The sequence below is a fragment of the Argopecten irradians genome, unplaced genomic scaffold, assembly GCF_041381155.1.
Source record: "Argopecten irradians isolate NY unplaced genomic scaffold, Ai_NY scaffold_0297, whole genome shotgun sequence".
Lineage (NCBI taxonomy): Eukaryota > Metazoa > Mollusca > Bivalvia > Pectinida > Pectinidae > Argopecten > Argopecten irradians.
Window position 1 is genome coordinate 1 of NW_027187764.1, and position 63913 is coordinate 63913.

Genomic DNA, 63913 nt, shown 5'->3' on the forward strand with positions numbered 1-63913 from the left:
GTAAAACTTTTAGAACACATAGTGGGAATTCGAAGTATAGCCGATTTTGAAACCGTCCGACAATCTCTTGTAGTTGAAAGGTATATTTAAGAGTACGTCTTTGTTGACATAATCATACGTGATCAGACTTTCAACAATAATCAGAAATGGTGAGGTCAAAACATAATGAATTGTTATGTTTTTATCCATATACCTTCCTCATATCTGTCTCTATGGACAGTTTTTGAAGCAAAGTTCGGAGGGGTGATATGAATCCTCACTATGGATAGTCTCACATAAAGGATTTCAATATCTGATAAACCGTTTAAATAAGTAACATGTTAAACTATACAAACATGATGAACCATATGTTGTATTACTGTTGAATCCGTGTATTGAATATGATTAAACATTGATGTTTAAATGTCAACCTCTGTTATTGCATATCGTGATGCTCATTCCACAATTGCAAAAGTGATATGCTTCTACAGCTATAGCACGATTATTCGGTTACATAACAAGAAACATGAAAATTAGAAATACAATAAAAGTTAAAATCTAAAACTTAAAGCTAAAAAAGTATGTGTCCATGTGGAGTCAAAAATATAATAAATTAAACTCAATGAAATTTATTAAACTTAAATTTATAAAATTTGATATACCACGAGCCTTTAAGGATATTTTGACATTATATTTCCAAAATAACAACAGTTTTTTTTTTTGTTTTTTTAAAATATCATACAGTATCTAGGTAAAAGGAGACCTAGTTATAATACTCACTATACAGTAGTGGATGGCAAACTTGTAAGAGCCTCACCAGTTTTAAGTATTTTAGAAACCAGATAAATTTTGAATTTGAGAAATATTTTCCAAATTTTTCTACATCAAAAATAAAATTCAAAAATAAGATTAGTAAATTGAAAGCCATTTCGGTTAAGCACAATGTATAGACTTTAAAATATGATTTGCATGCTCTTGACATTTTTTCCATCTGCAATGAATAACACTTGGGTAACTATTTTGAATACTAGTACCTATACATATATAGGTAGTCTTCCTCAATATAAAAATTAAATATGCTGTGTTATCTATTCATGTAAATGATTAATAAAACAAAAGAGAAGCATGAAAGGTACACCAGATAATTCATTTCTGCGTATGTATAAAAGCTACAAATAGATCCTTAATGTGATGATTTATTTAACTGATTTTCTTATTAGTTAGCAGTATCAAGGATTTAAATAATTTAAATACCTGGTACTGTTTGAATGCCCTCCTCTTGGAAGGAGGAATAATGAAGTATAGCCGATTATGAAACTATCCGGATTTATCTTGTAGTTGAGAGGTATATCTATGGGTACAATTATTATATATCATTCCATATATATTTCAAAAGCTTGAAAAGTGTATATGGTTATGGAGAATCTCTTTACAATCTCCTGTGGGGGAAACTTATGGCTATGTGATAAAATATTTCTTTTGATTAAAATTTGATTTTGAACCTAAAACAACCTTTCTAGACATGGAGACTACATTAAGACTCGGTTGGTAAATACATTTTTGAATACATCCGTTGTATAACTTGTTTCTCAATCGATGCAAAATAAACAAAGTTTATATTTTATACACCGTGATTGATCGTATATGTTGTTTACTGTTGAATCCGAGTATTGAATATGTGTTATTCATCTATGTTTAAATGGTTTAAATAAAAAATAAACCATGTGTAATGATTTGGCAACACTTTGTGACGAATGATCTTAAACCTTCTACAGCACAAAAGGGGAATTCGAAATAAAGCCGATTATGAAACACTACGGAATGCTCCTATAGTTGAGAGGTATATCTATGTGTATAATGATTATATGTCAATTTATCTTTTTTTTAATCTAATGTAAAAGAAATTAAAAAGTATGTTCAATGTATGGTTATGCTGAGTGAATCTTCTGTGTGAAGACTCTTAATGCAAGGTAATAAACTATTATCTTTGAATAAAAAATGTTTTTGAACCTAAATCAACCTTTCCTGACACTTTTTTATATGGCGAATATATTAAGACTAGGTTGGTATATACAATATTTGTGTTATCAAGTTCTCCATATACTTACCGAAGATTCTCCATCCAGATCTGGCGGAGGTGGCATCTGCAACATAAATCGTCTTTGTAAAAATATTATCCATCATCACACTTTCAACAAGTAAACCAATTTGTGATGAATGATCTTAAAACTTTTAGAACACAAAGTGGAAATTCGAAATATAGCCGATTTTGAAACCGTCCGGTAATCTCTTGTAGTTGAAAGGCATATTTAATTGTACGCCTTTGTTGACATATCATACGTGATCAGACTTTCAACAATAATCAAAAATGGGGAGTCTAACATAATGAATTGTTATGTTTTTACCCATATACCTTCCTCATATCTGTCTCTATGGACAGTTTTTGAAGCAAAGTTCGGAGGGGTGATATGAATCCTCACTATGGATAGTCTCACATAAAGGATTTCAATATCTGATAAACCGTTTAAATAAGTAACATGTTAAACTATACAACGTAATGAACCATATGTTGTATACTGTTGAATCCGTGTATTGAATATGATTAAACATTGATGTTTAAATATCAACCTCTGTTATTGCATATCGTTATGTTCATTCCACAATTGCAAAAGTGATATGCTTCTATGGCTATTGTGCGATTATTCGGTTACATAACAACAAACAAGAAAATTAGAAATACAATGACAGTTTAAATCCTAAACTTAAAGCCAAAAAAGTACGTGTTTATGTTGAGTCAAAAACATAATAAATTTAACTCAACGACCGTCTTCTAGTGCTTTTACCATGTTTTGATGGTTAATCAAGAGTATTTATGATTTAATAATAATTTATATTTGTGAAGAGTCATCAAGACTTGACAAACGTATTAGAGGAAGGTTGATGAGTTTAAATTTTTATTAAATAATGTTTTTCCAGAACCCATATTTGTAAATTTAATTTAACTCGAAATAATATGTACCAGTAATTGACTGACAGGTATACCATTTGTATATGAGTTCGAACAGCATTTCCTTTTAACTTTTCTTCGGCCAATACAAAAGTTACATGTGCCGTATATTTCATACTCGCGAATCAAGAAGAACTTTCAATATGTTATTCATCATCAAAAGTGTTCAACTTGTTAAAAAATTAAAACATATTGAGAGCTACAATACTTTCAAGTACTTTCAAACTAAGAGTTGAAAAATGATTTTTGGCAGTGCTGTTATTAAAGTCACAAAAACAGCGCATTGAAATGGATACATACAGACCATGAAGCCAAATTGTGGTCTACAATTTCATTTCATGTTTTACAGTGTAATTAGGAATTGTAAAGTGGTATGTTTCCATCTAAATAGACATCAAGCATAACAAATCAAGAATTTCTCAGCACATAATTTCTGTGTTGAAGCTAACGTTTATAAGGCATCATAAATGATTGTTTGTCCATTTGCTTGATTTTCACAGTTTAGATCATTAAACCTGGTGGTTTTCAAAAGATAACTGAGGAAAAAATAGCATGCCATTTTGTCGTACGATAACGGCACATATAACTATAAATACGGTTTTAATATTTTTAGGTCACATGTCATTAAAGTCTGACTGTATTTGACACAGCAGATTTTAGAATTCGATAGTGTCCATAAACCAATTTAAAGATGCTCCACCGCCGACAGAGCATAAACGATACTCATTATTTGAACAATAATTGGTGTTAATCATGTATATATATGTCTAATTAACACAAACGTAATATAAAATAATTTATTTTGCCTTAGGTACATGCGCAATCGGTACTTCATCCCATACAGGATATAGTGCCAAGGAATTTTTTCGGGATGCAATTAATTATTTTTCATATTTTTAAATTGAAGAAAATATTAGAAGCTCAAACTTTTCCATGGTGGTAATGGTGTAAAGTAAGTAACTTTTGTAACTGAAGAAAAATACAAAATCGCCTGCTCTTGTTTTTGATAGTGAAAAAAGACCATTTGTCAGCGGTGGAGCAGCTTTGTATATATGCATAATGTATAAATACAGTAAAATTTTACTGCTCTCCTATACGAATTTTAATTTTATTTTTTATTTTTTTTTAATTTTAAAGCTGGAATTGTTTACTGCCGTTGAACCCTATCTGAGAAATAATAAAGTACTATACTACTGTAGCGAGTGTACATTGCATTGAATGAAGTGACGCGAGAAGATATTGGCGTCCCACTCACCCTAAGGTGGCGATCATTGGCTGAACTTGAATTAGGCGGAGTTAAAATGATTGAAATCTGATTTGTTGAAGATCAAACGTCAGCTGAACGTTGTGGCTAAATCCTTTATAACCCGTCTACCTTAAAGCGGCTATTTAAAACACATTTCTATCAAATCTTCATAAAGACGGCTACTACCGCTAGAAAGAGCGATAATTTTCCTTTCAAAATCATCCTACACACCTATATATACATTCCCGTCACTAAGAACTATCAGCCCCATTTGCAAAAACATTTCTTTAGATTTTTGACATTCGCCTGATTAAAATTCATGTGGCCTGCTCGTGGAATATGCATGAGCGAGGCCAAAACTATGATTAAACGTATTGGTCAAAAACCTTAGTGATAAAATATTTCATGTGTTATTCAACTTAGATGCTTGTTGAATGGAGAGATTGAAATCAACTTGATTTCATTTACCTAAAACATAAATCTTTTATCAATTTTGTAGCTCTAGACTTTCGTTGACAAAAAAGTTCGATTTCCTCTTAATAGTAATTAATCATATTTTTCATGATCATACAGATTCGTATGGTGGCCCGTTAGTGCCATTTAATAATATCGCAATATCGCCCAGTCAATTTAAGGTCGACAACGCGAGATCGCGACAACTCGACGGCGACAACGCGACAACTCGACGGCGACGCTCGACAACTCGACGGTGACGCTCGACAACTCGACGGCGACAGAGCGATATTATCGCCGATATTATCGAGCGTCGCCGTCGAGTTGTCGCGTTGTCGAGCGTCGTGTAAATTCTGGACATGCGTATTGACACACAAACGTTCAACTGATATACTTTCAAACTTCAAATTGAATGAGTTTCTTTATGAAATACATAGTGTAGAGAAATATATTTACAACATTCAACAAATAGATGTCATTGAAATTATTGTGATGGTCGCTTTTGATGCATTTTGTGGTAATTAATGCTTCTTGTGTCAATGTAAGTGTGTGTTTTGTTGTTTTTACGGAAAATCGTTATCTTACTCCGCAATACATTGACTTTTTGTACATATTTCACGCAATTTAGTCATAATATTCTAATTGAACGAATTGGAATATAACGTTAACTACTTTTGACATGCATATAGAACTTTTCTTGTCTATGTTTTATTAATGTTTCACTGTCTCTCTTGAATTGCTAAATTTCCTTGGATTCAGTATCCAGATTTATAATATGACTTTTTCAAGAAGTTAATAGGAAAGCTTAAAACCTGTACCACATTATAATTTATTTACCCTAAAACCTCAAATATAAGCTTTTCCAATTCATGGCCTAAATTGTAAGAGCCTTGGCTTCTGTATTAATCCGGGAACCAGGGATCTAAGAACCTTGGACTGTGTATTAATAGGGATCTAAGAACCTTGGACTGCATATAAATAGGGATCAACGAACCTTGGACTGTGTATAAATAGGGATCTAGGAACCTTGGACTGTGTATTAAAAGTGATCTAAGAACCTTAGACTGTGTAAAAATAGGGATCTAAGAACCTTGGACTGCGTATTAATAGGGATCTAAGATCCTAGGACTCTGTATTATTATTGATCTACGATCCTAGGACTCTGTTTTAATATGGATCTAAGAACCTAGGACTCTGTTTTAGTATGGATCTAAGAACCTTGGATTCTGTATTAATAGGGATCTAAGAATCTTGGACTGAGTATTGATAGGGATCTTAGAACCTTGGACTCTGTATTAAAAAGGATCTAAGAACCTTGGACTATGTATCAATGCAGAATTTAAGCACTTTCACCTTTGTAGTGCTTCAGGGTGTAGGTACCTTCTAAGAACCTGGTATTATATAACTAAGAACCTGGGCACCTTCATTAATTCGGTATATAAGAACATTGACCACTGTAATCTGATAAACTTCAGGATATAGGAATCTTGACCAATTCAAAAGAACCAGATTCAGATACGTATCCTGTATCTCAGAATAGCGTTGACATTGTATATGGAATATCTAATAACCACGCTGACATTATATATCCTGTATGTTGTATATGTAATAATTAAAAACCACCTTTATATTTTACATGCAGCATCTAAGAACCACACCGACACTGTATATGCAGTATATAAGAACAACACTGACACTGTACATAGTATCTAAGAACCTCACTGATGCTGTACATAGTATCTAAGAACCTTACTGACACTGTGCATAGAATTTAAGAACCACACTGACACTGTACATAGAATCTAAGAACCACACGAATACTGTATATAGTATTTAAGAACCAAATTGACAATATATATAGTATCTAAGAACCACACTAATACTGTATATAGTATATATGAACCACATCAACACTATTTATAGTATCTAAGAACCACAGTGACACTGTATATAGCATCTAAGAACCACAGTGACACTGTATATAGTATATAAGAACCACATTCACACTATATATAGTATCTAAGAACCACACTAATACTGTATATACTATCTAGAACCACATTGAGACTGTATATATAGTATCTAAGAACCACACCAACATGGTTTAATTAGAATATGATTATGACTAAATTGCATGAATTATGTACGAAATGTCGATGTATTGTGGAGTAAGATAACGATTGTCCATAAAAACCACAAAACACACTTACATTGACTAAGTAGCATTAATGACCATAAATGCATCAAAAGCGACCATCACAATAATTTCAATGACATCCATTTGTTGAATGTTGTAAATGTATTTCTCTACATTATGTATTTTGTAAAGCACTCATTCAATTTGAAGTTTGAAACTAGATCAGCTGAACGTTTGTGTGTCAATACGCATGTCCAGAATTTACGCGACGCTCGACAACGCGACAACTCGACGGCGACGCTCGATAATATCGGCGATAATATCGCTCTGTCGCCGTCGAGTTGTCGAGCGTCGCCGTCGAGTTGTCGCGATCTCGCGTTGTCGACCTAAGTTAACAGGGCGATATTGCGATATAAGTAAATGGCATTAACGGGCCACTATAGATTCGTTTTATTCACAAAATGATATGTCACAAAACAACATTCTCGGAAATATCTAAAACTTATTAATAATTTCAAATTTACATGACGAGTATAGCCCGAGATATAGATTCTTGCGGATTTTACCTAACTGTGTTTGAATCATTATATTTTTTTATTTATATTTGGAGACGGTATCATGCTAGCTTTTTTCAAAAGTTTCCATTTTTTTCAAGCAATTGTTCGCTGCTTATCAGACTTATGAATATAAAATTCATCTAGATTTAAAAATTGCGTTTTAATTTATATTTATCGTTGAAATTATTTTCTTTACTATAAAATGTGTTTTTTATTACTTCAACTATACATTCGCTGTCACTGCAATTCTTTTAGCAAATATTGTATTGGTTTATAAGACAAATCATTGCGGTTTTTCGTATACGTATCTGCCTTTCTTTTTTAAAACTCCTAGTTTATTAGATTATGACGGGTTTCAAAGTACCTAATTATAAGCTTACATATATCGGTATTACATTTAACACATAAATTGTAATTTGTACAAATTACTTACAGAAATCCTGACGGTTTTTAATTTTTTAATCGTGAATTTCTATCCAGTTCAAATTTGAGAGGTATACCATTTAAACAGACCTTGTGTCACAAACATTCGTGTACAATTAAAGATTAGATGTTACAGGCCTATGCAAGTGACAAAATCATAACCTTTCAGTATAATAGGCAAATATATACCAACAGTACCAGAGATGTAAGATGAAGATTTCTTACCTTACATGGGTGTGTATCTCCAAACTTGAACTGGATGCAAGGTAAAATTTCTGTATAGATCATGAGTTTCCTGACCTTCCCGAATTTATATTGCCGGGTTGTAATTAATAGAGAAAATAACCCCAACGATAATTTGATCAATCTTAGAATATTATTATTGTTTACGCTGACATATCTCGCTGATACATGTATACATATGACGGCCTCGTCCAAAATCCAAACCCACGCGCCCTTCAAGTCATATTTGGCCCCACCCATTTTGTAAACGAATCATCCAATGAGAAAATGTTTGATTCTCGACGCCGCGGAGTACTTGTCTTTGATCATGTGCTATATACTTGTCGTAATTGTAGTACACTTTCGGCGTTCACAAATAGGTTCAACGGCAGTAAGCTTTTAAAAACAGGAGTGTTAATTTGGGCCTTCTGGTGGCCATGACCAATAAGCATTAGTTTTTGTTTACAGATGATATGACCAATTATTAAGATCAGGTCGGAGTCCCTTGTCAGTTATGTTGGGTATAACAGGGAGGTCAATTTTCTGTTTTGATGGAAACAAATAATATTTTGAATGATTTTTCATGAATGATAACGCATTGATAAGTTTAAAATTGACACTCATCCTTTGTTCATAATTTGGCTTATGATTTGAGAATGTATTTAGGTCAGATATTAGGAAACATGCTTGCGTTTTTTTCATTCGATGACAATTCCATATGGAAAGAAAAATTTCAAAAAATTAAATCATGCTTGCAGGTTTGGATAAGTAGAAATTTAACACTATATGGTAAGAGTTTGGTTATTAAGTCTTTAGTTATATCACTTATAGGTTATGAAATTGAAGCACGTGGTATCTCAGAACGTTATATAAAAGAAATCGATTCATTGATATGGGAATTTGTATGGAATGGTAAAAGGGATTTAGTCAACAGGAATATGTCATCAAAAAGGTTCAAAGACGGGGGAATGGAAATTGTTAATATCAGAGAATTCATTTTCAGAAGGCAAATAAAAACAATGTATAAAATTATGCAAAGTGATATTGAGACATGGAACGCAATAGGTAAATACTGGTTAAGCTATATAGATGAAAAATTTAGAGTAACCTATTTTCTATGTAAATTATCAGACATACGCACTATTGACACATCAAAAATTCCACTTTTCTACAGAAATCTTCTTGAAGCAGGGGCAAATTTCCAAAAATCTAGCTACTCAACTCTCAACAAAAACAAAATACTAGAACAGCCAATTTTTGGAATTATTTCATCCAATATAACAAAACAGCCATATATTTTCCTTCTTTTCTCAAAAGCAATATTTTTACAATACAAGATCTATGGGATGAACGCAGAAATAATTTTAAAGAGGATTACGAAATATATAACATGTTAACTGACAAAAGAAATTGTATCGCTGAACTAGCAAAGTTTAAGATCGCTTTTCCGACACAACGGTTGAATGTTCTAAAAGGAATTGATGCTGGGGCGACAGATTTTGTTTATCCTAATATAGACGCCAATCTTAATATTGTAGGGAAAGATAGGATACAAAAGTCTGAAACCAAAAATGATAACGTGTAAAATAAATCCTGATGCAGATCCTATCTGCAAATTAAAATGGGAAATCGAATTTCAAAAACAGTTCAATTGGGAATTAATATGGAAAAATGTACAAAATACCGTTACAACAAATCAAGTAAAAGAATTTCAATGGAAGTGTATACACAACATTATATATACAGAATCAAAAATAAGTAAATTTGGTAATTCGAATGGCAAGTGTAATTTTTGCAAAACGCAAACTGAAGATATTGTACATATATTTTTTGAATGTGGTAGAGTCAGAAATATTCTAAACATTTGTTCTGTACATATATTTAAAACCTAATGAAGATATGCTGACATCAGATGTTGTGATTTTGGGATTTCGATTAAAGATAATATGTCAGTTCTTCTCAATACCGCATTATTGTCCTTCAAATGGTCCATTTGGAAATGTAGAAATGAAATTAAGTATAACAAAATAGAAATTGTTGTGGATCATATATTTAGGAAAGTCTGGAGATTTGCTTGAAGATATGGGTGAAATTCTAAAAGAAGACTTTTTTAATAATTTGTATCAATCAAATAATAGGGAGACACACGGCATTGAGAACTCAGAATTTTTAATCATGCAGTGAAACTAAGTGAAGAAGAAAAAGAAAGTTGTGAGGGTTTTTTGAATCTAAGGGAATTATCTCTATCTTTGAAAAATATGAAAAATGGGAAAAGTCCTGGGTCGGATGGTTTTGGGGCAGAATTTTATAAAAAAATTTGGAAGGACTTAGGAACACTGCTTTGTAAATCTGTTAATAATGCATATGAAAATGGAAAACTCCCAGACTTTCAATGTCAAGGTATTATTACATGTTTGCCAAAAGAGGGAAAGGATAGAAGGTTTATTAAAAATTGGAGACCCATATCATTATTAAACATAGACTACAAAATAGCAGCAGCAGCCATTGCAAATAGAATGAAGCCAATATTACCTCATATAATTAGCAATACACAAACAGGATTTATTAAGGGTAGGTTTATAGGGGAAAACACTAGACAGCTTTATGATATCATGCACCTATTAGAAGAAAAAAACAAACCAGGTTTATTATACATGATCGATTTTGAGAAAGCGTTTGACTCTTTACAGTGGGATTTCATAGATAAAGCCATGGAAAGCTATAATTTCGGGGATTCAATTAGAAGATGGTTTAAAGTTTTATATAATAATTCAAAGAGTTATAAATAATGGATTTATGTCAGAATTTTTCAGTCTTCATCGTGGTTGTCGTCAAGGCGATCCACTCTCTCCTTATATTTTTATTATAGGTGTTGAAATTCTTTCTTTATCTCTTAAAGCAAACCCAGATGTAAAACCACTGAGAATTTTGAATAAAACGTTCCTTTTAGGCCAGTACGCGGATGACGCTTATATGTTATTAGATGGTTCCAGCCAATCTTTATATGCCACAGTTGAAATACTAAAGTTATTCTCAATATTATCAGGGTTAAAAATAAATACGATGAAGTCTAATATCTATTGGCTAGGTAGTAAAAAATATTCAGCAGACAGAATTTGCCAAGATTTGAATTTGTCTTGGTCCACACAAAACTTTAAACTATTAGGAATCACATTCTCATTAAATTTGGATGACATGGAAAGACTTAATTACACAGGCAAATTAAGAGACACTGAACGGAATCTTAAATTTTGGTCTAAAAGAGATCTCTCATTAATTGGTAGAATAACAGTGATAAAATCTATTATTATTCCAAAATATGTTCATTTATTTAGTTCTCTTCCAAATCCATCTGCTAACACTATTAATAACCTTAATAGTATATTTTACAAATTCATCTGGAATTATAAAGTTGAAAAAGTAAAAAGAGACACCTTGGTTGGTTTAAAAGAGGATGGAGGGCTTAAAATGATTCATACAAATTCTTTTATAAAATATTTGAAATTAAAATGGTTGAACAGATTACTGGACAATACGGATGCACCCTGGAAATCATTAGTGCCAAATATTTTTCCATTAGATCCAAATATTGCTGTCCAGTTAAATGCAGACACATTGAAAATGGTAGGAAAACATATAAAAAATAAGTTCTGGCAAGATGTTGTTTTTGCATTATCGTAGGTCCAGGATAGTTCAGAAACTTTAGAAGAATATCTTAATGAGGATGTTTTAAATTTTCTTCCTTATAATGAAATCCGCCAGGGTTTGGATGGAAGCATTTCGGTCTTAATAAGGTTGTAGATCTTTTTGAAAATGGTATTTTAAAAAACTGGCAGGATGTACACAATATTCCAGGATTAGGTTTTTTACAGTTTTATGCACTTATCAATAAAATTAATCCAGTATGGAAGGATGAATATGTAAGAAGAGTTACACAAGGAGAAAATGTAGAAGCTCATAGAACTAGTAAAAGCACTATACATAAAATAAAGTTCAATGTCAATTTGAAATTTATTTATGAAAAACTTGTAAAACTTATATTTATAAAACCAATGAAGAGTCAAGAAAAGTGGAGAATTAAATTAAATTTAAGGGATACTTTCAACATGGATACATATATATCTGTATTTCAATACACACAAGAAACAAAGTTACAAGCTTTCCAGTATAAGATTCACCATAGAATACTACCAACAAAATCATTTCTTTTTAAAATAAAGTTGGAAGACGATAATCTATGTTCATTCTGTAGTAGAGAAGAAGAATCATTGGAACACATCCTCTTCAACTGCTATTTCTCTAATGAACTTATACAGGAATTTAATGCATGGTACTGTGAAAATAATGAAGTTGAACATTTTTTTTAATTCTAAGTGAATCTGATGTCATATTTGGAAATGCTAATTTTAAAACCAGACTAAACCACTTTTTGTTACTGATAAAATACCATATTTATACACGCAAATGTAAAAACCTACTTCCTCTCTTTCAGTTATGTAAATTGTCATTCACAGAAGTCATCAAATTAGAAAAGTACATTTCCAAAAAGCAACAGACTGAGCAAGTTTTTCTGGAAAAATGGGGGCCATTTGCTTTAATTTAAGTACCTATATATATATAGTTAGTTTATGAATTATCCATGTCAGAGTGCTTTCCCCTTATGTTTGTAAATTAAAATTAATACCTGAATAACACTGTGCGCCTGTTATGTATGATAAAATGACTATGTTTTGATGATTTCTGAATAATTTTTAACCTTCTTCAGTATTAGTGGCATTATATGAATCTGTATTTATGTCTAAGAACTGATATACATCTGTAATAAACAGTCATTTATATTATGTTATACTTGTGATATATACAAGATACAGTGCACATAATCGGCGCAAACACAATATTTTTTCTTCTGTTATAATATATATATGCATGTTATCTGTACCAGAGAGGGTCTGAACCATCTACAATCAATCCAATTATAATTAATTTATATATAATTATATCAACCATGGCAATTATTGTTATCATTATTTATTTTTTTATTTTTTTATTTATTATTATTATTATAACTACTTATTTATTTATTTGTTTTTCATTTATGAATTTACTTATTTTATTTATTTATTAACCTATTTATTTTTATGAATTTATCATTCAGTTATTTTCATACTTATTCCTATTTACTCATTTATGTTTTTTGGTTTGTGTAAACATACATGTATGAAAGAATGATAGCGTGAAACAGATGGAGTGAGAGCCAGGATAAATGTTTTGTTGATGTTGAATATGTAAGTTATGTACTTGAGAATGAAAGGGTTGAGAGTTGTTTATGTGTTTTAGGTGGGAAAGTATGTATCTGAATGAATGTGTGTGTGATGATTGAGAGCCCTCGTGTGTGGGGACATTTGTTTGTAAGGAGGCTGACCCCAGGGCCCCAACCCTGGCAGTTTCTATGATAGAATAGTCTGGCCAATAAAATTTTTTTCCACCTAAAAAAAAAAGGAAAGTCCAATACCTATCTCTAAGTAATTTAGAAATGTTTATAAAATCAAAGAAAAAGAAAATTGTATCAATAAATTATGTTCAGAATATTTTAGATAAATTTAGGAATTAGCTATAGAATACGACGATGAATTAAGAATGAAAGAAAACTTATAAATGAGTATGAAAGATTCACAGAATGAATGTATCAATGAATAATATAAAGAAAGAGAAAGAGTAAGTGAATGATTGGAAGGTTAGAGAGAATATAGGGAAATGAATGTTGAATGAAAGCCCTATTGCAAGAGGACAATTTATGTACGAATGCTGAATCCAGGGTCCCAACCCTGGCAGACATCTACGTTTATCATGTCTGGGGAATAAAGTAATTGGTTTAAAAAAAAATAAAAATAAAGCCTGAAAAAAAAAGAGTTTTACGGGATTACATTGAATTATACAGATCAACTTTAATGCAAAAATTCATGTTATGGAGCTTCGTCACGAAAATCAATTTGTAATTTCATCAAAACCATATTTAAAGTACAATTCTATCTTTGTGTTATATCTCCATATCAAAAACATGTATTCAAGTCATTCAACAAAATCCTCCTCCTTAGTTGTATATCGTAACCCTGAGTGGCATCAAACTACTACCTTAATTCCGCGAACAACCATTGTACTTAGACCCATTCTAAATGGCCAGTTGTAGGTCGTAATACACGTACTTATCACGGACATCCTCAATAACAATGTAAAAACACTGAAATCCAGTTCACAAATAAAAACAAATAAAGCGGTCACTGTAGTTTCACATCGATTAAGTGTGCCTAGATCTAGCAATTATATGCAAATGACTTGCACGTTTCCAGTTCAGCAACAGTCATCTTTCGATGACAATGTAAATTAAAATACACACCATGTATAATGATTGGTAACAAATTGTAGCCAATTATCTAGAATTGATATTGAATATGATTTGTCAATGATCTTGAACCTTCTACAGCAAAACGGAGGGATTTGAAGTACAGCTTATTTTGAAACCGTCCGGAATTCTCTTGAAGTTGAGAGGTATTTTAAGAAATTAAAAAGTTTGAAAAATAAATAAAATTCTGCTGAATACATATCCTGTATGAGCAAACTTAATGCTATGCAATAAAATATTACTATTACCCTTCTAGACACTTTTATATATTGACTACGTTAAGACTGGGTTGGTACATACCTTATTTGTTTATTATCAAATTTTCCATATACTTACCAGATCTTCTGATGCCCAACTTGTCAACTGTAAAGTAAACCGTCTTTGTTAACATATTATACGTCATCAGATACATATGCATATTAGTTTTATAGATGCATATATATAAAGAGAGAGGTCACATATTAGGAAACGTACTTGCGGTTTTTTTTTCAATTCTTATTTTAAGACTTTGATTTGATCATTAATTATAATAGTTCAAATATAACATATGTGTTTTTAATAAAAAGACTTAATATAATTAATTTAGATCTATCTTCAATAAGTATAACATTTCACTTGAGTCAAACAATTAAATAGTGCAATATTATGTAACCACATGTTTCAAGGACTAATAAACATGGCTAAACAGCCACATTACTTAAAAATGGTCTATGGTCACGTTAATACTCTCAGGCAGGACAACATGGAGTCACCCAAGAGTGTTTATGTAAATAACAACCCAGAATACTTGTCTTTAATTTGCAAAAAAAGTTAGGTAATCGAAACATTATCAATCAAATTATCGAAATTGCAATTTTGAAAAATAATAATAATAGTGTAGAAGCTTTTATAATATCCAATTTAAATGAAATATTTATATAAAGCAGTCACTCATCATTATTTTGCTTTCATTAACGTAGTTAAAGTAAAGTAATCACTAAACTTAAAGTAAATTGTACCACCGACCGAATTATATAGTTATACTTCAGGGCATCTAGAGTTCCATTCTCGCGGTTACTTTTAATGCTTAGGGTTACCTCCCTTGACCTTAATATATATATCTATATGTTGTAGCAGATTTTACTTTAAAAAGTGATATGGTCGCCTACTACATTGCCCGTTAGTGGAATTTCCCTTTAGCTTATTTGGGAGAGCGACGGAGCATTAAGTCCGGAGTCGCAGGTTCGTGGGTTCGAGTCCGGCAGGCAGCATACTTCTCTTGCTATTTGCAGGAGATTGAGGTGTCCCTTTTTTTGCTTTGTAATGACCTTTTTGATACACAAAATGTTTTTTTAACAAACTTGTTTTGCCAATGCATTGTAAAATGTTCTTGCTCTATAGTCAGTAATACTTATTTTCTTGCATAGATATTTCATAAATCCTATTAGTTTTTACAGATTTATTTTTCAAATTTCATGTTATCAATTAAAAACAATCAGTACTTTCAAAATAGCATGATACAGTGTAACTTTTATTGCTTATGTGTTCAGAGACCGTAAAGCAATTGTTTATATCATTCTTTATTTTTTTAATTTAAATTTCGTTTTGGTGGTACACAATTCCTTAAAAGGCATGCTTGTATGATGACCCTGCACTATCAGTAGAAACTGTCTTTAAAGGTGGGAAATGGATTTTCAAACGGACATATTATTTTTTAACGATATTGCTCGAAATTTGTTTATTCATTCTTGACACACTTGAATCACTTGTGGTGAACAAAAAAATAAAATTTGACATATATACAGGACACACACGATCCTAATATACGTCTGGGTCGTTGTAGACGAATAAAGTGCATTTTGAATTTTTAGGGATGTTTAAAATCCTTTTTTCTGGTTTAGTCTTATTCATATTGTAGAAAATGACGTCATTGTTTGTAACATCGTTTCCGACTGACTGAAACTACTTTGGAATTAATTCATAGGAAAACAACCATTCACACAATTTAATTAAGAATTTCACGGAATTACATTGAACTTTAATACAAAATTTATGTTATGGAGCTTTGTCACAAAAATCAATTTGTAATTTCATCATAAACCTATTTAAAGTACATTTTGATCTTTGTGTTATATATCCATGTCATAAACATGTATTCAAGTCATTCAATAATATCCTCCTCCGTAGTTGTATATCTAAATCCTCAGTGGCACCAAAAAATTAACTTTATTCTGCCAAAGACCAATGTAATAAGATCCATTCTAAATTGGACAGTTGAAGATCGTAATACACGTACTTATCACCGACATCCCCAATAACAATGTAAATCAATGAATTCAAATTTACAAATAAAAACAAATAAAGCAGTCACTGTAGTTCCACATCGATAAAGTGTGCCTAGACCTAACAATTATCTGCAAATAACTAACACGTTTCCAATTCAGCAACGGTCATCTGCCGATGAGGATATAAATTAAAGTATAAACAGAAAGCATTCAATTTTTTTTTTCTTGCAGTTCAAACACTCAGATATAAGCGTTGATTTTTAGGTAGATTGTAAAAGAAAAAGCCAGGTATGGTTCTGAAAATTCAGGATATTCACCAACTGCCTGTTGTTTCAAATGAGACATTGTGTTTAAGTTTCAAAGAATTTCTCAGTAATTCTATTTTTAGACTAGCCATGAACACAGTTACCGACTGCAGTTTGACCAATATTGATACAATGCCTTTCAGTATATCTGATATTACCAACTGATGAATCACTTAAACACCAAATATTAAAGCAAATGATATAGATACTGTAAATATTTTAACAAAACGACTTTAAATCGAATTTACCCAATGAAATTACACACGCTAGATAAAACGTCTAAAATGATTATAGACTGGATGAAATATAGCTTTATATATGAATATGGAGAATTATTGGCAGAGTGATATGTAATTCAACTACGTACGGTAGTTTTAGATTCGTGCATAATTGTTTTGCTCATCATCAAACATTTTGGGAAGAAAATTAAAACTTATAAACAGACAGGTGTAAAATATAATCTAGTTAATAGTTTTCTCATAGAAATTAAAATATGCAGGAGGTTGTAATGGAGTGGAAAAGACAGCCGGCCTATATCTTCACCTTTAGAGTAGACAGGGGAAAAGCAGCTAGCCAATTCAATAGACCCCCTTAAAATACAAATAATCAAAGGTTCGTATGTGGGGTGTTTTGGAGGTCAGAGGGTCAACTAGCCAATATGTCCACCCTAGCAATAGACAGGGATAAGAATCGCCAAGCAATATATTCCTTTAATATACATCGAGAGGGCAGGGGACATAAACTAGCTATTCACAGACTAGAAGAAAAATCTGATGTGGTTATATTAATCCTAACTATGTAACGATAGTCTCACATATATAATTTCTATATCTGATAAACCATTTACATAAATTACATGTTAAACTATACGTGATTAACCATATATGTTGTATACCATTGGATTCGAGTATTGGATATGATTTAGACATTTGTGTTCAAATGCTAACCTCTGTGAATACATATCTTTATGACCATTCCACAATCAAAATGATTTTTTTCTATGGCCATTGTACGAAACAATGAGGCACATTGAATTATTTAGATGACTATCTATTCAAGCATAGGTATACATCTATCAGAAAGCATTATCTATGATAATGTTAGTATCACTGTATTGATGAAGAAAGAAAGATTTTTAAAGATCATTCCGCTAGTTAAAATAAACATTGTATAGTTTGTAAATGAAATGTGCAAATCAAAATAGTGTCAACATAATAATTATATTATTGATAAGCCACGTTGGCATTTTGTTTCTTCTGACAACAAAATAGGTGTGAGACTTTAAACCAATAAAAACCGCCATTTAGTAAATGGTTTCAAATTACGGCCATGGTTTAAATTTGATCATCAGGTTACAAACAAACTAATTAAGTAAATAAGTTATACAATTACTGCTATTTAATGAAAGTTTAAGTTTGCTATAAAAGACTGCGTTACAATCCCAATATTAAATATATGAAAATAATTGTTTATTTGATGGAATCCTTTTTTTCCTTTTTGATCAAAAAAATAAATTAAAGAAATAAATTATGATAATAATCTCAACTTCAAACATGAAATAACTTACCTCCCAGCGTCGCAAACAGTTACCCTACAAATAAACAATATCTATATAAATAGAATTCATTGATATTAGTAGCAGTGATTATGCACGATGTTGCTCTGCAGATTATCTGTTTTGTTTCCTACATTTATTACCCTTTCAATTCCAGTGCAAATTAAAAATTGTTTATGAGAGGAAAATGCATTACATGTTTTTAAAATTTTTGAATTCATTTATTTCAGAAAGCATACTAAAGCATTAATATATTCTATACCATTGATTTGCATTCAATACATGCCTGTAATTAAATTTATCAAAGAAAGTCTAAACTTTCCCTACCATAGTCCTGAAAAAAGATTAGCTGTCGCAGTCAAATCGTTTAGGAATCCCACACATCTGACGTTTAAATCTGTGACTCTATATTCCTTTAGCTTTTAAAAGAAAAACAAATATTTTTTTATTATCAATTCGATCAATATGTATAGTCATTGAAAAACACATTATATTTAATAATATATAAAGAAAGACAAAAAAGAACACAATATATCAAATATAAGTAAAATACCAAGGATACAAGAAAACGCAATTAAAAATACATTCAGTGTGGGAAGCAAAACCGGACATAACATTTTCAAGAAGTCATCGTGATGATGATTATTAACCACCAATTCCACAATACATGATGTAATTGTACTCTGTGACCATTGCATATCATGAAGAGGGTGATTATGGTTAAGTGTCGAGTTCCGAGTCACCTTTTTCGAGTTTACCTGTGTAAAGTGTACCTGTCTAATATGTTTATCTGTATGCCAAGCTATGTACCATCTATACTAGTTCACCAAGGTGTGCATCATACATACATGTACACCAAGCTGTGTAATGTGTACACCTGTACACATAGCTGTGTACCATGTATACTAGTTCACCAAACTGTGCATCATACATACATGTACACCAAGCTGTGTAATGTGTACACATGTATACCAAGCTATGTACCATGTATACTAGTTCACCAAACTGTGCATCATACATACATGTACACCAAGCTGTGAACTGTGTATACTTGTACACCAAGCTGTGTACTGTGTACACCTGCACACAAAGCGGTATACCATGTATACCTGTACTCCAAACTATGTACTGTGTATACCTGTACATCAAGCTGTGAACTGTGAACACCTGTACACCATATTATGTACATTTTAACTGTGTGTACATTTGTACTTTACATGAACATTAGGTATATACTTTTACACATAGTATACATTTATAGGAGTGTGTGGGTGGATGTGGTGTGTCTAGACCTGGTTTAAATGTACTACAAGCTGGATAATTGTGTATTTTGTTTAAATGTTAACGTAGTTGTATACGGTTGTTTTTACAAGGTCATCTATGCTATAGTGTATTTATAGACACACTACATATAGTCATTATCATTAGGAAATTAAAAGAATCCCAATCTATAAATTCAAGGATATATTTTACACATTTTAAACACATCAAGTGAAATAAACCTTTTCGTAAAGACACTCTTTGAACTTTTTCCGAATATATCAAATTTGTGTGAATCCAGAAAGGACTTCTTGAGTTGAGACTGGAATGGGTACGGAATCTCGTTTTCTTGTCTGAGAGTGGGACCGTGGCTAGATGTCAAAATCAGTTTCATGATCCAGTACACGAAATGATTCACATCTCGATAAAAGAAATTAAAATTAACCCTTATTTGAGAACAACTAGTTTCAACGAATTATCAAATGCTTATCTACCTCAGATTAACAGTCATCAATGTGTGTGGTATTTTCTGTGTCCCATATTTATTTACTAGCAACATATAACTTTTTGTTTATTTGTTACGGAAGACAATAACGGTCCAACAATTTATTATATTTTGCCGGTTTGCACTTTAACTTGTATCGCACCTTTGTTGCCAATAGCATATCATATTGTAGCCCTAATCGGCCACAATAAAACTTTTGATCGCTATTATATATACATTTTTGATAAATCTTTAAAAGTCATATACCTCTTTTTTACCATCATTATAAAGGAATGGATTACGACAGGTGGGTCGGCAGTATTTTTTTGATAATTTTGTTAATACAGGTATCCTACAGAAGGTTATGTCCGGAAATTATGTTTTAGTATCTTTCACTGTAAACAGAATTGTTTTGGCTAGGAATTTACAACATTGTTTTCATTGAAAAGGAAATCATTGATAAAAAATTCGCAGCAAATTCAAAGACAATGATTATTATATTTAAAGTAGTAACTGGCAATGTTTACATTAAACCATAATTAAGTGATTAAAGAATAGCGTCCGGATACTTTTCATTTGGCACTTTACAACCTATCTAAAACTATTTTGACCATGAGGTGTTTCTATTTGTAATCTGGAAGCTAAACAGAAACACATTATGAAAAAAAAAGTGTTTTTTTTTTGTGATGAAAGCAGATTTGTATGTAAACTAATTTACTGTCGGTAATAAGCATTTTTGAGGATTACTAAATCTTTCAATCAAGAAAACAGGTCGATAACTGGTTTAAATTCTGCACTAGCAAGATATTTGATATTGCATTAGGGTTAATACGCATCCAAATTTTAAGGTAATTGGTTCGGCTGAATGTGAATGTGCGCGCATCGCCACCAACACGATTGTCGTGTATTTTTGCAACTAACAAAAAATATCTCTATAAATCACATTTGATAAACATACTATATTGCTTATCATGCAGCAAAGATAAAGTTATAAATATATTACGTTCTACGACAACCGAAGGTACTCCCGGTCCCTGTGGTCACTATCGACGCTATGACTAGACGAAGTTACGTTTCCGTATAGTCTCATACATTTTTATATAGGAAAATAATTTTCAGATAATTATTTAGCGGATACTACTTACATTTCTGGCAGATGTTCATATGGTGGCCCAAATGTAACTTTATCGCACCTCGGACACAAATGTGCCCAAATAATTGGTGGAGAGCCGTCACGTGACACTTTATAGGGGATCAGTAAATTTCATTGTATGATGCATTATGGCCGCTGCTTCAAAATTTGTACACATTCTTTTCAAGTAAATATACAATTTGATTACCGTAAAACTATATATTACTTGTTAATGTTTGTGGCAAATTAATGTAAATCCTTTTCATATTTCAAATTAAGTGATATGCGATTTTTTAATACGAGTTGCTTCCCCTACCCAAGTTTAAAAATTGATGACGCGGAGAAAGTCAAACGTAACAATTCAGCCGTTTTCTCGACTGTGATTATAAACTAATGGAGGGATTCATACAGGTTAATCTTCATCCTACAATCAACTTATCGCCATGACATGACTTTTTTTTTGGGACCGCAGTGGCCGAGTGGTTAAGATGTAAGGTTTATCTTGTTTTAACTGCAATTTCAAGCGTTCGCAGTTAAATAATATACCGATTTTTTATCAAGAAATGTTGCTTGCTTGGGTGCATATATTTAATTTTCTTAAATTTGAGGAGAAAAGTGATTATATGTATAGCCAGCCTGTATTTTTTAACCCGCTGTTTCAATTTTGTGGAAAAGAACTGAACAGTAGTGTGTTTATTCAAGCGGGTCTTGTCTATGTGAAAGATTTTACTTACGAGGTACTTCCAAGTTTACTTCCAATAGAATCCATTGTTGAATTAGTCCATGAATATAATCCAGATATCCCAAGAAAGAATATAATCACCGAGTATGTGAAGGTAATCCTTAGTTTTCCTGATAAAGTCCTCACAAGTATTCTCAATTACTGTTATGAAAAAACATGTGCCGTAGATCCCGTTGTTACGCTACAAAGGCCTGACGGCGCGCGCGTGTCACCACGATCCACACGTGATATTTATGCGGTACTGTTGAGTGGGACATTCGTTGCACCTGTTGCCCTACAGTTTTGGGGAAGTAGGTTTCCGGATGATCAGGTCGAGCGCGTATTTGGTATAATCCATGCCCCAAATTATCCAGTCGAAGTAGCGGAAGTGCATTTTAAGGTTGCTCATAATTCTATATTCACGCGCGACAAATTATTTAGATGTGGAATTTCGGATACGGATGTATGTCCTGTCTGTAAACAGGCATCGGAAACGTTATGGCACTTGTTTTTAGATTGTCCCAAATTAAATGAATTTTATGTGTTTTTTAATGATTTTGTCAAAAAGTTTTTTTCTGGTACTAGTGATGAAAACAGAAATGGTATAGACTGGCATCGTTTGATATTGCTTGGATTTTATGAGAAGTGGAAGAATGTAAATCATCATGTAGTTAACTTTACCTTAAGTGTTGCCAGATTTTGTGTTTTTAAAAGAAGGAATATTGTCATGTGCAATGAAGGAAATGTGGATATTATCAATTTTTTCAAATTCACGTTCAAACGTTTTGTTCGATATATTTTTCATTATTTTATAAGTACGCATAAAAGAGCTTTTTTCATAAAGTATTTCATCTCTTCAAATGATATTATCGTACTAGACGACTGTGATATTCAAATTATTTTTTAAAACTATTTACGAAGTTGTGAGTCCTATGATTATGTATTGCCTGTAATTTACAGTATTAGTGCAGATGTTTTTATGATTATTTTTATTTGTTTGTTTTGTGAGGAACCTCGGGGGACCCAACCCCCGGGCCCTATTGACGGGAAAAATAAAATTATTTTTATCCTTGAAAAAAAAAGATGTACCGACATATTACCACATGCCCTCCACCTCTGGGTCGGGAGTTCGAATCCCATGTGGGACAGTTGCCAGGTACTGACCGCTGGTCGGTGGTTTTTCTCCGGGTACTCCAGCTTTCCTCCCCAACAAACTCGGCACGTCCTTAAATGACCCTGGCTGTTAATAGGACATTAAACTAATCAAATCAAATCAAACCTTGTAAATGTAAAGAGTGTCAGTTAGAAGTATAGTAGCCTAGGGCTGCGCCCTCGCTCCTTTAAATCTAACTGACTCTCTGTGCCTTTATAAGAGGTCAGTAACTGACTAAACCTAATACTATAGTAAGTAACTATGTGAGCCTTAAATACTTCCATATGAATGTGCGCATCCGAATTTTAAGTAGCTGGCTCGGCTAATTTTTAATTTGCGCATGCATCGTTAACCAACACAATTGCAGTGTGTCTTGTGCTAAAACACATAATTTAATCAATCTAATTTGATAAACATACTATATTTCTCATCAGTATTTCAGATTACATGCAGGAAAGATAAAGTTATACATATATTTCGTTTTGCGACAACCGAACTTACTCCCGGCATGGCGGTCACTATCGACGCCGTATATGCTTTATATATAGGAAAATAATTTTCAGATAATTATTTGGCGAGCTAACCACTTACAATTTTTGGCAGTTTGTGTCATATGGGTGAGTCCCCACAGGTAATCTATGTTATACATAATTATGTGAGCCTAAAAACACTTTCCGTAACGAATGGGCGTTTAAGTCATAATTATGCTACATAGAAGTAGACTTATAAATAACCTTTATAATTTCTATTTAAAACCCAGTGTTATATAATTGGTCAAACAAAGTAATTACTAAAAACAAGATAATTTTTCAGTGTAAGACGAAACAGGGGATAGCGCGGGCATTATACACAAATGGAATATCATGGCCGAATTTATGTATTCTAATTATTTGCCTGAGAGCTACTAAACGAACAACAAAACGGTCATAAAAACCGAAAGCAAGCTAGTCCATAAAGGGAACCTATGGTAATATGTTACTGATTATCTCCAGTCTGTATTCAGCTTGGTTTACTTATTTGACTTACATAATGAAAAACGAAAAACATACCACGACAATTGAAGAAGCAAATGGTATGTTGGTCAAAGCAAATCATATTAACTTTTGTTGTCAATAATACACAAGCATTTTTTTATAAAACTTCAAAGGCCATTTACCTCTATTCTATCCCAATTTTAGAGACATTTGGATGAAACCCGTCTTAGTTACGGGTTTCGAATTTTGCCAAACATCGTTCTTGCTTGAAGGCGCGGTATCCTCTCAGCATAGGATAACATTCGAGTTTTTCTTAATATGGTCTCGCAAAAGAGTAAACTGCCACTGACAAATCGTTAAGGAATCTCCCACACATATAACGGTCACCCCTTTTACAATAAAAATACAATTGAATTGATACCATTATTCATTCAAGTAATATATGTCTATAAAAATACATATGATTTTAGATAATAGAATTATAAGAACGAAATGAGTATGTCTATTGTCAATGAAAATGTACCTGTGCACCCAGCTGCTCAGGTGTCTATCATAATTACCTGTATATCCAGATCTGCACCTGTCCACCAAGTTTACTTATGTACCAAAATTTGAACTTGTCTCTCATGTTAACTTGTATGCCATGTTTACCTGTCGACCACGTTTACCTGTATTCCAAAATCTGTACCTATCTAACATGTTTACCTATACATCCAGCTGCTTACCTGTCTACCATGATAACCTGTATACCAAAAAATCACAGGTCTATTAAATTCACTTAAAAAAACAAAATCTCTACCTGTCTACCATGTTTAATGGCCTGTCAAGATAAATTGTATACCAAGAATTGTATCTGTCTACCATGTTTGTATGTACACCTAGCTGCTTACGTGTCAACAAAGTTTAACATGTTTAACTGTTTACCATGTTTTCCTATATACTTCATTCATTCATTCATTTTATTCCGTAGGCCTTTTGACCTATAGGTGAAAATAACAACATGTATTTATCAATTGCAACGTACCAATCCATATAAGGAGAGTGATCAATGAATATTGGAATATTACATAGGTTCATAATAATAATAATAATATTCATGTAGTAAAATAATATATTATGAATTCAATGCGAGACAGTTGACAGATTTCAAACTCAAATCTAATAAATGAAAGATAATTAACAAGGACACTTATATATTACATTTGTTATCTAAATATATATTAATAAGGCTTTCAATTCCTCCTTTTGCATGCTAAATATAGATATTTACCTAGATTGGATAATTCTCTTACATTATTAATACTTAGGAGCTGTATTAATTTAAAAACAGATGGTCTTTTATAATAGTATTTTTTGATGTATTTCAACCTTAAATCATTATAAAAAGGACACATCAGAATAAAATGAAATTCGTCTTCTACATCTCTTAGGTTACACTTAATACATATTCTATTTCTACGTAAAATGTTATGGTGTCTACCAACCTCAATATTTAAGTTGTGACATGATAATCTAAATTTGATTATTACATGTTTGTATTTTACCTCAATAGATTTACGTAGATAAAATTGGACACAATGATTGTTTATCAAGTGTTGGTATAATGAACCTTTCGGTGAGGCAGATATTTTTGCTAAGATGTTTTGCTCATGCTATCAACTAGTCTCTGTTTTATTATTTGAAAAGCAACGTTGTCAGGAATGTAAGTGTCAACCATATAACCGAGTCCTAATAATGCTAATTCATTCTTAATATTAATTATCCACTCGTCATGTTCGTTCACGCGATCATCGAAACAAGTTTTCACAATCAAGTTATCCGTATTTCTGAGCTTTAACCAATATTTAAACACTCTTAATTTTTTAACTACATACATAGGTAAGCGACCTAGTTCACAATATACTAAATCATTACTTGTAGATTTTCTAACTTTTAGAATTCTCTTACAAAAATTCAAGTGTACCCTTTCTATATCTGGTGCTTTGTGTAGTCCCCAGATTTCGGCTGCATAACATAGAATACTACTTACATGTGAATCAAAAACTGAACAATATGTTTCAACATTCAAACAATGATTTTTAAAGGAAGATGCTAATGCAAATAATGCCTTTTTACCTTGTTCTGCAAGATGTTTCTGTGTTTTTGTAAATTTGCCGTTGTAATTACAAAGCATACCTAAGTATTTGAACGTGTCAACAATTTCTACATTCATGTTGTCATATTTCCATGATTCATTACTTCGTAAGTGACCACCGTTTCTAAAAACAATAATTTTCGTTTTTTTCGACATTAACCTCCAGGTTCCAGCGTCTAGAATAATCTAATAATGAATTTAACATGCATTGCAAACCTTCTGGACTATTGGCAAATAGGACCGTGTCTTCAGCATACATTAATAGGAACAAATTAAGCATTTGTAGTTCAATATTAGGACAATTATCATTAATAAAACTCATATATACACAGATCTGTACCTGCCTACCATGTTTACCTTTATACTAAGATCTGTACATGTCTACCATGTTTACTTTTATACCAAGATCTGTACCTGTCTACCATGTTTACTTTTATACTAAGATCTGTACATGTCTACCATGTTTACTTTTATACCAAGATCTGTACCTGTCTACCATATTTACCTGTATGCCAAGATATGTATTGTCTACCTACGCACTTACCATATTTACCTGTATGCCAAGATCTGTACCTGTCTACCATATTTACCTTTATTCCAAGATCTGTACCTGTCTACCATGTTTACCTTTATTCCAAGATCTGTACCTGTCTACCATGTTTACCTTTATTCCAAGATCTGTACCTGTCTACCATGTTTACCTTTATACTAAGATCTGTACCTGTCTACCATATTTACCTGTATGCCAAGATCTGTACCTGTCTACCATATTTACCTTTATTCCAAGATCTGTACTTGTCTAGCATATTTACCTGTATACAAAGATATGTATCTGTCTACCATGTATACGTTTCTAAAAAGATCTGTGCCTGTCTAGCATGTTTATCTGTATAAAAGGATATGTATCTGTCTACAATGTTTACCTTTATACAAAGATATATACCTGTCTACCAAGTAGACCAAGATCTGTACATGTCTACAATGTTTACCTGTATAACTAGACATGTACCTATCTAACATGTTTACCTATACATCCACCTGCTTACCTGTCTACCATGTTTACCTGTATACCAAACTCAGCAGCGATCTATCAATTTTACTTATAAACCAAAATCTGCCTACCATGTTTACCGGCCTACAAAGATTAATTGTATATACCAAGAATTGTATCTGTCTACCATGTTTATATGTACACCTAGCTGCTTACGTGTCAACAAAGTTTACCATGTTTAACTGTTTATCATGTTTACCTGTCTACCATGTATACCTGTATACCAAAATCTGTACCTGTCTACCATATAAACCTATATACCAAGACCAAATCTGTACCTCTCAACTGTGTTTACCTTTATTCCAAGATTTGTACCTGTATACCATTTTCGTCTGTATACAAAGATATTTATCTGTCTACCAAGTTTACTTGACTACCATGTTTACCTGTCTACCACATTTACCTGTCTACCTTGTTAACCGGTATACAAAGATATGTACCTGTAACGACTTGTTTGCTACGACCGTAGTCATTAGCATAGAGTAGAATGATACAATTAAATTGTTTTGCTCTGGGTTCGACTGCCGCGTTAGCTTGCAGATTCCTGTGTCTCGCTATAATATTCCCAGGTACTAGTGAGTATGGACAATGGACGACATCAAATGCATTTTACAGTTTATTACCGTTTATCAGATGTAAAGTCAACAACAACAAGAAAATACCCGCGTGGCTCAGTGGGAAGTAGTGTGTAATTGACAGTTTTAATGTTAATATTATCATATTTCCGCTATCATAATTAACACCTATCCATTAATGAAAGACCGGGCACGTGGCGCTACCCACCGCGCCGATTATCGATAGTTTAACCTCCAATTTCACACCGTTCTCCAGCGAAGACTCACAAAATATCTCCTTAACGGCTACCCCGAAACTCAATACAGGAGGCTCCCACTCTTTTCCAGCCTACCAACGGCTCTCAACATAAGAGTGAAGACTATTAATTACTATCAAAACCCGTCTAAAAGCGAGAAATGCCAAGTCCAATATTGCACAAATTCACAAGTAATTTCAAACTCAAAAATATAGCAAAAATATCGAATGACAACGAAGAATACACACAAAGTAATGTTAATGCATTTCCATACTACAGGATAACAGCAAATTAGGGAAAGGATGGGCGACAGGTATATAGAAATTACATAGGATTCAAAACTACATCCTCATCTCTCAAGGCCCGGTAGAAAACTGAAAGTCTCGGCGCAGTCCCGAGATCTCGTGCCCAGCAAAGTCTCGCCAAAGTCTCGGTTAATATAATTTCCGGAAAATATAGCAACGAAGCGCATCGCAGCTTACTTAAAAGAGAAAGGTAAGCCAAGGAAGATAAAAACAAAGTTTGCACAGTGTCCCCCAACCACCTAGACAGGATGCAACCCGCAGCCACTAACAACCTACTGCAAAAAAAAACAAACAACAATCTGAAAACTTCTTACAATTACAGAGGACGGAAATGCATCAACATACTGCGACCATTCCAAACAGGAGATAGAACATGTCATTATTTTTTAATTATCCCCCACTGGCCAATTTCTAACTTTATCGACCTTCCCGGGGTAAGACTTTAAGCCCCAAGCACAAACCAGGAACTCGAGGTACATTACGTCAGTCCTAAATAGTCTACATTTCTGCGTAACCCTGCCTTATGTAAACAATCCAATACCTGCTGTAACCTATCTAAATGTTGCTCAAAAGTACTGGAGTACACAATGATATCATCCAGGTAAACCAAACATATCTTCCAATGTAACACAGTAAGGACCCCTCTCCATCAAGCGCTGAAAGGACGCGGGGGCGTTACAGAGGCCAAAGGGAAGTACATTAAAATGATAAAGCCCAGAACACGTAGTAAACGCGGTTTTCGTTTTCTCTTTCGCCTGCTCCGCCAACCCAAATTGCCAATAGCCTTAGGCTAAATCTAAGGTTGTGAAATACGACGACCCGTTCAATGCGTCCAAACTATCGTCTATGCACGGTAGAGGGTACGCGTCCTTCCGAGTTACCAAGTTCAATTTTCAGTAATCAATGCAAAATCGCATGGACCCATCACGTTTTTTTAACGAACACTATGGGCGAAGCCCAGGGGCTATCCGACGGCTCTATGATCCCCTCTGACATCATATCACGAACCTGCCTATCAACCTCCTCACGCTTATGTATCGGAAGCCTATATGCTCTTTGTTTATAGAGAGCAAATTTTTTTTTTACATAGACCACAGTGTTAAACTTTGTTATATTATACTGTATTATTAAAACAAAGGAATATAAGTTAGCTATTGTGTTCTATAATTAAAGTCTAGGTTCTCATATAACACTAGATAGAAAAAAAAAGTTTGGGTCCTTCTGCTCAAACTCCAACCAGGGTAGCTTTATTGAAATCAGGCGCATTTTGCACTAAAAAATCACGAAATTCTAATGTTTTTACCTATTCATTATCAAAATTGATATTTTGAACCTAAATCTCAATATGAATTTCCAAATTCATATCATGGTTATCTAGGAATAATTACCTGTCAGAAAACATTTTTACTTTTGAAATTCATAATTAGCCAGCCAATCAGCGGCCGGGTTAAAATTCTATCCTGGGCTCAACCTTGTATACACGGGGCCATTTCGAAGGTCTTTTTTTATTTAGTTGGTTGTTCCCTATAATTCAGGAAGTGCATCACCGGTATCTATGTCATGGATATATCTATCAGAACTACCTAACTTTTTATCGGCCTTTATGAAAACCTCTCTGTTTCCCCTAAGAAAGCTAGCTACAATTTTCCGCTTATCCTCATCTACGGCTGTCTGTGTATCCTGTATTAATGTTTCCAATAACGGATCTTGACCAGAGTTACCCCACTTATCCACGCCAGTCACACTACAGGCTATCGGGTGTAACACGTTCACAACCCTACCAGAGAACCCCTCTGAATGACCACAGCTTCATCCCCAGGATTCATTATCCGAATAGGGACCTTTTTATGAGAATCACATTGTACTGAAGTCTATATAGTCAGTATCAGTTACACAGAGAGACCTGGGCTCCACAATACCCTCGGTGACCCCAGGGTCACATCGAGCTGATAATCCCGTAATGTGCGCTTTCTGCCCCGCAGCTGCACCGCCGTGACCTTACACACACGGGGTCGGGAACCTGACGTAGTAACCTTCTGTAAAGCACCGAAAGTTACAGTTCTATCAAAGGCATTAATATTTGTCCTGTATTTTGACAGGAAGTCCACACCTAGCAAATCCCTCCTCAGAGGTCTCAGCTATAATAACAGGGTAAGGGTACGCCTCATCATCTATAGTAATTAATAAAGTACAACAGCCTGCTATATTTAGTCTATCACCGTTCGCAGTGAGGAAAGCACGGTCTACGGACTCTAAATCCGGCACATTACCGTCAAACAATCGCGCAATGGTTTGTATATCTATGGTTGTAATATCTGAGCCGGTGTCGACCAAAAACCGTACATCGCCTAGCGGACCAGTAATATTTGAATCAAGTCTCCCAACCCCTGCAGTTATTAACATAACTCCTTGATGGGCCTCCGCGTCCTTTGGCCAAGATGGGGCCCTCATCCTAGCCTTGTTTAGTTTAAAGGACAATATCTTTGTACATGTCCCCACCCACTACATCTGAAACATTGGGGACCCCTAGAAATTTGGCCGTGAACCGGATAGAGATGGGGAACGGGGACAGGAGGATTTCCTTGCGGCTTAGCAATACAATGTTTACGGAGCAACTGCTCTAATTCTGCCCCCGGATTATTTTCGGTAAGGCGACCCATAGGTTTATTTGCTGTTTTGACAACGCCCTCTAATTTGTCAAAGCTCTCTTCGTCCAGAGCCATTCGAACAGCTTCCCCAAGGGTGCTTGGCTTATTCCGCCTTTATTGTATTTGAATATCCCTATTGTCTAACGCATCAATGAAATGTTGTATTTCTTCCAATCCCTTGCGGAGGAATCGACATCAGGAAAAGCCCTACATGTTAACCATTGGATATGCCCGGTTAAATCAACAAGGGATTCGCCCTTCTTTCGTGTTCGACCCCGTAACTGTGCCCAAAAAACTCCCGTGTCCCTATCTGGATCAAATCTCTCCTTAGGGGCCGTCGTGACCCTGCCTTTCATATGGAGACAAATCAGAAAATACCCTTAACCTGACCCCTTTAATTTCACAGCTAGAAACTGACATGCTTGCTTGCCGCCCATCCTTCCTCCATGTCCTGTTGCACGACGTCCCCCATGAGCCCCTATCTCGGCAGTTAAAGTGTTTATGCGGGCTTGTAAAGCTTCGATTTCATTAGCCAAATCCACTCTGTCCATACTCTCACCAGTACTAATGTGAAACGCCTACACAAATTTCGTTAATCAAGCTAACCTGAATAAATCTAGAATATAATAGAGAAACACAGTGCAAGCTATAAATAGTTCACACCCGAGAAATTATACCCACAAGCGTAACCACTCAACCGAAACGTAAACAGTACATCTGTATAAATTCCACAGGGACACGTCACACCGCGAATTAAATAAACGAGTAAGTAAGTCAACGATAAAAAATTCAAATTAATTAATTAGTTAATTAGGTTCCCTACATGGGCACCAAATTGTAACGACTAATTTGCTACGACCGTAGTCATTTGCATAGAGTAGAATGATACAATTAATTTGTTTTGCTCTGGATTCGACTGCCGCGTTAGCTTGCAGATTCCTATGTCTCGCTATAATATTCCCAGGTACTAGTGAGTATGGACAATGGACGGCATCAAATTTATTATATATTAAGAGCTACATGTAACTATCTGCCATATTAACCTGTATACCTATACCTGTACCTGTCTAGCATATTTATCTGTTTACCAAGATCTGTAACTGTCTACCATGTTTACCTGTATACCATTTTTACCTATAAACCTAAACCTGTACATGTCTACCTTGTTTACCTGTATACCTAAACATGTATACCTGTCTACCATTTTTACTTGTATACGAAGATATTTACCTGTCTACCATGTTTACCTTTAAACCTAAACCTGTATATGTCTATCATGTTAACCATTTTAACTTGTATAACATGTTGACCTGTCGACCACGTTTATCTGTATACCAAGATCTGTATCTGTTTACCATATTTACCTTCTACCATGTTTACCTTGACACCATTATCTGTACCTGTCTATCATTTTTACATGCCTACCATGTTTACCTGTATACCAAGGTCTGTACCTGTCTACCATGTTTACCTTTATACCGAGATCTGTACCTGTCTACCATGTTTACTTTTATACCAAGATCTGTACCTGTCTACCATGTTTACCTTTATACTAAGATCTGTACCTGTCTACCATGTTTACCTTTATACTAAGATCTGTACCTGTCTACCATGTTTACCTTTATACCAAGATCTGTACCTGTCTACCATGTTTACCTTTATACCAAGATTTGTACCTGTCTACCATGTTTACCTTTATACCAAGATTTTTACCTGTCTACCATGTTTACCTTTAAACAAAGATCTGTACCTGTCTACCATGTTTACCTTTATACCAAGATCTGTACCTGTCTACCATGTTTACCTTTATACCGAGATCTGTACCTGTCTACCATGTTTACCTTTATACTAAGATCTGTACCTGTCTACCATGTTTACCTGTATACCAAGGTCTGTACCTGTATACCATGTTTACCTTTATACCGAGATCTGTACCTGTCTACCATGTTTACCTTTATACTAAGGTCTGTACCTGTATACCATGTTTACCTTTATACCGAGATCTGTACCTGTATACCATGTTTTACCTTTATACCGAGATCTGTACCTGTCTACCATGTTTACCTGTATACCATGAACTTAACATGTCTGCAATTTTTTTTCTGTCTTCCATTTTTACCTGTCTATCATTATTACTGGTCTACTAATATTACCTATATACCAATATCTATATCTGTCTACCATGTTTACTTGGTACCATGTTTACCTAGTATATACCATAATATGTATATTTCTACCATTTTACTTGTCTGCCATGTTTTCCTGTCTATAATGTTTACCGGTATACCAAGTTTATCTATATACCAAGATCTGTATCTGTCTACCATGTTTACCTACCTATTATGTTTACCTATATACCATAATCTGTACATGTGTACTATTTTTATCCTGTCTATCATGTTAACCGGTCTACCATTATTTTATAAATAAATATTTATTTATCATAAACATAACAACAAATTACATATCTGTCTCTCACAGGAGGATACTTATTCGCCGTTCACACTCTCAATAACACACATACCCTTAAATTACACCTTACACTGTACGTTCATAAATGGTATTGTGTAACCTGAAATGTAAGGGAGCTAAAAAAAACTCACCGGAAGTGTATCGTTTCACATGGGCGTTTACATCCACATGTGGCCAATAGTACACGTGGATATTAGCAGAGTTTTAATAGTCACACGTGCTTAGTCTTCTTACACCACAGCTATTTTGGATATGTTCACAAAATTTTACATATTAAATTGCTATTTCTGAAACCATACCATAACAGAGACATGGAAAGTACATTGCACCGCCGTGTAATCTTTTAATGTGTAAACCTCATTTCAGTTTCAGTGTCAGTTAAAAGTCTAACAGAAATCGGCCTAAAATATACTGTACCGACATTATAATATGAATATAACATATAACGGATGCAACAGACTTCCAGGTCTCATGGTCGAAACTATAAATGTAAGTTAGTTCATCCTTTAAACAATTTCCAGTTGATTATCTCCTTGATAAAGCAATAATTACACATTACATGTAAGTTCTTAGATAGCAAATTAAAATCAATGTAAACTACGTAAATGATTAAATAAATAACTTAATTATTCATCTAAATAATCACATAAAAGTTAATGTCAAATTTTAATTGAGATTTTTTTTTTGTGTTCTTTAGTTTATACAAGTGTACCTGTATAGCGTTCACCTATACACCAGTTTACTGCAGTACATGTACAATTGTAATGTAGGCCTATACCAAAAAGAATATATTCATACACGTGTATGTATGTCTATATATTGTATGCTTATTTGTTGTTATTGTTACTTTTCAGTGTCCAAAGAGGGATGGTATACATTGTGGTTTTTATTATAAAGTGATTGATGGAAATTGTCAGTTTGCATGCTGTGTCTGCGGACAGAAATAAACTATTTTTCTGTCATTATTTGTTTTAATTTACATTGGTGATTAACAAATTTGTTTATTTGTTTTTACAATTAAGCTTGGGGTTTTTGAGGAATTAAGTATAAAAGGTTAGATTTACCATAACATATTGTAAATATCTACACTCTTTTTTTTCACTGACATAAAAAAATATTTATATATTGTGTAACCTGCTAATGCTAAAATAAAGTTAGGTTGTTTAAGTTTGTTTCTAGCTTTGTATTCAATTACCAAACATTTCAACTTAATAATATTTCCAATTTTTCCTAATTCATGCATGTTCACTGTAAGGGTATTCCAGAATCTTTCGACATGGATACACTCGATGAAAAAATGTAAGTTATCATCAATCTTATTACAATATGGACACAAGTCTGAATTTTCTATCCTCCATCTCTTCAATTTTTTTCTAGTTGGAATAATATCATGAATCATTTTCCATTTAAAAATTTCCAATGCATTATCTTTCAGGGAAATCTTATTCTCACATTTGAATTGATTTCTCTACTTTTGTATTAGACTTAGGATTTCTTTTTTAGATTTAAAGTTGTATTTCTGGTAATTTTCACTCTAACGATACATTGCTTAAACATTTGATATTTGAACATGCACATGTAACTTATTGATTAAGCTCCCCAAAAGAATATGTTGGCCTATAAGAGCGCCGAAATCTAGGGATCATATATTCCTGGTTTTGAATACAGCGCCTTCAATCTGCGCCATATTCAGTACCTTCGGCTTTTGTCGGCATTCCGATCGTACCACGTGACTTATGTTCACACGTCCTGCACGTGGTGATCCAGGTAACTAGCGTAAGCGCACATGTGTTTGTTTACGTTTTCCTTCTGGCTAATATGAGCAAATCGTGCTAGTATATGTCCACAGAGCGAGTATTTGAAACATCTAATTCACACATTGCCGTAATTCAATATTGTGTGTATCAAATATTGTAATGTGCAAGCATTATTTTCTTTGTAGATCCAGTCTGCTGAGATCGACCGCATGTTTTGTGTATGAAGAAAAATTGTTGACATTTGGTTTCACAACTCTCGTGTTACTTCGAGATTGTTGCGACGATGTTCGGAAGAGTTCGGAATGATTCGGCATCTTTCGAGTTTATTTTTTTGACGTGTACACGTTAAAAAGATTTTTTACTTCTATAATTAAAAATACTTCAAGTGCTGCAACTTTATAAAAAGTGGTAAAAGTAGAAAGTTTTAAACCTCGGACAGACGGGGAAAAATGTGTATAACACTTAAACAGTTTTCACTATGACAAAAAGAGCGAAAGTGATAGACCATACAACTTTAATTAAGGTTGATATAGCATCGAGACCTTCACCGATCCCACCATGTATAACCAATTTTCAGAAATAACGTCCAAATAATCGAATCCTGACTGGTACCTATGCCATGAAAATCAATCACGCTGCCTTCATTTAACACAAAACAAGCCCCTGTGTAAGTTCATATACAGTAGATATACTAGAGACGCTATACAACATCGACTCAAACAAATTTCATCCGTCTCCCATCATCCAATATATTACATATGTTACAGAATATCCTTCAACATGGACGGTGTAATATAGGGTTTGTTTGAGGAACTGCTTTAAAACCAAGACCTTGCATGTAGAAAGTCTATTTGATCTTACCAATGCTAGAATTAACCATGCACCAATTACACTACGTCGAAGCAGTGGTGTCTTGACAATTAAACGAGGGAATCTGACGGGGAATAAACCTGAATGGCAACGTCCAACCTGTCGTGTTATAAGCAGTTATATTAGCATACACTTATTGGTATTTAAGTTTTACGTTTTAGTGTAGTTAAAGTATATGTAATTTTAAGGAAGAAATGCTGTAGCGAGTCAAACCATCAAGCATACTGATAACCCATATTTTTTCATACCACACAATTTTAGAAAATCTTTGTCAACCGTTTCTGTATAAAACGTTGATTCTGTTAGATATAATCCAGACTTAGATATTTTTATCTTCACAATTTAGGAAGAGAAGATTCTTAAAGCTGACATAGCAAGCTAAAAAGTATACATTTAAATTTAAAAAAAAAATCGTTTCTTAGACAAACATCATGCGTTTCTAACGACGGACCGTCGCCATTTTGATTTAACTCTGCTTAGATGCAACAACGAGTACCGACCGACCCCTATATAAAGCGCGTGAACCACAAACGTGCAATCAGTCGAACACTTGCTGTTCAAGGTGTACAGTCTAACATTCCCTCAAACGCGTTCTAGATTCGTTTGCGTTTCTTTCGTTTAGTTTCGTTTGCGTTTTGTTTCGTCGAGCGTTTTTCGTTTGCGTTTCGCGTTTTCGTTCGTTTGCGTTTTGATTCGATTTCGTTTGCGTTCGTTTGCGTTTTGATTCGTTTGGGTTTTCGTTCGTTTAAGTTTGCGTGCGTTTGCGTTCCAATTCGTTTACCGGATGTTGTTCATTGATATTTGATTAGGAATAGTTGACTGCGCATGTGTTGGCTAAACTAAAGGTTGAGTGAATTGACGGTGTAGGCCGATAAATTTACGTGTTCTAGACAATGTAGCAAATATACACAAATAAAATTTTAAAAAAAATCCTTTTGTTCTAGACATTAACTACATTTGGTACATATAACGTACACACATTGTTTGATAGTAAGGATCATTTGTATACCTTTCTGCAAGGACTTATATAGTACTAGCTATACAGGTGTATGTGCTACAGGGGGACAGGTACAATATACATTTGTAACACCCGCGGGGCTCGATAAAATTAAAGTGGACTGAAGGATTACAGACAGGTGTGAACTCACACCACAGGACGCCGTACTGCTGGTCATAATAACTGATCACTGGTGCATACATTATAACAACTTATATCCGACTCATCACTGTTAGCATTGGATCACATTTTTTTCTAGTAATACACAGTATTCTAATAATAAAATAACACATTTAATAATATATCACCAATCGCTTAATACAGTATTTAAAACGAATATTTTTTTACATATTCTATGTAAAATTAAGAACGCACCGAAGTCAATAGATAATAAATCATAATTTACGTTTATATATACATAATCGTCCAACACGAACTGACAGTTGATACATTTAACTGTACATGTGTATTTCTGTATTTACACATATTCGTCATTGATATGATTGATCGTTGTATTTTAATTGGTATACTGATGTAACAAAACATACGAGGAATAAAATCATCATAGAGCTGGTTTTCTGTAATTACTAGAATAACACAATATTGTTGTTTTTGTTGTATGATTTGGTACATGTACATGCACGGGGTCACGTATTATACATAGAAGTCTATAAGCTACACAAACATGTGAGGGGCCGTGCGCGTCTGAGGCTATCAGTGAGCTATTGTTCGTGGGTGACTGCACTTGACTAGGCGTTATGCCGCTGCCAAATAACAAATGGTATAAATGACAGCAGGTAAATCAAGAGGGGAGTGGGGATGGGGTGGGGTAGGGTGTTGGTCCGTGAATTATAAAGCAAATATAAGACCCCCAACTGGGTCAGGTAAATGCTACAGGTGAGTATCCACATTGATATCTATATAACGGGTACGAGGACCTCCTCTGGAGTCATATGTATACATGTAATACATAACAACCTAACCGCTAGACCTAGGGTTTATACTTGCAGTAGTCAAACGTACATGTACACAATATATACCTACACTAAAACAAGAAATTCTTCTGAAGTGTTTTCTTTTCTGAAACTGATAATTTCTATAACACAGTATGTGTGACGAATTCAGAGCAGACTTATAGAAAATAGCATTGATTGAAGACTATTTGTACACATGCATGTTTTATAATTATTTTTAAAATCTCCCTTTATAAGTTAAAAATGTATTAATGCTTGAATATATATACGTAATCACATACGTATTGGTTATATATTTATAACATTAAAAAACAATTACATTATTTTCTAAGACAAGATATATTTTTCATAATGATAACTCGTACTAAATCAAAATTGCGAACGTAATAATAATTATAGACATCGCTTTCAGAATCCGGATCACTATAAGCTACCGGAGTCCCGATCGACATTTATAATTGAATTTGTCCTTCCGGTCACGCTTTCACTTCGTTTACGTTTTTCGTTTTTCGTTTGCGTTTTTCGTTTTTCGTTTAGCGCTTGACGAAACGCGTTTTTCGTTTTACGCTCTTCGTTTTTCGTTTGCGTTTTTCGTTTTTCGTTGGCGTTTTCGTTCGTTTTCGTTTAACATTTCGTTTGCGTTTTGCGTTTCGCGCTCGTTTCGAGGGAACGTTACACGCATTAAGTACTGTATCAAATAACACCTGACCGGCTCTAGATCTACTGTACTACATACCCAAGACGCCTTTAAGTGTAACATGAGGCCGTGCCATAACAATAAAATAGCTAGTACTTGGTAATTGATTACAATTTGTGTATATATATACATGAGCCGTCGATTTAACTTCCCCTTACTTAATTATCGGGCAAAATTACGGGAAAGTAACACTTTTTTTCCAAGACCTGTAACCAAAAGGTCTTACTTTTAAACTGATAAATATTTTAATGATAGATTGTATAGCGGTTATATAGAGGTTTTTGAATATGGAAATTGTTTCACAAAGTTGAACTTCGTTTTTAAGGAGGGTATTACTTAGGGCAGTTTCATGTTCACTCACTCACAAGTAAATCAATTGGCATGAATACATCTGAGGGCAGCCAAATAGTACGTGCTATTCAAAACATTCATGTTTTTGACTCATGGTAATTTAAAAGGTCATAGTTGAAAATGTGATTTCCATCCATACTTTTTTATTTGAGGTAAGTAACGTTATATTTCCTAGGGCAGCCGAATATTATGTGCTATTCAAAACATCCATTTTATTGGTAATATCAGTGGTCAATGTTCAAGGTGTGAAAATAATATTCCATTTATTTTTTTTCTTATATGAGGTAACGTTATATTTCTGCGGTTATTCCTTTTGGATATCAGGCTTGTGGTATTCAGTGAAAACATCATCAAAATATGAATATGACACAGTGACCTAGTTTGGTATTTTAACATTTCCAACTACATTTGTTTATATCGCTTGTTAGGTTTTTTCGTGCCTTTCAAAATTAATGATTTCATTATTTGAAAGTGTTGCACATATAAGCAATTTGTAGCAGGTGAAAGGACTTGCATACAAAATGTACTAGCAATCCCGCACTAAAACTACTTTGCTTTCCATCAACCTGAACCGTAATAATGACGGTAAAGCCAGTCAAAATATATTGTTAAAAATCTATGCTACATATATAAAAGTAACCTTACGGGTGTGGGACTATATCTAGCTATAATATCGGTAAAATCGCGGTTAAAGCCGATAACAATCGTTAAGACTTGTTCCTCAACAGCTCAGATGAATTACAAACATATGAAGCTGTTTAAATATGCAATCTTTTCTGAATATAATTCTCAATGACGGAGAAAACAGTCTTGAGTAGAAATTAGTCTTTGATGTCTGTTAACAATGATGGTTATCCGAATATCGATAGTATGTAATAATACAAACACTGTTCTCATCATATACATACCTTTGAAGAATCTTGCACATATACGATGTACGAAATACTACCATAAATATCCCACAACCACCATTACAACATATATACTGTCTTGGTCATGCTGTTTAGTTATAACATGAAATAGTGTGTATTCAAAACGCTTATTGTTCTTCGACACAGACGCGCAATGTGTACTATAATGTTGTTCGTCAGTGCCACTGATCACCAATAGACCGAGACTCCATACACAAATCGTATAATAGTCCCAAAACGATCTTTATCTCTCAATACATAATTAGGCCAACGTCTTGTCAGTGTTAAAGTTTAACTAGTTTATATTGTGTTATTTGTAATACGGTCTGCTATCTGGCACATTACAAGGAGTCGCAGTGTTTGATCTAAGTCTTGTAATTTAAAAAAAAATATATACCTACTATTCACTATTGTTTTATGTGTTTTAATCTTATATTCTCTATCTTGTTATACTTCTGCAGTTGTCGTATGGATTCTATTACGGTCCATCAGTATTTAATGAAATATAATTTGGTTTTAATAGTTTAACGTCCTATAAACAGCCAAGGTCATGTAAGGACGTGCCAGGTTTGTTGGTGGAGGAAAGCCGGAGTACCCGGAGGAAAACCACCGACCAGCAGTCAGTACCTGGCAGCTAACCCACATGGGATTCGAACCCGCATCCCAGAGGTGGGGGCTTGTGGTAATGTGTCAAGACATCTTTTTTTCCAAAAATAATTTTATTCAAGAATTAATTTAAACGTACGAATATGTAAATACATTTAAAACATTCAAAAACAAACTGCACATATATTGCATGGAAATTCTTTGTAAGTATATTCACATGCACACACTATCACGCCATTGAAATTGAAACAAAGTAATCAATATATCAGCAAAGATTAGTCAGAATATAGCTTGAAAGAAATATATACTTGATAGGTTATATAGTAATAAATGAATATACAATCTCTCTTAAATAAAAATGAAACTTGGACTAATTACGTAAAAAAAAACCAATAGTTATCACAAAATTACATTTAATTCAGACCCCAATACACTCACAAAATATTTTGTTAATAATTGAGTGTTCAGATTTGACAGATAATAAGAAAAACTGTATTTTTAAAGGTCTTTAGTGTTAATTTAAAGAAAGACTTAATATCTACGACATCTTATCCATTCGGCCACCACATCACTGATAAAATATATATAAAAAAGATAAAATAATATAAAAAATAATGTGTCAGAAGGCTATGTCTAAAGAGGTGCCAGAAGCAAACATTAAGTAGGGTAAAAAATCAAAAAATAGCCGCCATGATGTCATAGGTTGATAAGGGCTCAGCCCTTCGTGCCCGAAGTGCGAAGTACTTCTAAGGTAACGCATACATGAAAATATAAGAAAAACACAGTCTTCAAAATTAAACCTACACACTGACAGCTTCAGTTTGCGGCCGCCATTTCTTACCCACAGTAAAAAAATCCCATCGGCGTGAATGCGATGCTTTGAAGTCAGCTTTTATAACCCGACGAACGTAATCTTCATCCGACAGAAGCTTAGTGCTATTGCTCTTTATTTGCAAGCATTCAAGTGATAGACCACCTTCCAATATAATCATGTGACCCAAAAAGGAATATCTGTCACGGAAAATTATCAAAAATTTCTTCTTTCTCTTATGTGAGCCTAACTCGATTTACCCTCTTCTACTTCCAGAATATAACTTCCGTTCACTCGATTGTAGCTCTTCTTCTTCTGGAAGCTCTTTCCTTTATAGGCTGGAAATCATCTGAGAAGACTTCTCTTCTTAGAAGAGCGCAAATCGAGTTGAGCTGTGGATTTCCTTCTCAAATGGGGGTTTGGGACAAGAACAGAGTTGGAATATATGAATGAAAAATAAATGAAAATTCGGCTCCGTTATTTCCATAAATTGAACTTTTTTAAATTGTATAATTGATAGTTACTGAAACATCTGGCTGTGCCCTTTATGCTAGGTTTTACACTATGTTCCCGGCGATCACGGTAGCCCCGTTTGCCCGAAACGTGGTGCGCCGTGGAATTTTGGCTATTTTTGTCTCTGTATTCAAGTTGAGCTAGGTCTTGTGAAGTTTTGCCACGGTCTTTTACGGATTACGTCATGGACCGTGGATATACGGGGTACACTACGGCTTTAGCACGGTCTATCAAGGATACCACTACGTTCTCACTAGGCCTGTTACGATCTGATGAGGTCTGCTACGTTTTTACACGTTTTGATCAAGCTCCGATACGTTTTTCACGGTCCGCCAAGGCTTACTAGGGATGAAAGTCTTATACCGGGATTTTTTTGAAGCAAATGAAACAATATTTATTGTCGAAAATGTCATTTCAAACACATTTTAATTACAAATTATATTTGGTATGAATATATAGCCAAGTGTTTTTACGCCATTTTTTTCTGTTATAGTTAATCACTTAATCTGTCTTTTGCAATAATAGCTTCTGTATAATTTGATGGTTTTAATGTGTTTGATAATGACTATTTCTATTTTATAATACAAATAATCCATGAAGTAGCAAATATGTACCAGGCCAGGCAATGATACTTCATCAGATATTGGTTGCAACGTAAGACCGTAATAAGAAGTAACACGCCGTATCACGTCGGTCTTTCAATCGCTACAAGCCGTGATGTGCCTTGACAGAACTATCGAAACGGTTATCATCCACCTTGGCTTGCCGTCAAAACCTTGACAAACCTTGACAAAACGGCACAAAAACGTGCAGCCAATCTGCATCAACCGTGATAAAACGTGGAAAAAACGCAACAGAACGTCACAAAACTTGAAATCACCGTTAGATTCCGGGAAACGTGCTTGCTGCCCGTTCCACCACGGACCGTATGGAAGTTTTGTTACGGCCTCGCACGCATTGTTACGTTTTGTTACGTCAATCCCGTTTTATGACGTCCTGTGGCGTTTACCATCTGTACCGTGACTGCCGTGGCAAATTTTTTGACAGTTTAAAAATCTGGCACGGCATCCACGGTAATCACGACCGCTCACGTTTGTCTATCACGTCCTTCTGCGTTGTCTCAAGTTGTCTCGCGGTCACCACGTTTTGTCCACTGTGGCCCAAAACGGGGCTGCCGTGGCCGCCGGGAACATAGTGTAAACCTAGCATTAAGGCCTTGCCTTCAGTCATATTATTTCAATATATCTATAACTCACAAATCGTTGATTTTACAACTTTGATGCAATTACACTATTTCTTGAGACTAACGTTTTGTTAATACAATGTGTATATTATATGATCAACTGACCATAGGTCATGGTAACCTATTGCAATAGTATTTTGTCCTTCATCGTGCATCGTGGGTCGTTCGTCATGTGTAAATATGCACCTTAATAAAACTTTTTATTTTGAATAACATTTGAAAAATCACAATCGAGTTCGATAATCGATTTGATTTTTCTTTTACTGACGGAATTATTCCCCTTGGCACTAATTATCATACGAACTTGTGAACACGATAACCTGAGTAAATATGCACTCAGGTAATAAAAATTTGTATTGAGACTAATATTGGAAAGACTACAGTCGAATTCGATAATCGACTTGATTTGTCTGTTACTGACGGATTTTTTTTTTTTTTTTTTTTTTTTTTTGTGCTCAGATATTGGCTCATTACACCTGTATCTACTCGCATTCATATAGTCTCAGGCGTATATAACAAGTATTTATATTTTCCGTTTTGACTCTTGGATTTTACATATTCATTTTCAATACAATTCTTATACATACTTCCCAGCATGCTCTCTACTTATCTCTCTCCTCTCATCCAAACTAACATCTCGTATATGTATCAATCACTATCTCACCATTTCATTTTAGTCATCCCGTCTCAGCCGCCATATCACTGACGTTACTGACGGAGTTATTGCCCTTTGCAATACCAATTATTTTTGGACCTTGTGAACACGATAACTTCACTAACTATGCACCACAATTAATATAAACTTTGGATTTTAGACTAAAGACGTTGGAAAGATCTCGAACAAGTTTGAAAATCACCCTCCCCTCACCTTGATTTGACTATCACTTACGGAGTTATTGCTCTTTGCAATAGTAATCACTTTTAAAGTTGAAATGAATGATATAACTAGATGTCATCTCATCTCATCAAATTGGTTGCCTAGACGGCCCACGATTTCAAAAACAAATACTGAATTTGTATGTGAAAACAATGAACAATCTTCGTTGAATAACAAGAACTTGGAGCTTGAGGTTGTTGTAACAGATGGCAATGTGTACAATTTGAAATTCTGCGATAATGAAGATGATGTGTAGATGATGAACAGGCAAATAAAACTGCTCTTGATGAATCGTTAGTTTTTCGATACCTACATTCCAAAAAGTGCGTCCTTTTGGTAATGAATAGATCAAGCATGATGATGCACGCGTATTACATCGGCGTGGAGACTGTATTCAAATATAACTTTGTTTTGAGTACTATTGGCAATATTTCAGATATGTGTATGACAATGTCGCGAGTATCACTGTTGTTCATCACTTCTTCATGATTCTGATGAAGCGGTGCATATATACATCAACCTTTTGACTAGTAAAGATGCTAAAGTTTTCCCACAGCCGACGAATCATAGTCTTTTTCTAACAAAAGTAGGAGCAGACGAATGAGTGTTTTTCAGTTACAAAAGTTACTTATTGTACACCATCGAAAAGTTTGAGTTTTCTTATTTTGATTAATAGTCTACCAGTATAATAACTCCCAAAATGACTTTAGCGGGAGCACGAAAATTATCCGATAAGAGTTCATATTTATGGTCTTTTGCATTAACTCTATTACGCGAATAGTATGTAATGCTCAGAAAAAAGAATCCTCCATCTCTAAGGCTAGCTAGTGGATGAGTAAAAATTCCTTGGGGGAGGTGGGTTGAATTTCTGAGAGCCGTGCGTCATATTTGTAATACCGAACTCATTTTAGCGTTCTACTTTCTACTAGCTGAATTAATAAGTATCAATAAATTGACATACATTAAGTTCGAACGCCACTGCAATATTATATTTGGAAAACACACTAACGCAAGTATCGCTGAACAATCATTTCTGCTAAGTTCCCCATGAGATTCCCACGACAGCCCTACTCCCAGCCTCCCTCCTCACCCGGGGAACCAGCACCCCCTCTCCCCGACTCTTCGAAAGTTATTAAAACAAATTATATTGCATGATGGCGTGTCAAACTTAAAAAAATAATTATAATAAAAACGTACATTGGATATAACAGCAACATTGGTAAGTATGCTTAAAATATATTGCCCCAACTACACTGCACGATGCCAAGATATTATCATCGAAAAAAGCTGTCGAGACGATTAGGTTTCGGCCACAATTCAGAACTCTTACTTACCAGTGATAAAACGAAATAGTAGGTAGTATGTTTACTGTACGTGGTGTACTGTATCAGCAACATTGCGTTTTAATTGGTGATGTGAAAAAGTCAATCTGTTGTGTATGATGAAGAATTAAATTTCAAATATGCAGGGTATAATACTTTGCGGCTCGAAAAGAATCAGCAATTACGCCTAAAATCTCCGGTCGGTGTGCATGTATCGAATTAACACTCGTGTTATGATTTCTTTTTTTCCCCCTTCGAGTTCTCCTACACAAATCGTCTGCAGAACAAACCGCACAGTCAAGTGTTATTCATAATAGCTGATATTTTCTGTAGCAAAATGTTCACTTAGATTTTGTTAGTTGTCGCTAACATTACTTTAATGAGTCATTACTTGGTTTGTTTATAGTACAAGTGTATTACTCCAGATCAAACACTTTTTAACGCAATATGTCATAGTATGGATGGGGTGGTAAAGTCCTGAAAGCTTTGACTTGTTTTATTTTGCCGAGGAATCACTTGAACAATGAAGTAGAGGGCAATACATTCTCGGCCGCCCTACAGTCAAAACGTGTATTGCTGATAGACATCTATGGATACAGGGCATAGACTAATTAGAATGATGTAGTACAGGCATTGACCGCCGTAAATCTGTAACCACACAATGTACCACCACTAGAATTTGCGATCAAAAGAGGTATAACAAAGAAAGAGAACAAAGTTAAAAAAAACACAAAAGAAATAAAAAAAACAAAAACAAAAAAAATACACTGACACAGAGAAAACTTTTCTGGTGATTGTATTTAAGAAACAGATGTGACCTCCTGTGTAGCCCAGTGTCTTGATATGCAAGCAATTTAAGGAGATAGAATTATGAGCTATTCATGCGAAGTGAGAAGGCACGAGCAAAAGCCACTCACACGGAACGAGTGCCTAACGAAAACCGGTATCCGAAGCGATGCCACCGAATCTCGTAGGCAGTGGAAGCCGGAATACCATAAGATCGTTCGTGCTGAGTTCTACCATTTCTACGTGCATTACCCCAGCATTGTCTTGTTCTGGAGATCCGCAGCCGCGCAGATGCTGGGAGGCCGATAGGACAGCGAAGCATCTATAGAGCATTTTGCTGAGTACTGTGTCATGCGCGCGCCTAGCAAGATTCTGAAGCGCTAGAGACTAAAGCAATATCCCTTACCTCTGAATGAGCCTGCCGGCTATAGTGACATCAAAATCTCTAGAACGTTCGTGTTTCCCAAGTTGTGTTGAAAATCAAAGTCCGCGAGACACGGAACTGAACAGAATGACCTGAATGTCGTCACTGATATCGATCTAAATGTCACAGACTCATCATAATGTTGCTATGAGAACATACACCCACTTCTGAATAGTGATGAAAAAATCTTTAAGGAAACCTGGGTTTGTACCTGAATCAACAGTTGGTGTCTTCAAAAGCCTTTGACATTCTGCCTTCAAGATGACATGGGCATCACTATCATCTAAAATCCCAGACTGCCTTAAACTATGCGGGCCCGCTCAATCGTTGCACCCAGCCCTCCCCCCTTCCCCCCCCCCCGATAGATTGTCCCCCCCCCCCGGGATGTCCATATAGTACCCAAAGCAGACTATGTGGATTACCGTGCCTTCCAAGTATTCTTTTTCAATCATCCGATTTACTATTCCTTGGGCCTTCCCAGCAGCAGTCTACAAAATCAGATGAGCGCACACGGGGCATCAGCCTGAATGCCAGGTACAAATCTTTATCTAACACTGTTTTGCAAGGCGACTGGACATTTACAACTTACTGCCAAAGTCTCGGCCATCTTACGCTTCTTAGATGATTCCGCCGCGATGCTCTCGCTGACGAAACACTCCCGTTGCCTATAATCACAGTTTCTTCACCGATTATAGGACGTCATGCCATTGATACAGCTGGAAGCCAGCACTCCACTAAATTGGACTTTCGTTGGATCTACGGAATTCGTAGTGCAATATCCTTATGTTTCGTCCCTTAAAGACAGGATATGACGTGGTCTACATACTCCCATCCCCCCCCCCCCCCCCCCCCCCCCCCCCCCCCCCCCCCCCCCCCCCCCCCCCCCCCCCCCCCCCCCCCCCCCCCCCCCCCCCCCCCCCCCCCCCCCCCCCCCCCCCCCCCCCCCCCCCCCCCCCCCCCCCCCCCCCCCCCCCCCCCCCCCCCCCCCCCCCCCCCCCCCCCCCCCCCCCCCCCCCCCCCCCCCCCCCCCCCCCCCCCCCCCCCCCCCCCCCCCCCCCCCCCCCCCCCCCCCCCCCCCCCCCCCCCCCCCCCCCCCCCCCCCCCCCCCCCCCCCCCCCCCCCCCCCCCCCCCCCCCCCCCCCCCCCCCCCCCCCCCCCCCCCCCCCCCCCCCCCCCCCCCCCCCCCCTCTAGCGTTGCAAATGACGCCCGCAAATGCGTAAGACAATCAATGGGTGGCTATTACAATTTTGCACCAGAGGGCAGGGTACATTCACGAATGCTAAGTGACTTTACCCTCACCAAGCAACATCGATCGAAACGTTCCAGACCCAGCATATAGATCTGGAGCAAATTCACCTGGTCACACAAACAGTGACACGCAATCCTACGCTTTTCGAATAGTACGTCCTCGCTTGGTCTTTGTCGATTACCAAGATCGATAAGATACGACGAGCTTCGTCCACTTGCGCGCACTGTTTAGCATAGGCACTGGACTGAATGGTGAATAAGCACACATAATTGTCATGAAGGCTGAAAAAGCGTTGGGTGTCACTAATACAGGGCTACTCCTCAATACATGGATGTTACCTTCACAGTGCCATAGACGCAGATAAAACGTTAGCTTTCTCAGCAGAATTGGCTTCACACATTGATGGATCAATAGGATCATACTCTATGTCTCTCATTATATGGGGTCTCCAAGAGTCGAAATGTGCACAAGAGTCCACCAGCCATTTACTTTCAAAGTGATGGATTCGATGAGAAAGCAGAAGACACAAGACAAGATCTTGCACAGGGTTATACAGAACAAGGAGGCAATTGCCCGCATGTATGAACTTGTAATCTCCATTATACTGTCATGTAAGTAAGCTAATAGTGCTTCATCATACCCCGTGTGATCTTACTCGAGAAGTAAAACGTAATCAATTTGGAACAATACTTGGTCTTACCACCGTTGTTTTCGATGGGTAACGAAGAGTGTAACACCAAAGACCACGAGCACTCGAGACAGACGGCATCCAAAACATCAGCTACAGTCTCTCTAAGGCCTGACATGAAATCCATGATAAGCAAGACGCCTTTCTTAACAATGCTAAAAATAAGACTGAGTTCATTAAAATGCTTGGACAGCATTTACAGCAGCGTAATCATTCTATACATATCAGTAAAGGTGATGCCGATACAATGATCGTAAACAAGGCAATCTCCTTTGCATGCAAATCACAAAGTGTGACTGTCGTTGCCGAGGACACAGACATCTTTGTTATGCTGCTTCATCATTGGGGTGATGGTATGTATGGCTCAGGTATATCTGCGGAGGAGAAGGACGGAAAGGAAGACAAGAAGCAGTGAAGTTGTATAACATACAGCTTGTGAGCACATCACACCAGCACAGAAAAAATACATACTGTTTATCCATGCTTGGTCAGGCTGTGACACTACATCTGCGTGCTATGGTCAAGGGAAAGTACAGTTTTTTTAAGACCCTTTCATAAATCTTTGGAGGGGTACGAAACCTAGCTCAGATCATTAGCTCACGAACAAGTACAGGGAGTGAAAATTGGAGAACGCAGGTGTGCGACTCTGTTCTGCTTTGTGTTTGATGGCGATGTCAACCAGGACTTGAGCTATCTTCGCTACATACGTCTACAAAGAATGATCGCAATTTGATCACCTATAGAACATGATTATTTTCTTGTTGGAATATTGTTTTAGTATACCTTGCTGCACATGGTAACAAAATAACCCTTCAATCACATTTGAGAATGCACAGGCGATGCCAACACCGTTATTATCTATGCGGGGTACTAAACATTATTAGCCTCCCTCTACTCCCCTGTTGTTTCTATGAAGAAAAGTGTATAGTCTAGAATTTAGAAAGAGCGCAGGGAACGAAATTTGTTTCCGCGCCCATTGACGCTTCTAAGGCGAATGTGGGATTTTTTAATTTTGGTACCGGACTACTTTAGGGTCTTATATGATGTTATAGAAAGAAAATCGGTCCCAGATCTCTCGGCCGGAATTTTTGTCCCATCTGTAAAATCGCCTACACGTCACTCGGTAAAAGGCCTTATAATGGGATAGATAAAAGACATCAAAACGATAAAAAAAGAATAAAAAAAAAAGAATCAAGTATTGTGTCTTAAAGGCACCTATCGCCCTACAGTGTATATAGGACCTTAAGAAAATGTTTGTACAGTGAACCAAACGCCAAAATAATTATTTTTGATTTGGTATTTTATCGTTAACTTAGCACGCATATAGTGACACTGATTAGTGTTGATTGTCAGTTATTGTTCAAAATTGAAAGCGGTGATCTGTGTAATGCCTCCTGTCGGCTGGTGGGGGTGATCATTACTTAAAAGCGGCAAGAATAATGTCGAAAACTGTGATCATATTTCAATTATGGTTTATGCCTTTGATATTAATTCATGTTTTAAACAGGTGCTAAGGAATTGCGAAATATGACCACGCCAAAGAAGGATGAGCAAAATTACTTTGTCACAGTCTGTTCGTCGTTCTAGGTTTTAAATATCAATTTCAAAAATACTTGATATAGATCCATTAGACGAATCGTATAAACGGAACTGAATATTCTATCAAAATACCTTAAAACCCAAAGGACCAACAGGCCAAAATTTTCAACATAAAAACCGAAATCCAGTGAAAGTATTGAGAGAATGTATGGTGATATGGAGTATAGCGTTATACCCCAGAATGCAACATTCAAGATGGCTACCGCCATCTTGAATGTTGCATTCTGGGTATACGTTATACTCCATAATCCCTATACTCTCTCTCTAACTAATACATACCTTTAATAATCTTCTTTGGATTTTTTCCACCACTCTTCATTTTTTAATTTCCTTGAAGTGTATTATGTGAAACATTTCTTCTTTTCATAGTAGGACCTGGAATCAGATATCCTATGCTACTGCTCAACAGAGAAAAATCCATACTGAGTCTAGGCGATCGTCGACAGTCAGATTGTATATGCTACTGCAGATGACAATTAAGATAGCGAAAGAGTTGACAAAAAGTAAACAATTTCTCCTCGGGGTAATTTGTGACCAAAACCATACCCGTTTAGATTTTTTTCACTGCCATCGTCAAACATTTTAATAATAACTCATGTTTAACAGGTTTTGTTATTAAAAAAATAAAAAACAATATATCAGTTTTTCTTATCTTTTATTTTGTTTTACATGAAAAAATGTTTATGAAACGTTTCAAAATTTTCAAGGGGCCCTCTCATCTTTCAACTCCCTAAACAGTATTATGCAAGGGTCTGGTGAAAAAACAAAAAAAGATTTTTTTTGCCACATGTAGATTGATTATGTAAAAAAAAAATCTAGAAGAAAACGATATCTAAAACTATTAAGAAAAAAAGATACTAACTTCCAGTCTTCATCCTGTAACTGTTCATGATAGCGAATTTCTGAAGATTGTCTATCGGGCGTGGTGATGAACTGTGAAGTGAACAATTTCAGATTTTTGCAATCTAAATCGCTTTATATTGACTAAACGTTAAATATATAACTGGCACCACAAGCTAAGATATTTCACAATTCACTGATTATAATTTGCTATCCTGATTCACATTTGTGAATTTCTTATTCTGGACAATTATGAGACACTTGTCCATATTTAACATACGAATAACAATATTCAAATTCGTAATATTCACCTCTTATTAATATATTTCATAACAACATAATTTCCAGCTTGCATTCGAAATCCATAAACAGTGAACCAGGAGTTGACTTCTTAAGACATTTTCTAATCAATTTCAAAGAAACCCTTTTCGGGTAATAAGCACACCACTTTTTTTCAAAAAACGAGTTAAAACCATTCAGGTAAACAAGGCAACATGCGAAGTAAGGATTAGATCCCCCTTCGTACTCCAATTTGTAGTGTTTCATTTTAACTTTCAACGTTATATATATGCAGATTCTTATCAGCTCTAAATATATACTTTTTGTCCAGCGGCTCAATCATCGAAAGAGAACAACAAACGCTAGACCGGTAAAAGTTCAATCACGTATTATTAAAACGATCAATATCTAAATTTTTATAAAAATAATATCACCAAATAAATGAATATTCCAATGTAAAAATCCGAAATGCTTATCCCAGGGGGTATTAAAATCCAACTTAAATTTCCAACTATTGTTATTCCGAAAAGATCTGGAGTTAGCAATATGTAAATATCCTTTTTTTAAGAAGTAAGTTTTCCAAACTGAATATATACCAGTAACCACAAGCTGTCATACAAAATCAGTAACTAAAATATATATACACAAAACTATACACAACACAGTTTCAAATACGATCCAAATCAGAATATTAAAAAAAAAACCGTATAATCTCTACAACAATCTCTACGTTCAGCTTAGAAAACAATAAACTCTAAACACAGTTTCCAAACTTTAACTCCACACGCAGAACTAATTCCGAAAACAACCAAGCTCATCTCCCTTAATCAGAGCCAACAGCCCCTTTTTATACTGAACTTAACTAATGACATCATCTTCCACTTTTACAACTTAGATATACCTTGTACCACCAACAATCTAATATTAGAATGACATCATATGCTCAAAATAGAACTTTGGCTACCACCACTAACTACCCCCTCCCTAAATGACTTCATACCTATTTAAGGTAGCTCCATACTTTTGGAAAAACCCATGTCATTTTTTTCTAACAGGTCTTATTTTCTTGCATTTTTTCATGTAGATTTTAAATCTGTAAAGATAAATGGGTGTTCTCGAACTACTTTTTGAGATATTAGAGCTTGAAATATACCATCCATGCAAATTTGCTGACCGAAAATAGAAAAAATTCATAAAATTATGTTTTCTGTAATATTAGGGTGAATGTAGTCTCGATCCTGTTGATTTTTTTGTCCTAAATTTCTTACGATAGAACAATATACAAAACTATTTTATTTTTACAAATGCTAACTAATTTTTGTTATTTCCCAGGACCGTTTCTATACGTAATTACCATGTTTTGCCATATTTTCGCCCGTAAAAAATCAATGAATAGGCCAAAAAGGAAATGAAAACCCATGTCAAATTCACAATATTTGTATATGATATGCCCAAGGTAATATGTTTTTCAAATATCATATAAAAACGCGGCGGGGTCCTCGATCAAAATTTCACAATTTTGTAAGCTTGAAGTTTGTAACTCGCAACCCTACCCCCATTTCATCTAGTGCTAAGATCGGTTATGTTTGACTATTTTTTGAAAATCATGCCGCAAAAAAACATTCCACATCAGTTCATACGTTTTTGTGATATTATATCTGGTTTATGTCTGTTTGTTTTTATGATTTTCTCCAAATTGTGTGTTTAAAGGAAATCCGTATGCGATTTTTTTAGAATTCCGGAATTTCGGTCCTGCCGGTTCCCGTCTTATTATTTATAGCGACGAACGGCACTTCCGGTGTTTAAAAATCCATTCCCATTTACGACAGGGACCGCCAAAAACCTCAGAGATAGCATATAATTTTCACTTCACTGCTTTTATTTGATTTATTTAATGATTTTAAACATTCAATATTATATGTAGACAATTTTCACCTATTGAAAAAATATCCAAGTGTGATGTCGTGGCGTATCGGAAACCCTTCTGAATTCAAAACAACCTCCGCAACTTCCGGTATAGCGTCAAATGAATTGGCGCGATTTTCAAAAGTATGGACCTACCTTAACACGCTATTTAACATGATAAAACACCGATTTTAACATGCTATCATGCTATTAAATATGCTTAAAACGCTGGATTTAACATGTTGAAACACGGCTAACACGCTATTTAACATGCTTAAATACCGATTTTAACATGCTATCATGCTTTTAAACATGCTTAAACGCTGGATTTAACATGTTAAAATACCGAGTTAAAATACCGATTTTAACATGCTATCATGCTTTTAAACATGCTTAAACGCTGGATTTAACATGTTAAAATACCGATTTTAGCATGGAAAAAAATCAGATGAGAAAAAATTCAGTTGAGAATTTTGCAAAGAAATATAATCAAAATTCTGCATAAAGCCTGTCAAATATGCAGAAAATTGAACGGAAAAATAGTAATGATAAATAGCAAAACCTGCAGAATTCAAGTTAAAAAAAAAAACATAAAAAATATTTTAAAAAAAACCAGATGGAAATTTTGCAAAACAATATTCAAAACTTTGTAAAACATTACAACAATTACAATGAAATTATCAAAACAATTGATCATTTCAAAGCAATTAAACGCACATATGTTAGTTTGCATAGAAAAAGCAATAAAAAGGATTAAGTTGTAGTAAAATGGAAACTTTGATGTTTATATTTGATATAATAAAAGAAATGTTGACCAAAACCCAAAAAGATTTTCTGAGTAAGATATGGTATGATCCAAAACATGAACTTGGTTTCGCTGGTCCCAAGACGTTATATGAGGGTATAAAAAAGGGAAGGCAAGTTTTAAGATAAGTCTGTCACATGATCACCTATGATGCAGAATCAAGATCCTTACAGTGTTAGAAGACAGGTTCCGACACAAGACACCAAATGTCAAAACTCCTTTTGTAAGTATGGATTACATGTGGGATGCTGATCTGGCAGAAAAACATCAAAGACTATAACGATGAAATCACATTCTTACTACAGTATAACTTGTCTAAACCGGATGTGAACGGGACCAGCCTATTTGTTCGGTTTATACAGGTGTCCGGTTTATAGAGGATAGAACCTTATCACAGTATTGTCACATAAAAATCATCAGAAGAGAAAGTTTTATTACAGCACAAAACATTTATTCTCACATATATGTACATGGTAGAAAATCAGTGAAATGACAACGAATCGATCAAAGTCACGTAGCATGTAAATGTCACTTATTTTTTGAAATAGTCAGTCATCTTTTTTTTTGAGTTTGTTTGGATTGCTCCTCAACTAAGATTTGTTCAGTCAATGTCCTTAACCTTACTATGGGTTGTAGATATCGCTCATCGGTATGAGCAGCAAATGCAAACAGTGTCTGTAGGTAACCATATACTTCCCGGTAAGTCATCTTCGAACCATCACGGTCCATGCTAATTTCACCTTCATCGTCGTCACCCTCATCGTCGTCACCCTCATCCTCGTCCTCATCAACATTTTTGTCCTCAAGAAAGTTTTGTACGAGATCACTTTCCCACTCACCACTAAATGTTTCCTCTGTTTTAATATCCTCCTCAATAACACACAGATCATTAATGCTAACACGATCATTGTTCATAAGCTGAGCCAGGGGTATGTCATCATCAGGATCATATTCATCCGGGCCTTCCGTAAGGGGGTCCGCTACGGGGAAACCAGCCTGCAGAAAACACTTCCGAATTGTTAAAATTTCTGTCTCGATCCACGACTCGTTTATCCAGTGGATACATTCAAGAACATTGATGGACTTTGCCATTTCGGAAGCCTTTTCACATTTGTCCACTTTGACAAGTAGATGTCGCATGAGCCGTTTTCTATATCGGGCCTTAAACGCACGGATAATGCCTAAGTCCAGCGGCTGCAGTTTTGATGTCGTACACGCCGGGAAAAACTGAAATTTTACGTTGCTTAGTTTTAACTCGTGTGGATGTGAAGTAGCATTGTCAAGAAAAAACACAATATTTCTGCTTTCTTTTTTGATTTGATTATTGACATCTATGATCCAAGATTTAAAAATGTCTCTGGTCATCCAGGATTTTTTGTTGAAAGCCCATTTTACAGGAAGCATAGATTTTTTGATGTTTTTGAAACAGCGTGGGTTTTCGGATTTACCGATTACGAGAGGTTTCAGTTTTTCTCCGGTTTCGCTACAAGCCAACATTACAGTTAACCGTTCCTTTGATAGTTTACCACCCTTACATGATTCTCCTTTTTTGGCAAACGTTTTATCAGGGAGTGCACGAAAGAATAAACCAGTTTCGTCACAGTTGAAGACATCTTTTGGTTCATATCCAAACACAATTTCAGGGAGTCGCTTTTTGTACGTATTCACAACATCGCCATCGACATCAGCACTTTCACCAGATATTTTGAAAAATCCAACGTTGTTTCTTTCTTTAAAACTATCAAGCCATCCATTGGAAGCTTTGAATTCTGTTATAATCCCAATTCATTAGCCAGTTGTAAAGCCTTTTCCTGAATGATTGGCCCGCTAAGTGGCAGATTTTTAGCACGTGCCTGTTCAAACCACTTTAGCACAAGTGTGTTTAAATCACTAAACTTTGAACCACTGTTGTATCATTTCCGTTTGTCGGATAATTTATCACCAAATTGTTTTTTTTCATTTCATCTTTTTTCTTTTAAATGTCCGACACGGTTGATACTCCTATGCCAAAAATATTGGCTAATTCCCTTTGTGTAGATTTTGGAAATGTCTCCGATCGTTTAATCAAATCCATCTTTTTTTCTAAGTTCAATTCTTTTCGCGATCTCTTCGGATAAGGCGTATCGAATTCCAGCATACGTTTTCTTGGTTTTTGAGGTGTACATGTACGATCCATTTCTTGCGGTGTGCTGCATTCAAATGAACTCTCAGAAGTTATGTGTATGTTTTATTATTAGAATTTGTTGTGAAAAGTATTCCCAAATACAATATATATGCAACAAAACCGTCGAATGAAAAGTGAAAAGTTGTCACTATCTAGCCCTTAGTATACCCGTACAGGTAAATTCCCCTTAGGCGCTTCATCATCAGACGGTAGGGCGAGGCGTGAATCGACAGTGTTTGTTTTGATTGTCACATGTTGTGAAAACATTGTTGCCGGTTTGCCCAAGTTAATTTTACAAAGAAAGGTATAGTAACATTACCTAGACAGTTCCGGTTTTCAGAGTAGGCAGGTTCCGGATTAAATCGGTGATATAGACAAGTTTCCGGTTTTATACAGGGTCCGGTTTAGACAAGTTATACTGTAGTAGTTATTGATCATTTTTCACGCTATGCTTGGGTACTACCTTTAAAGAACAAGAAGGCAGATACAGTTTTGGATGCTTTCAAAAAGATATTTGCTGAACGACAACCGACCATCCTCAGATCAGATCACGGGAAAGAATTCATCACCCGTGAATTCCAACGACATTGCAAATCAATAGGTGTAAAACACATTGCAACTCACAGTGCCCATAAAGCTGCATTTGCAGAATCGTTTATAGGGAAGTTCAATAATGTTTTGTATAGATACATGTATTCCAATCAAACATTTACCTTTATTAACGTCTTACCTGATCTTGTTAGAAGTTACAACAGAAGAAAGCACTCCGGTCTGTATGGATTGGCACCAAAGGATGTAAATGAGGACACACAAAACTTCATATACTTTTAAAAGAGATTATAAAGATCCAAGGAAGAAGAGGCCACACAAATTCAAAATTGGGGATCAGGTAAGACTGAGTTATAAAGTACGTGAATTCCGCCGTGGGTGGCAGCAGAAGTGGACAGAGGAGATATTCAATATCTCTCATAGATGTTTTCGTGACAGTGTTCCTGTTTACAAAGTCAAAGATATAACTGGTGAACAAATAATAAGAGCTTTCTACTCTCAAGAACTGCAAAAAGTTTATAAATCAAAAACAAACAAAGTGGAAGATAGAAGAAGTGTTAAAAGTTAAAAATAAGAATGGAAAGAATTTGGCATTGGTTAGATGGTTAGGATGGTCAAAGAAATTTGATTCTTGGATTAATCATGATGACATTGAAGGACCAAAACAACCTATAAAAGCACTGAAGAAGAAAAGAAAATGAAGTCATGGCATACGCGTGTCCATTGTGCTTTCAGTCTTTTACGAGGAAATATACTATGACTCTACACAAGAAAACAAAACATCAGAAAGGCATGCCGGTTAATGCATCTGACTAATCACCTTTAGACAAAAATCCAAACGTTAAAGAAAAATACCCTTTTGAAATAAGAAATATACCTGAACACATGCTACTTCCTGTACCTAAGGAACATTTTCTTACCCTGGAAACATCCATTTACGTGTCTGATAGCAGGTCCTACAGGAAGTGGAAAAACAACGTTTGTTAGGAGGTTTATCCAGAATATCCAACAGATGATGACTCCAATACCAGATAGAATCATCTGGTGTTATGGGGAATATCAAACAATGTATGGTTTCATAGACAACGTAGAGTTTCACAAAGGTTTACCTTACCTAAAGGATTTAGATACATCTTTAAACAATTTGGTTGTTATTGACGATTTGATGTCTAAAATGAATGCTGACATTACGTCATTATTTGCCAAGAAAAGTCATCATGGCAACATCAGTGTGATGTATCTTGTTCAGAATTAATTTATTTTTTTTCAGAATAAAAATCATAGAGATATCAATTTGAATTCACATTACATTGTAGTGATGAAAAATCCGAGAGATATCAGACAGATCAGATGTTTTTCACAGCAGATGTTTCCAGGTAGGATGTTAATGGTAGAAGCCTACAATGACGCCACTCTCAATCCTTACGGTTATTTTTTAGTTGACCTGCAACAATACACTCCTACAGATCTTAGGTTACGCGCACGTATATTTTCTGGGGAATATCAGGTTGTGTATGTCCCATAAAAAACCTTTATAAGGGATGCGTGTATTGAAAAAAAAAGTTTATATTACATGAAAATTTGTCTATGATGTCATATCTGGAGAAAAATTGCAAAGACTTGGAGTATTTCTGCAGAGCTAAGCCTTTCCTACGAAAATTTATCCTAGAAAAAGCCAATAAACGTTTCATTTACTGTATATGTGAGTGCATACAAAAACATTCTACAAGGTGTCTTGACCTTAACACCTAAACACAAGAGAAGGCTATCTCGTCACAAAAACAATTGCCGTCAGTTATTGAAATCTTCATACAAAACTCAAAAACGTTTAATTCAACAAGGAGGATTTTTACCTGCCATTACTTCTATCCAACTACCCTTAGCAACGCAAGTCCTGTCCAGTCTATACACAAAATGAGGAAAAAGATATTGAAAGTGAGTGGTCACACCACCAAAGTCAGACCTAAACCACCTGTTAACTCTTTGGTAAAATCACTGCATGACATAGAAGGAGAAATGGCAAACACTTTACAACGTGAAGATCTTCCGTTAAACGACAAAATGACCATGTACGATCAAAATTTAAGAAAGTACATGTCTAGATATCAACAATATCAACAGAGTGGTATGCAACCCAAAATAGCGACTGCCACCGGTTTTCCAAAGGAGGATCTCACGCGTAAACTTGTCTTACAAAGTGTACCAAAAACAGCCCACTCTAAGACAGAGCTGTTGATGGATAAATTAAAACATGTTGTGGAGTGGAACGATAGAGGAGAATTTGGATATCAAGGTGAGCCAATGATTCCAGGTTCAAATTTAGTAGATTTAGTTGGAAACGTTATACGTCAAAGATCTCTTAAACATGTCAATCCACAAGGCATGAACGCCTTTCTGACAGTTCTCAGGGATGTGAATGTCCCACAGAGTTGGATAAGTAATAAAGTATATCAGGATAAAATGCAAACCGTTACCGGAACCCCTTTACAACCGATACGAGAGATGAGGCTATCTAGAGAGACCCCTTTGAATACATCTCAAGCTATTCCTTCATCAAGACCATCCAGAGTTTACTACACATCAAGGCTGTCTCCTGTCTCCAATACATATGGATTGGAAAGACGGCAGTGAGGAAAGTGGGTATAACACATTTACAACACCTAGTGCATGTTCAACAATTTCCAGATAACCAGTGTCAGATATGTTGAAGAAATGGAAGAAATTTAAGCCTACGGAGTAGTCGCAGAAAAAGAAAAATGTATAAATTCAAGTCATCAAAATGACTGACGATACCAGTGAAAAATCAAATTGGTTATGATTTGGTCAGAAATTGCCCAGGGAAGAAATTGTTTACTTTTGTCAATTTTTCATCATCTTTACTGTCGTCATCAGTAGCATATACAATCTGAGTACAGGTGATCCCCTACAGTCTGTGTGGGTTTCTCTGTTGAGCAGTGGCATAGGATATCTGATTCCTGGTCCTACACTGAAAAAAAGAAATGTTTTACATAACCCTACCAAGTAATAGTTCAATGGAATATTTTCCCAAACATACATTGACGACATACACCACACGTCTACATCAACCTCAAGACTTAAAAGGGTCATGGAAAGTTGGTTTGGCTGAAATTCGATATCCACATTCTTTGTTTAACGTGAGTGAAAATGAGTTGTGGTTGGAAATGACTGTTGGTGGTACTACTAACGTAGCTAGTACTGAATTTGATCCTGGAGCAACAGTAAAACTTCACTTAAAACCTGGCTATTATTTCAACGTGATCAATATCTTAGAATACATATGGGGTGCCAAAGAATGGTATCACACAGAGACATGTTCAGGATTGCTATGGACAACATTGATCAGAGGGTGACTTTGACAGTGATGACAGGTTTACGTTTGCAACTTAGTCCCAAGTTGTCAAAATTGTTAGGATTTGAATCTACACACTATTCAGAAGGACGTCCTATCAAGGTTTCTATTCCATTTATGTCTACTGTCCTTTAGTTGAACCACAGATAGTGGGTGATTCAAGAATTCCTCTTGTCAGAATAGTTCACGATTTGACGGTACACCTGGAGACGTTATCAGCAAAGAGTTCCAACCTATTCACTACATTACGTTACAAAGAAGGCCATTTCAAGAAATAGAGATTATGTTGAGAGACGATACCGGTAAACCGATTCATTTTGAGAGGGGTAAAGTTGTCATAACTTTACATTTAAGAAGACGTCCGTTAGGCTTGATCAACCAGGCCTGAAAACTCTATAAGTAAAGAATGATTGAGGTAGATGTTTTATACATTATGGAAATCGCTCACCAAAGTGACAGAAACCTATTTGATAGGTATTATGTGAATCAAGCTGGAGGTGGCAGTGATGGAAATATTTTCAGAGGAACCAGAATACAGAGAGGTTACGGTATTGGAGGTCTGTTTAGAGGTTTATTTAAATCCGTCAAGCCTTTACTGAAATCTGAAATCTGGAGTAAAATCTGTAGGTAAACAGGCATTTCATTCTGGTATGAATTTGGCAAGTGATTTCTTGAAAGGAAAAAACATCAAAACTGCAGAAAGAAAACGTGCTATTGAGGCAAGAGAACAATTAAAACGTAAAGCGTTGAAAAGCCTTGGCCCACCTGGAAAGAGAAAGAAGAAATTAAAAGCATCCAATCAGCATAGAGCTAAAGATATATTTGATACATGAATCACCAAAAAGTTATATATATATATATATATAGAGAGAGAGAGAAAAAAAAATGCACAAACGACGAAGTCTTCGTTAAGCATTAGCGCTTTCACTTTATCTTCAGATGCTCAACTGTAGTTACATGGTAACAATAACAACAACAATACCTATGACGGCATCTTGTATTCTTGTTGTTATTGTTACCATGTAACTACAGTTGGGCATCTGAAGATAAAGTGAAAGCGCTAATGCTTAACGAAGACTTTGTCGTTTGTGCATTTTTTTTTTCTATATTATTACACCGGACAATGTGAAGATTATTTTTTTCTGTATATATATATATATATGATATACATGTATCCTGATTGAGATATATAAATATCTCATATAGTGTATAAGATATCCTACATAATATATGAGATATCTTATATAAATAATTTAGATGATTGCTATAAATATTCAGTCAATTGCTCTCATACTTAATTGTATGAGTTGATGGTATTAAAACTAATATTCGTCGTATGATTTTCAGAGTTTTTATAGTGTCAGTCTCATTTAATCGATGTCCTGAGGTTTACCTCCATGTTGTCAGGCTGTCTAAGTACATTGTCATCAATAAAAAGAAAATCAACATAAAAAAACTTAAGTCTATGAACTGCCATCCGCTTAAAATTACGCCACAATTGTCATGCCAACGATCACGGAAGATGGCTGTTCAAATGGCTGTTCTGTCTTGTTCTGTCTGTTATTCATTATGGATGTAAAATCTCTTGACATCATAAAATTGTTTTCAAATGTAAATACAAGCATTGAACGATAAATGGGCCTTTAAAACTTGATTAGAAATAAGGGTTGATTTAGCGTTTTAGATCCTGTTCAATCTAGTGATATTTTATATTCTATATGACTTCTTATGTGAATCTGAACATAATTTAAATGTAGTTGATAAAAGGGCGTGTGCATCAGGCCTAACCTTAGGTATTACCTTTGACCTTTGACCTTAGATTGTTGAGTTGTTTGCTACAGACACTTATAAAGAAAGGATGTGATCAGTTTACAAAAAAAAAAGGTTAAATATCCACATCATGGAATAAAAGTGTATATACCGAACCCTGTGCACTTGCTAAACTGATTAGTTTTAAAAGTTTAATGTGTATGCATATGTAAAATGTATACAGAATTAAAAAAAAAAAGATGAAATCTGCTTTTTCAGAGGGAGATATTCTAGAGTAAAATGCTTTGGAAACTATGGTCACATTTTGGTGTGAAATTCAATACAAGATGACAGACCCATGTACAAGTTAAGCAAGATCAGGGGCGTAGGAAGCGGAGGGGGGGGGCGGTTGGCATAGGGGGCAAACATGTCTTTTTGCCTTTTTGTCCCCTCCTTTTCGCCGACTGAAATGTTTTAAAATGCACATTTGAAAGAAAAAAGAGTCCTCCTGCCCATTTTCGTACTTCAATTTAAAAAAATTTCCGCTGTGCGGCGCATATATCCTGAACCGTTCAAGCACGTAATGTTCAAACCTTTAATAATGAAAATACAAACACATGAAATAGACTAAAAATGTCCATCAAGGTGTTCTACCATTGAAAAACCCCTTATCTCCAGAGATTTTTTGTGGAACTCATGAAAACCCAATGTTTAGTTTCAAAGTGATTTTTCACCCTTTTGCATCAACAATTTTGGTAATCAACCCATATATATTTAGAAACTTCAGATCACACCCTTTATAGATTTTGTATGAAAAAATATGTTTTTACATAAATGACGTAACCATAGTAACCGGTATTTGGGACTTTTATAAAAATGTTAAAGTTTCTTACATTTAAAGCTCTTAAGCCGATGAAAGTGATTTAAATGTTCATTTAACAACTTAATAATCAAGTATATCATTAAATAAGAGATGGAAGTTCCATTGGATATCACATTTTCAATTTAGTTTTGGTTGTTACCATGGTTACGAAGAAATATTCCAAACCAAGGGTTTTTGAAAATGTTTTGATTTAGCGCTACAATCTGTCTTGCTTTCTCTGTTGCAAAATGTTTTATATTATAATTTTGGTTACCTTTCAAATGCATATTGATTTTTGAAGAGGCCATGGTCAATTTGATGACAAATCATTTATGTTTGGGACTAAAATGTTACCATGGCAATCGAAAGCGAGCCTACATAAAAATGCATTATTTTCTGCTTACACATGTAGAAACACTTATGTGGGTCGCCTGACAACTGAAGTTGGTAAGTTGTGATTCTTGGCCTTCAATTTTTTTTAAAATGATCATCATAGATTTGTTAAATTACTTAAAAAAATCTTTGACCAATGACCTTGATAATGAATAGATGCCATTAAGGCTATTGCGTTAATACTAACTCAACAACATTAATTTTGAATGGAAATCTTTTGCATAAATTAGCGAATCGAATTCACACAAAACTTACAAAAAAACTGAACTGTAGAGTCAAGTTTTGATGACTTATAATGTATCATAAGTGATATTGGAATAAAAAAATCAGCTTTAGCAGCCTTCTTCCTTTTTGTGATTTGTACTTTTCCCATAAAATCTGACTCTTTGATTTGAGTAATTCGTTAATATATGATAAAGATTTCCATTCAAAATTTATGTTGTTAAAGGTAGGTTTCGCCCAATGAAATATAAAGACTACGAAATTGAAATTTATCCTGTACACAGATATAATCTTCAGATCATTTTATGATCACTTCAGATCAACAATATGGATGGTCAGTTGCCTAGCTTGACCAGGAAAATACTCCTCTAAAAATAGAGCGAAGTCAAGCTTTATATAGAGCGTG

At 35.0% G+C, this 63913-nt stretch overlaps 1 long non-coding RNA gene across 1 annotated transcript; it reads right to left on the reverse strand.

Moving 5' to 3' along the window:
• Positions 1-18560: 18560 nt before the first annotated feature.
• LOC138312377 (uncharacterized) lies at positions 18561-40422 on the reverse strand. The gene is made up of 3 exons (XR_011206936.1): positions 40248-40422; positions 18876-18967; positions 18561-18584 (listed from the first exon to the last, which is right to left on the reverse strand). It is a non-coding gene; the product is annotated as an uncharacterized lncRNA (long non-coding RNA).
• Positions 40423-63913: the final 23491 nt, after the last annotated feature.